Here is a 72,089-nt window from a genome sequence, read left to right as displayed (position 1 = left end):
AAAATTGTAATGACATAAGTATCACTGTCATTAGTGTTATGCCTATAGTTATATTGTTAAAGTTTTATTTTTATATTATATATTTCAATTACAATTGTTTTACAGTATATTTAGTTATTTATAGTTACATGGTTAGTGATATAGTATTCTAAAGTTATATTTACAGAATTTGTTTACAGTATTGGAGTTTAGCATTATAATTATATCACTGTCATCATAATTGTGATAATAGAATTATAGTTCAAGTATTATAATTCTAGCATAAGAATTATAATTCTAGTGTTATAGTTGTAGATCAAGTATATCATACTGCTAATAATGAAATTATTTTTAACATTATATTTATAGATTATTACTATATTATTATAATAAAAATTATCATATTGAACTATTATTCCTATAGTTAGAGTGTTAGTGCTATAGTTATGGTGGTAGTGTAATAATTCCTGTGTTATATATACTGTTACAGTTATAGTGATTGTATTATCATATCTATAAGGTTATTGTTAATTTAAATTATACTTATTTTAGAATCTTAAGCCTCCAATCTAGTTATAGGTATATTTATAGTTTTATTGTCATTATTATGTACTTACAGTCATTATATAATGATAATGCTACAATTTTAGTTATAGTGATACATTTTAGTTATCATATTATTATTATAGTGCTACAGTTCTTGTGTTATATATGTAGATATATTTATGGTATTTATGATGTAGTTTCTGTTACAAATTTTAGGGATAATTGTTTAGAGATAATGACATTTTAAAAAATATTATGTTACTTTCAATTGACAGATAGTTGTTATACATATTCATGAGGTAAAGGGTGATACTTTGATACATGTATACAATATGTATGTATACATGTATACAATGATCTGATCAGTGTGATTGGCACAACCCATTATCTCAAACATCTATTATGTCCATGTACTAGAAACATTTCCAAATCCTCTCTGCCACCTATTTTTAAAAACACAGTTTTCATCAACCATGGCTACCCTATTATGCTATAAAACATTTAGAAGATAGTATTTTTATCCAGGTATATCACACATATGCCATCCTGTTTACATGCCTTCCTTCTCTACATACTTCCCAGGCTCTGGTAAGTATTATTCTGTTCAATTGCTTTGGGAACAATGTTTCTTCCATATATAAATGAAAACATATGGCATTTCTATTTCTGTTCTATTTATATTACTGCAAATAACAAAAATATCATTGTTTCTTGATAGATAAGCAATATTCCATTATGTGTGTATAGTAATATATATATATATATATATATATATATATATATATATATATGTGTGTGTGTGTGTGTGTGTGTATGTGTGTATATATATATATATATATTTTAAATACATGACAGCAGAATGCATTACAATTCTTATTACACATATAGATCACAGAGTATATAGTATATAGGGTATGTTCATGCCAATTCATGCATTTATGCATGTACTTTGTTCTTTTTTTGCATTAAAATTCTTATTATACATATATACCACCATTTTCATATCTCTGTTTGTATGTAAAGTATTTTGACACCCAATTTGAATCTTCATACATGTACTTTGGATAATGATGTCCATCAATTTCCACCATCCTTGCTAATCCCCTGCCCCCTCCCTTTCTCTCCCACCCATTTTCCCTATCTAGAATTCATCTAATCCTCCCATGCTCCCTGTCCCTACCCCACTATGAGTCAGCCTCCTTATATCAGAGAAAACAGTCAGCATTTGTTTTATTGGGATTGGCTAACTTCACTTAGCATTATTTTCTCCAGCGCCATCCATTTAACTACAAATTTCATTCTTATATTCTCTTTTAATGCTGAGTAAAATTCCATTTTTCATATATGCTACATTGTTTTTAATCCATTCATCCACTGAAGGGCATCTAGTTTGGCTCCACAGTTTAGCTATTGTGAATTGTGCTGCTATAAACATTGATATGGCTATGTCCCTGTAATATGCTGTTTTTAAGTCATTTGTGTATAAACTAAGGATTGGGATAGCTGGGTAAAATGGTGGTTCCATTCCCAAATTTCCAAGGAATCTCCATACTGCTTTCCATATTGGCTGCACCAATTTGCAGTCCTACCAGCAATGTATGAATATACCTTTTTCCCCACATCCTCGCCAACATTTATTGTTGTTTGTCTTCATGATAGCTGCTGGAGTGAGATTACATCTCAGAGTAGTTTTGATTTGCATTTCTCTGATTGCTAGAGATGATGAGCATTTTTTCATATATTTGTTGATTGATTATATATGCTCTTCTAAGAAGTATCTGTTCAGGTCCTTGGCCCATTTGTTGATTGGTTTATTTATTTATTTATTTTTATTTTTTGGTGCTTAGCTGTTTGAGTTCTTTATATACCTTAGAGATTAGTGTTCTATCTGATGTGTGAGGGGTAAAAATTTTCTCCAAGGATGTAGGCTCTCTGTTCACCTCACAGATTGTTTCTTTGGCTGAGAAGAGACTTTTTAGTTTGATTCCATCTCATTTATTGATTCTTGGTTTTAATTCTTGTGCTATAGGAGTCTTATTAAGGAATTTGGGGCCTAATTCCACATGATGAAGATTAGGGCCTACCTTTTTTTTTTTTCTATTAGACACAGGGTCTCTGGTTTAATTCCTAAGTCCTTGATCCACTTTGAGTTGAGTTTTGTGCATGGTGAGAGATAGGTGTTCAATTTCATTTTGTTGCATATGGATTTCCAGTTTTCTCAGTACCATTTGTTGAAGATGCTATCTTTTCTCCAGTGCATGTTTTTGGCACCTTTGTCTAATGTAAGATAATTGTAACTTTGTGGCTTAATCTCTGTGTCCTCTATTCTGCAACATTGGTCTACCAGTCTGTTTTGGTGCCAATACCATGCTGTGTTTGTTACTATTGCTCTGTAGTCTAGTTTAAGTTCTGATATAGTGATGCCACCTTATTCACTCTTCCTGCTTAGGATTTCTTTTGCTATTCTGGGTCTCTTATTTTCTCCAGATGAATTTCATGATTGCTTTTTCTATTTCTATGAGGAATGCCATTGGGATTTTAATTGAAATTGCATTAAATCTGTACAGTGCTTTTGGTAGTATGGTCATTTTGATAACATTAATTCTGCCTATCCATGAGCAAGGTAGATCTTTCCATCTTCTAAAGTCTTCCTTAATTTCTCTCTTTAGAGTTCTGTAGTTTTCATTGTATAGATCTTTCATCTCTTTCGTTAAGTTGATTCTCAAGTATCTTATTTTTTAGAGGTTATTATGAATCAGGTAGTTTTCCTCATTTCCCTCTCAGAGGCTTTCACTGAGATACATAAATGGCTTTGATTTATGGGTATTGATTTCATATCCTGCTACATTGCTAAATTCATTTACTAGTTCTAGAAGTTTTCTGGGTGGTGGAGTTTTTTGGGTCTTCTAGGAATAGAATCATATTGTCAACAAATAGTGCTAATTTAAGTTCTTCTTTTCCTATACATATCCCTTTAATTTATTTTGTCTGTCTAATTGCTCTGGCCAGTGTTTCAAGAACTATGTTGAATAGAAGTGGTGAAAGAGGGCATCCCTGTCTTGTTCCAGTTTTTAGAGGGATCACCTTCAATTTTTCTCTGTTTAGAATGATGCTGGCCTGAGGCTTAGCATAGATAGCCTTTATGATGTTGAGATGTGTTCCTGTTATCCCTAGTTTTTCTCGTGATTTGAACATAAAGGGGTGCTGTATTTTGTCAAATGCTTTTTCTGCGACTATTGAGATATGATCGTATGATTCTTATCTTTAAGTCTATTGATGTGATGAATTACATTTATTGATTTCCATATGTTGAACCAACCTTGCATCTCTGGGATGAATCCCATTTGATCATGGTGCACAATCTTTTTGATATGATTTTCTATTCGATTTGCCAGAATTTTATTGAGAATTTTTGCATCTATGTTCTTTGGAGATATTCATTTTCTTTCATCGATATATCTTTGCCTGGTTTTGGGATCAGGGTGATATTGGCCTCATAGAATGAGTTTGGAATTACTGCCTCTTTTTCTATTTCCTGAAATAAATTGAAGAGTATTGGTATTAGGTCTTCTTTAAAGGTCTTGTAGAACTCAGCTGTGTATCCATCTGGTCCTGGGCTTTCCGTGGTTGGTAAGATTCTGATGGCTTCTTCTATTTCCTCACTTGATATTGGTCTGTTTAAGTTGTATATATCTTCCTTACTCAATCTGTGCAAATCCTATGACTTAAGAAATTTGTCGATGCCTTCAATGTCTTCTATTTTATTGGAGTATAAGATTTCAAAATAATTTCTAATTATCCTCTGTATTTCTGTAATGTCTGTTATGATATTTCCTTTTTCATCACATATGCTGGTAATTTGAGTTCTCTCTTTCCTTCTCTTCATTAGTATGGCTAAAGGTCTGTCAATTTTATTTATTTTTTCAAAGAACCAACTTTTGTCAATTTTTTCAATTATTTATTTTGTTTCCATTTCATTGATTTCAGCTCTAATATAAATTATTTCTTGCTTTCTACTGATTTTGCTGCTGATTTGTTCTTCTTTTTCTAGGGCTTTGAGATGTAGTGTGAGGTCATTTATTTGTTGAATTTTTCTTCTTTTATAGAATGAACTCCATGCAATGAATTTTCCTCTTAGTATTGCTTTCATAGTGTCCCATAGATTTTTATATGTTGTGTCTGTGTTCTCATTTACCTCTAAGAATTTTTTAAATCTCCTCCTTGATGTCTTGTTTGACCCATTGTTCATTCAGTAGCATATTGTTTAGTCTCCCGGTGATGGAAATTTTTATTTTTTATTTTGTCATTGATTTCCAATTTTATTCCATTATGATCTGATAAAATGCATGGTAGTATCTCTACTTTTTTTGTATTTGCTATGAGTTGCTTTGTGGCATAGTATATGGTCTATTTTAAAGAAGGATCTATGTGCTGCTGATAAGAAAGTGTACCTACTTGATGCAGGTTGAAATATTCTATATACGTCAATTAAGTCTAAGTTATTGATTGTGTTATTGTATTCTATAGTTTCTTTTTTAAAGATTTTTTTTTGGTTAGACACAATCCCTTCATTTTATTTATTTATTTTTATATGATGCTGCGGATCAAACCCAGGGCCTCATGCTTGCTAGGCGAGCGCTGTACCGCTGAGCCACAACCTCAGCCCCTATAGTTTCTTTATTCAACTTCTATTTGGAAGATCTATCCAGTGGTGAGAGAGGTGTGTTAAAAATCCCACAAGATTATTGTGTTTTGGTCTTTTGACTCTTGAACTTGAGAAGAGTTTGATGAACATAGCTGCACCATTGTTTGGGGCATAAATATTTATGATTGTTATGTCTTATTGGTGCATGATTCCCTTGAGCAGTATGTAATGTCCATCTTTATCCCTTTTGATTAACTTTGGCTTGAAGTCTACTTTATTTTATATGAATATGAAAACCCCTGCTTGCTTCCACAGTGGTATGATGTTTCTCAACCGTTCACCTTCAGTCTGTGTATGTCTTTTCCTATCAAATGAGTCTCCTCGAGGCAGCATATTATTGGGTCTTTTTTAATCCAATCTGCTAGTCTATGTGTTTTGATTGGTAATTTTAAGCAATTAAGATTCATGGTTATTATTGAGACATGGTTTTTATGTCCAGCCATATTTTTTTTATTGGAGTATAATTTTATTTTTGTTACTTAACTTGACTTGGTTTTCTTCTTTGATTAGTTTTTCCTTTAGTGTACTACCTCTCTCTGCTGATTCTCATTGTTGTTTTTCATTTCCTCTTCATGAAATATTTTTCCAAGGATGTTTTGTAGTGCCAGTTTTCTAGCTATAATTTTTTTTAACTTTTGTTTATCATGGAAGGTTTTTATTTCATCTTCAAATCTAAAGTTTAATGTTGCTGGATACAGGATTCTTTGTTGGCACCCATTATTTTTAAGAGCTTGGAATATGTTGTTTTAGGATCTTCTAGCTTTCAGGGTCTGTGTTGAAAATTTGCTGTTATCCTAATTGGTTACCCCTATGTGTAATCTGATTTCTTTCTCATGTGGCTTTAAATTTCTTTCCTTATTCTGTATGTTGGGCATTTTCATTGTAATGTGCCTTGATGTGGATCTCTTGTGGTTTTGTACATTCGGTATCCTGTAGGCTTCTTGAATTTGGATTTCCATTTCATTCTTCATGTTTGGAAAGTTTTCTAATATTATTTCATTGAATACATTGTTATTCCTTTGGTTTAGATCTCTATGCCTTCCTCTATCCCAATAACTCTTTTTTAACACTTTATTTTTTAGTTGTGGGTGGACACAACACCTTTATTTTATTTTTATGTGGTGCTAGGGTTCAAACCCAGTGCCTCACACATGCTAGGCAAATGTTCTACCTTTGAGCCAATCCCAGCCCCTCCCAGCCCTTCCCAATAACTCTTACATTTGGTCTTTTTTATTCTATCCCATATTTCTTGAATGTTCTGCTCATGGTTTATTATCATTTTTCCTGTGTGTTCTATGTTCTTTTCAAGATGATATATTTTATCTTCATTGTCTGATGTCCTATCTTCTAAGTGGTCTACTCTGTTGGTGATGCTTTCATTTGAGTTTTTAATTTGGTTTATTATTTCTTTCATTTCAAGGATTTCTTTTCTTTTTATAACCTCTATCTTCCTGTTGAGGTGATCTTTTGCTTTTTGCATTTGTTTATGTAGCTCATTGTCGAAGTGATCTTTCACTGTCTGTATTTGTTCTCTTATGTCTTCATTGAGATCCCAAAACATCTTACCCATGTATATCCTGACATCTTTCTCTGTCATTTTTTTCTGCCAATGCTTCTAATGATGTGTTGTCTTTATTTGTTTGTAGTACTTTCTTCCCTTGTTTTTTTCATATTGCTCATGTGTCTTCCTTTCCAGCTCTGTGTATCTGGTGTGATATTTTTTTTACCCTATAGATTTGAGGTGCTCTTGTAGGGTTCCAAGATCTCTCCTGCTCAAATGGAGATTCAATCTGATAGCTACACCCTCCAAAAAATGGCGAGAAAGTTTTTTCCAAGATGGAGTTGGTCTGCTTCCAGTGCCGGGGTATCTGGTGAGGTGGAGGGAGCTGGGTAATGGCCTTGTGCTATTGATAGGTAGCAACCGAGTGACCTGCATGAGAGGGGAGCATTGTCTGGAGTTCTGCAGAGGTACTAATAGGTCATTTCTGCTAAGCCACTTGTGATTTCTGCATTAACTAGAACTGCTGGCTTTGGGTCCAGAGTCCAGAGACTTAATTGAACACAGAGGCTCTCATTTCTGCGCGGGTGATCGCAGCGCTGGTGATTTCTGCGAAAATCCGTTGTATAGGGATCTTCTCACACTCTCTGAGATGTTGTATTACATCTAGGAGAGACCTTGTGGAGAAGCTACCTGTGTGCTTTCTTGGTTTCATGCCACAGAGCAGCCAGAAACAGGACCTCCTCTATTCTGCCATCTTGGATCTGTATAGTAGTATATTTACCCTTTCATCCATTGATGAACATCCAAGTTGATTTCATATCTTAGAGAGTGTATGTAGTATTGAAATCGATATTCAGATGGCTGATTTTAAAATTACAATACTCATTTTAATCCCACTACACAAGTATTGGAATTGTGGGATCATACATTAGTTTAATTTCTATTTTTTATAGGAAACTGCGTACTGTTTTCCGTAAAGGCTCTACTAATTTACCTTTCTACCACAAGTGTATAAGAGTTCCCATTTCTTCATTGCCTTACCAGCATTTTTTTTTTGTATTTTTTTTCTAACTGGGGTGGGATATCATTGCCATTTTGATTTGCAATTCTCTGATGATTAGTGATATTGAGCACTTTTTAAAAAATAACTTTTGGATATTTGTATACCATCTTTTGAGAGATGTCCAACATGTTTTTTTGCCCATTTTAAAATCAGATATATTTTTGGTGTTTAGTCCCTTATATATTTTGGAAATTAATCTCTCTTCACATAAAGAGTTTACAGATATTTTCTACTGTACTGTAAATTTGTCATCTTCACTCACTTAATTGTTTCCTTTGATATTTTATGTAATACTTTGTCACTTTTTTTTAGTTTTATGTGATACAATTTATCAATTTTTGCTGGGAATTATTTTTTTTTTATACTTGGCATTGAACCCAGGGATTGTTACCAGTTGAGCTACATCCCAGCTCCTCAAGTCCTTTTTAGGTATTATTATTATTATTATTATCATCATCATCATCATCATTATTTTTATTATTATTATTATTTTATGAGATGGGGCCTCACTAAATTGCAGAAGCTGGTCTTGAACTTGGGATGCTCCTGCCCCAGCCTTCCAAGTCTTTGGGATTACAAGCATATCCCACCATTCCTGACTCAATTTTTTTTTTGTTTGGGGTCACAGTAAAAAAAAACTTTGCTAAGACAGTATTTTCCTACCGTTTATTTCTATATGTTCTACAATTTGGGCTACAAAGTTTTTGTGTTCTATTTTGAGTTTTTTTTTATTTAGTTTAGGATTTTGCACATGAAAAAAATTATTATAACACTAATTTCAGGTCAAATAAGAATAGTTTTTTCCTCTGGAGAAATTTACTTTTGCTTCTGGGAAATCCCTGGGGCACTTGTAATCTCTAATTACCTAAATTCAGTTATGGAATTTGAGATGATTTGGTACTGTGCTCCCCTCATTGAAAGGGAAGGATTATTTCCTTTGTAGGATGGACATCTTTATAGTCTTATTATAAAACATGGGAAATTTGCCATAGTGGTCTCCTTGATTAGATTTAATTCTATTTTTTAAAAAATTATTTTTACTTTTAGAGCTTTGTAATTATGCATACTAATGGAGTTTATTTTGGCATACTTATCAATGTATATAATATAATTTTCTCCATTTCAATCATCAGTACTACCCTCTTTTTATAGTTATTTAACTATTTATTTACTTAGTACCAGGGATTGAATCCAGAGGCACTCAACCACTGAGCCTCACCCCCATCTCTATTTTGTGTTTTATTTAGAGACAGGGTCTCATTGCGTTGCTTAGCACATCCCTTTTGCTGAGGTTGGTTTTGAAGTTGAGATCTTCCTGTATCATCCTCCCAAGCCACTAGGATTATAGGCATGTGCTACTGTGCCCAGCATACTACCCTCTTTTTGTCCTCTTTAGCTATGTGAACTTCCTACAGTCTCTTCTCAATATGTTTGCCACTTATATCTCTTAGAATCATAGGTCTTATAACATTGAGTTCCCATTTCCTTCCAGATCTTAGATACATAAGTATTTACCATTATTGTTGTTGTTATTGTTATTTTTTATTATTTTGCTCACATATGCTTTTCAACAGGTTTTTATAATAATGTGCCCATCTTTTCTAGATTTTTTTCTATATTGGACTTTTAGAACACATATTACAAACACTATCACTAATATCTGTATATTAGTAGATAAAACGATATATTCTTTTTTGGGGGCGGGTACTGTGGATTGAACATTCAGGGACACTCAACCACTGAGCCATATCCCCAGCCCTATTTTGTATTTTATTTAAAGACAGGGTTTCCTTGAGTTGCTGAATGCCTAGCTGTTGCTGAGGCTGGCTTTGAATTTGCAGTCCTCAGTCTCCTGAGCCACTGAAGTTATAGGCATGTTCCACCATGCCTGGCTTCTATACCTTTTTTATTGAGAAGACTCTGCATTAGAGAACATTCTTACTGTCAGTCAAGCATGTTCCATATAAATTTCACCTACTAATACAAATTAATCCCCTGTAGCTACATTGAAAATATTTGCACAATTGCCTGTAAAGTACTTGCAAACTGCTTTACTATAAGGTTGAAATGATTGTAACAAAAACTCAAACTTATTATTTCCTATCATATAAAATAATTTTTTCTAATATATAGAAACCCCAAATATTTATATTTAGTGATGGTATAGGAATTCTGAGATTTCTAGGTAAATGTGCTCTTTTCACATGGTTTCATTGCAATTCCAATACATGGCTTCTATTCTGGGGTGAAAAGTGACTACTCAAGTTTCACTTATTAAATCTATATTCTAGCCATCTATAAAAAGAAAAAGAGGGGCTGGAGTTATGGCTCAGTGTAGAGCACTTGCCTGGGCATGTGTGAGGTACTGGGTTCAATGCTCAGCACCACATAAAAATAAATAAATAAAATAAAGGTCCATCAACAACTAAAAAAATATTTTAAAAAAATAAAAGATAAGGTCACCTCTTTACCTTTGTGGAAAGTTTCCAGAAAGTACACATACAAATTCTCATTAACCATGTTTTCAAAAAACTGGTTGTATGGCTAAATTTACTTAGAATACAGTATTTTAGGGAGTCATGTGTCCAAATAAATTTGTTATTTGTATTCCTCAGAAAAAAGAAGAATGAATATTGGAATATGATAAAGTATCCTTGCCACAGTAATTGATCTGTTCCTCTGCCATTCCTTACTATATTATCTCTATATTTACATGAGAAATATCCCATATTATGTAATGCCTTTTTCATCAATCTAATTGTTAGTTACTTGACCTCTTTTACATGCCTAGTCCTGTATTCTGTACAAGGAAAAATTACTCAATAAATATGTATGAACTGCCTAGTTTGAAATGTATAGTTTTCTCACTTCATCAATAGAAGCTAATATTATTTCATTGGTTTGCACTAAAAAATAAGGGATCCATCTACATTTTTTTTTTTATGCTTCATGGCATATTAAGGACAAAGTCATGGATCAGAGTTGTATTATTATTCAAAAAGTAATCAATAAAATCACAAGCAACCAATTGTTTGTTTGCTTACTAATGCCATTCATTTGTATTCATTTTTCACAAAAGTATTCCTAAAGATATTTAAATACTTTTTAAATTTCAAATAGATAATGCCACATCTGGTTGTGCTTCTTTTGTTCAACTACCATAACTAAGAAAATAGAGGACTATAAATCATAGACTTTATCTTGGATGAGTTTATCTGTGAGTTCATTGCAGGGAAAATAACATTTTCATTCTCCCAAATTTAAATTTCCCAAATTTAAATTTTATGTATACATTCATAATTTTGTGATTATAAAGACCTTTAATACACAGGGTTGTTGAAAATAAGAAATTCTGTGCAGTATATTAGCTGGTTATAATTTATTTATGATTGAGTTCAATGTTTTGTAAAATAATGTCACTTAAAACCTTCTTTCTATATCTGATTTTAACACCTAGTATTTGATTTCTTATGAAATGCATTATTCTGTTTATTCTGTTTACTAGTGTGAGTTAGTAATATAATTAATAATTTTCAGAGTTAATAAATTACCTGTGTCTGGTAAACTGTTTGCTTTTACAGGTACTTTCTAGGAGGAATAACTAAATCTGAAAGTACAATTATAATCCTGACAATTTTAGACAGCAAATTAAATCTGTGTGCATCATTTGCAATTTTCTATTTAAGCAGTTACCTTCTTGATTTAGAGAGAGACCAATCTTGTTGTGTTGTTTTCATAAAGATACGAATCATTTTTAATTATTCATTCAAACTGAAAAATATTATTGGCATATAATCCCCTTTTTCTGCAATGGGAGGTTATCTTATGAATAGAGATAATGATGCAAAAACTTTTGTTTCAATAACACTTTAACACAAAGTACTTGTATTATACTTGTGGTTCACTTTTTTATGGCAGTAGTCTTCCACTTTGGCCTCAACACCATTTATGACAGTTTTTCAGGTTAGAAATTCCTTTGAAGTAGTATTGTTATTTTCCAGGCTCCATACCTCTGACTAAATTTCCAACATACACAATTTCATGATAAATAAATAACTTAATGGTATGAATATGCATAAATATGCATTAAATTTTAGGTCATCTTGAATATCTTTGTATACTTAATAAAAACTGCTTTCAATATTTACCTAATCCATCATTTAGAAGCTTTGTAAGTAACATACTTTGATGAAATAATTATTTAACTTAATCATCTACCTATTCTAATTCAATACTTTAAAATGTATTCTTTGCATAAAAATGTAACTTCCAATTGCTTCCATAGTACTAGAATCAGGGAAACATCATATCAGTAAATAAAAATTAACATCAATATTGAATATACATCCCTCCCCATTATCTAATCTATAACCATAAATATTATTTTACTTGCTTAATATTTACTATTTTGTTTTCTTTCTCTGGTCTTTGTATACCTTGTTTCCATTCTTCTTCATTCATATTTTCTACAGAATTAGATCTAGATGATTCCTCTTGTAGGAATCTCAATAATCTTTCCTTGATATTTCAGTTCTGTATTTCTACCTTATACTTCACTTAACACTTATACGGTATTGTGCTTCCTTATTTATCTCTAGGATCCATTAAAATACAAATTCCCTGAAATTCATGACATTTATTCATCATCTTTACCTTAAGTATATCTAGAACCTAATATGCATCTTGAGTATTATAGGAACCCAATAAATAAATGTTACTAATTATCTGAATATTTACTACTGAAAAATTAACAATTGGGTCAATATTTTAATCATTATGTCATTAATATGTATATAATTCTTGGATACTAAAAGCATATCTTCATAAAGTATTCAGTTAGTATTTTTGTCATCATATTTTTATGGTATATAATCAGGGTATTATTCTTAATCACATTTCATGGATTAGAAGGGAAGGTAAAAATTTAAGTTATTTGATAATGAGCTTAGAATGGGTAGTTCATATTATAGTACTAAATCTAAATAAGTAGCATATTTTAAATTCATTACATATGAAACTGTACAAATAGGTGCTAATAAAATTTGAAAATAGATATATTCATTTTATTGATTAGGATATTTTATATATTAGCTAAATATACATATATTACTGAAAGTCTAAATTACTCAAAATATTTTATATAACATTCTGTCTAGCCATTTTGTTTATAAGCTTTATTGGAGTATATTTGATACCCAAAATATTGTCCATATTTAATTTTATGCATTCTGATGACTTTGACAAATGTATACTCTCTGTGAGTCCATTAGTGAAATCAAGGTAGTAAATATATCCATATCCCTCCCAAACATTCTTTTATTGTGTTCTTGTGTGTGTGTGTGTGTGTGTGTGTGTGTGTGTGTGTGTTTTGAAGGGGGAGGGAAGTAAGAGAACTTACATTTATTCAGTTAACATATTATAAAATGAATAACACTATTCAAAACTGTAGGTACTACATTGTGCAGCATTGTCTGAGAACTATTCTTCTTGCATACTGAAATTTATAGGCATTTTATAGCAAATAATTCCCCATTTCTTCCTCCCTCTAATCCATGGTAACTACCAATTTATTCTCTGGTTTTATGCAATTTACTCTTTTAGATACCTCAGTGAAAAGCAATCATGTGATGTTTATCTTTTTTTGATGGCTTATTTTACTTAGCATAAGTATTCCAGATTCATCCATGGTGTCTCAAATGTCAGGATTTCCTTCTTAGTAAAATTTAATAATATTATATTTTATGCATATACCACCATTTTAGTCTATTAATCTCTTTATCTGAGAATGGACATTTGTGTCGTTTCTCTTATCTATTATGAATCATGCTTCAATAAAAGTTTGGAGTGTAGCTATCTCTTTGATATTCTGATTTCAAGTATTTTGCATATATACCCAGAAGCAGTAACCAGTACTCTTTTCCATAGCAGGTGCATTCACACTAACAGTATATAAGGGTTAAAATTTTGTCTACATCCTTCCCAACACTTGTTATTTCTTTCCTTTTTTTATATCTCATTATGGCTTTGATCTACACTTCTCTGGTAATTAGTAATGTTGAGCATCCTTTCATATACCTGGTGGACATCTGTATAACTTTGGAGAAATACAAAGACTAATAAATATTTTTACACATATTTCAATCAAGTTCTTTTTCTTTTGCTACTGAGTTTAAAAACTTCTTATATATTTTGGAGATTAACACATTAATAATGGGAGAAATATCTGAACAAGCTTTATGTAATAAGTGGTTACCATTTGGTCTTATTATTATCAGCAGAAGATTTCAGTGTCTTATAACTGGCCCTTGGGATTAAGTCAGAAGCTTAGATCAATTCAGTATGAATGTAAAATAATCATTATTTGTTTCTATTGTGTCACTATTTTTCCTGGTAAAAATTTGACCATACATCTGCATTAAATTACTAACTATAAAATTTACATTAAGCCATACATATGATGTTAGGTTATATTTCTAATTTGACAAGAAATGTATTTTAAGAATGTTGCAGTGTTGGTTAGGAATTGCTTTCCACTGTGCCTTAAGTCATCTTATATACCCCCACTTTCTTTTCTCAAGTACCTCAACATTATCCGACCAAACTCTATGGTAAAGTTCCTACCTAAATAACATCCTATCATTCCATGATTATAAGACTTATACTGTTTTAGCTAGTGACCATATTATGCAGTACATTCAAAGATCTGGAAGTCAAATCAATAGGTCTTCAGAAAAAAATATAGTAATGCATCTAAAGCATTCCATTAGGATAGCTATATTTAAAATTGACTCTTTCAAGTTGATATTTATAGTCATGGTTGCTGTTGAATTGATCCTTGTAAAAATAATCCATTACTGCTTATGGACAGGGACCATAAATAGGAGCCAAAAATCTCCCTGTAGATATTATATTTCTTGATGATTATATTTTGATAACATTGGTGACCATAACATTAAGTGTATTTTAATGTGAATTGCTGGTGTCAATAATTCTTCTGTGATAGTTTTATAGTAGAATGTTTTATTATGTATGTTCATATAAATACAATAGTTTTAATAGTCTTTACTTGTGTTTGGCAGGGTTTATGTAAGAGTTTCATGATTTAGTGGTTTGGAATTAAATAACGTTTTGAGTCTGATGTTTTATCTGTGGAGATCTTGAGGTAATAAATATAATCTGAAAATTTTCCATGGGAATAAATCAGAGAAAATTAATATGATATTTGTTGAATGTTCTATTTAGGTGATAATTTTGACAATATTTTATAAAGCTCTTAAATTTTTTCCTGAAAATATGTTAAAAAGAATCTATTTCCTGTAGGTATCCTAGAGACAGATGCTACTGCTTTGGTTTTGATTCCCTTCAAAGATGTTTCTAAAAATAATCCTCCAAAAAACTAGTTGTGATCTACAAATCTTGCTTTAAAAATAAGTATGTTGGACTCATTTTATATTCCAGTTTATAGAAATCTGATGTGTCACTTCAGGATGAACCAAATGCATGATTATTATAATCTTATGAAAATATAGAAAAATTATGTTTAAGAGATAACTAATTTTACAGGAGAAACAATATGCTGGTTAGATTAAGAAAGAAAAACAGAACAAAATCTTATATGATTTAATTATGAAAACATGCATAAGTAATTAAACTGTTTTACTGAAAAAAAAAAAAAAACACTGAGGCCAAGAAAAGGAAAATACTTTGTTATTAACAGAATCATCTATCCAGAGACTTCACAGAAAGCTTATATTGTGTTCTGGTCCATGAAGTTAATGTGAATATCCATACTACTCAGAATACTATCAAATCTTTTTTTTTTCAATTGAAATTGAATTTATTTTAAGTGGTCCATAAAAGCATAAAAATTATACATATAAATGGCATAATGGGATATTTCAATATATGTATGATTTTATATCAGGTTCAATCATATTAAACCTCTTTCATCAAACAATTTGTAGTAGGGAAATTTGTAAGCCCTGTTATGATAAGAGGATGATGGGAACCATAGATATTTATTTAGAGGACAGATTTTTTGGAAACACCTTTACTAAAATATAATTCATATGGAGTTGAGCAAATATCATGACATTTGATTTTAGAATATTTCATCTTCCCCCCAAATACCACAATCTTTGGCCTTTACTCTCATTTCCTCAACCTCTTCAGTCCTAGAAAAATATAAATTTATTCTCAGTCTCTATAGAGTTGTCTATTACGTAAATTTCATATAAACACAATCATGAAGTTTATTATCCTTTCTGACTGGCTTCTTTCACTTAATATTAAAAGCCCATCCATGTCGTAGCATTTTAGAGTGATTATAAATTATAAATTAAATAATTGACTATTTGTATAGCTATATTACAACTCTATACAATTTGTATAGATAATTACAAAATTGTAATATATCTGTTGCTTAACATATCTTTTTGGATATCAAGAATACTACAAACATTCCTATATAAGTGTTTGTATAATAATAATAATTTTATTTCTCTTGGTTATGTACCTAGGAAAGAAATTTCTGGATTATATTGTAATTTTGTTTAAAGTCTGAGGAACTGACAGTTGGGCTTCCTTTAAAATGGTTGTATTATTTATATTCCTACCAGAAATTTTCTGCATCCATGTCAATATTTGTTATTATTAGTAGGTATAAGGTGGTGTTCCATTGTGTGTGTGTGTGTGTGTGTGTGTGTGTGTGTGTGTGTGTGGTTATTTTTTGGAAAAGGCAGTACCAGGGATTGAACCTAGGGGCTCTTGGCCACTGAGCCACATCCCCAGCCCTATTTTGTATTTAATTTCAAGACAGGGTCTCACTGAGTTGCTTTGTGCCTTGCAGTTTCTGAGACTGGCTTTGAACTGGTGATCCTCCTGCCTCAGACTCCTGAACTGGTAGGATTACAGGCGTGCACCACCATGCCCAGCTGCAGTGTGTTTTTGATGCACATGTGATAATTATCTTTTCATGTTCTTATTGTCCATTTGTGTGTTTTCTTGGAAAAAAATGTCTATTAATTATCTGATTATCTTTTCATTTATATGATTTATAATATTTCCTCCTAATTTTGGTTGTCTTTTCATTTTTTTGGTGGAATTTGGAGCCCAGAGGGTTGTAATTTTGATATCATCTTGCATATGAATTCTTTCTTCTGTTGCTTTTGTTTATAGTGTTATATCTAAGAAAATTTTGCATAGTTCAAGATCTATCATCCTAGAATTGTATGGCTTTAGAGGTTATATTTGTCATCCATTTTAATTCTTGTATATGTTTTAAAGTAGGAGTCTATTACAGTTTGGATATGAGCTGTCCCCTGAAAGCTCACGTGTAAAAAAGTGCAGGAATGTTCAGAGGTGATATGATTGCATTATAAGAAGTATAACATAATTAGTGGATTTATCCATTTTGTGGATTAATGATTTGAAAAGACTACTATTCTGAGTGGTGATTGTAAGCAGGTAGAGTGTGACTGGAGGAAGTAGGTCACCGGGGATGTTCCCCCCCACCTTCCTGGTTGTGATGTCCTGATCAGTTTTCTTTTACTTTCTTTTACTTCACCCTCTGCCACTATATTCTGCCTCATCTTGGTCCCAGAGGTGTAGAATTAGCCAACTATGGACTGAAGCTCTGGAATTTTGCGACAAAGTAACTTTTCCTCTTCTAAGTTGTTCTTGTCAGGTCTTAGGGTCATAGGGAGAAAAAGCTGACTAAAACTGTCCATCTTAATTATTTTGCATGTGGATATAGAATTGTATCAGCAAATTTGGAGCAAATAATTGAATTTTCTTGGCAACCATTTTTAAAATCAATTGTCCATGAACATGAGCATTCATTTCTGACTGCTCAATTCTGTTCCATTGCCCTACATGTCTATCCTTATGAAATCAAAGTACCAAATTGTCTTCATTAATGTCACTTTGCAAGAAATTTTGAAATCGGATAATTTATTTACTTAAAAATGCAGTGTGTGTTTTAGTAGTGATTGCATTGAACCTGAAGTTAACTTGGAGAGTATTAGTATTTTAACAGTATTAATTTTTCAAACTAATTAGCATTCAATTGCATTCTATTTATTTTGATTTTCATTAATGTTTTTCAAAAATGTTTTGTAGTTTTCATAGTATTAATTTTGCATTTCTTTTGTTAAATTTATTTCTAAGTATTTTAACTTTTGGTGCTATTATAAATGGAATTAATTTTTAACTTCATTTTTGAATCATTGCTATCAATTTTGTATCTTTTAACATTGCTATAATTGTATATCTAATAATTTTAATATATTCCTTATAATTTTTAATAATTTGATTCTAAAATTAATATAGAAATACAAGGGGCACAGAATAGTAAAAACAATCTTGAAGAGTTTGGCCTTATTTTGCAGTACAGAAATCATTTGGAACCATTTTGGGATAAACATCATCAAAGTAGAGGCTCTGTCAAATCCATACTGCATTGCAGCTTGGTCCATTGAAGAAGTCACACCTGGGACACAAAAGATGCTTCTACATTTTTACCTCCTCTTTTATGATAGAGTCCTTTCCATATTTCTCATCAATTTTATTAGGTTAAAACACCACATACTGGCTTCCTCCAAATGAATTCCTAAGTCTGGAGTTTGATTAGAAGTTTATGCCCACATAAACCAAATGCTTGGTTCTGTTGTGTGGGCCCTACCATAATACTTAACACCACAAAATGTAGTTATAGGGAAAAACATAAGGATATTGTCCCAAACTATGAAATATTCAATTTAGAATCTCCTTAATGTCAAGAAGGCACACACATTTTATGAATCCATCTCTTGGGCAGCAGAAGCACACAACTTCAAAGACTACACTGAGTAAAAGATACAAATACTGTACAAAGTTCACTATATTGGTATGACAATGTTTGTTTGAAACTTTCGTTAGAAAAAAAGCCAGTTCAGTGAAATTGAAGAGAATATGGTAACTGGCTAATTCTGAATAACCATTCCATGAAAACAAGTTAATATGTGATATTAGAAAGATGAAGAGGAACTATATTTACTGTCACTGTGCTCTTCGATCTCTGTATTTTGATTACAAAAACAGGCCTTATAATATTGATTTCATATAATATGTATTATCAAATTTTAAATTCATCCAAATTAGACATTAACATGTAATGCTCTTAGCCTTCCCTGTTGATGTCATTTTCCTTGCACTTCATTTCCTCAAATCAGTCTCAGATTCTGTCATCCTGAGATATCTGACTAGATATCTTTAATTTCATGACAGATTGTCCCAAAGTGAGTTGTGTCATCATATATGTGGGAGATAAAGATCTGGCTCTCTTTTCCCAAATCTTTTGCTACAAGAAGGTGACTGATGCTAACAGATTTCTGTATAATTGGTTCCAAGAGCTCCAATGCTGGTCTGATTTGTTTTTCACATTCCTTAGTTTCCACAGTTGTACTAATGATAGCAATGGTCTTCCCTCGTGTTGTCACATTATGTGCAGAGGAGGTCATGCAGACATAGATATTTGATTTTCTATTGACATGGTTCTGTAGAATAATTATCTGACAGCAGTTGGCATCTTTGGTGTTCTTGATGGGGAGGCTGAAAGTATGCATAGAACTCTGGTCAGCTGGCCTGCTTTTTCTACCAGATCATTTACATAGCTGGAGTCATAAATGAGCTGCTAACAGTGAGCAATCTCTCCTTCAGACTTTACAACAACCTCTTTTCCATTTTGCATGACAGTTTCTTAGAATTTGTTTATTCAACATCTAAGTACCTCCATAAATATCACTCAGCCTTGCAAATCCTTGTGGCAGTTCTCCAAGGCCATAGAGTAGATAAAGGTATGAGTTTTTGCCATATCTTGCCAAAGACTCACTATAATGTTTATTTCTATTAATGGTTTCACAACATGTTTGATCTAAGTAGTCATCATTTCTGTAAAGTATAGGAGTATGACCAGTAAAATCTATAATGTCTTGGCCCAAATCAGATTTCTAATACAAATCTTGAATTATGGTGTTCTTAGGATCAATACTTTCAAAAGTTCTAGGATCTTTTTCATCAAAGTTGGCAACATATACTAGGAATTTTCTGAAGTGACATTTTTCAAACGGTTCCATTAAGCTAGACACCAGGGCTTCTGTTTCAGTGGAAATAACTAAAATGTATGTTTTCCTCCTTTATACACAAAGCTTCCTTGGGTCACTTTGAAATCCAGATAGCGAGTCACTTCTGTATAAAGCAGCATATTAACCAGCTGATCATTAGCCATGAGGAACTTGGAAATTAAGTCAACATTCCAGTCTCTTCCTCTCCCCATTGATGCTGATACTGATTCAGTGGTGTTATAGAAGCAGTTTACCCCCCATAATGTGGGTTTTGATGCATGTGAAGAACTTTTTTTCCATTCACTGACATTATACTGGACAGAATACATGCAAAAACCCTAAGGAAACAGAAAGGTGCTCAGGCCATTTGGGACCCTAAGGAACCAGGAATACTGGAAAAGAGGTAAAATGGAGCTGACTATGAGGCAAAGAAAGAGAACAGCTGGGCAGGGAGGGGAGGGCTGGTACCAGGACAAATTTTGTGGACTGATTTCACTCATTTTCATCTTAGAGATATATAATTGATTTTCTTTAAGTAAGATAAACTCATCTGCATAACTTATTATTTGCATGTCTAACTGCCCTGCTAGACTCTCCTGTGAAATGTTGAATAGAGGTTGTAAAAAGGGATATCCTTAACTTGTGCCTGACTTTAGGGGAGTGACATGTAAACTTTCATGATAAAGTATGACTATTAAGTTGTAGACATAATAATGAACCTTATCAGGTTGAGAAAATTGCTTTTTATTTCTGGTTCATTGACTTTTTTTTCTTGAGGGATTACTGAATTTGTCAAGTGTACATTTTACACCCATTGCAATAGTATTTTGGTCCTTTTTCTCCCAGTTGCTATGGTATATTACACCAATGATTTGAAATGTTAAAATAACCTTGAATTTTTAAAATAGAACCCAATTGCTTGTGGTATGTAATATGTGTGTGTATATATACATATACATATATGTATATATACATACATATATATACATATATATATATATAATATATATATATATATATATATATATATATATATATATATATAAATGTTTTGGTATGCAAGTATTTTTAAAATGACTTTTGCCTTTCTATTCATAAGTTACTAATTTGTCATATTCTTTTTTTGTGTTGTTTTTTTTTCTGATTTTAACATTAAATTAGTACTCAACTCATAAAGCATGTTGCAAAACATTACTTAGTATCCCATTATATGAGGAAGTTTGTGAAGAATTAGATTTAGTTATCTTTAATAGGGCTAAATTTCACTAGTGAAGTCACATGGCCTGGATTTCTTTTTTAGAATTTTTTTTAAAAAAATTGATATTTTAGTGTCTTTAATTATTATAAGTCTATTTAGCTTTTGTTTTTCTTTCTGAGTCATTATAGGTAGTTTGTGCCTTTTCAACTTATTTAATTAGTTGACTTATTTCTATTTCTAGTATTCCCTTATAATTTTTTAAAAATTTCTCTAAGACCATTATTAATGCCCCCTCTTTCATTTCATTTACAAAATTTGTATTTTGATTCTTTCTTGCTCTATTTACAAATATAAATAAAGTTTTATCAATTTTTTCATCTTTTCAAAGAACCAACTTTTAATTACATTATATTTCTGCTTTCTGTTCTCTGGTTAATTTCAATTACTTTGAGTTTAGTTTACATTTGTTTCTTCAGTGTCATAATTTTAGCCTGTTACTTTTAGATCTTTTTTTCTCTTTTTAATGTAGGAAATTCCCATTTCAATTTTTCTCTATGGACTTCTTTTTTCTGCCACCTCTCAGTTTTGTTATGTTGTATCTTCATTTTCATTCATCTCAATGTATTTTCAAATTATCTTTGTCATTTTTTCTTTCAATTACTTAGGACTGTATTCCTTTATTTCTACATAATTTTGAATATTCCAAATGCATGTTTTTACTTTCCAATTTCACTCATTTTCATTGGAGCATTTACTCTATATGATTTTTATATTTTTAAATTCATTGAAAATTATTTATGGCCAAGTCTGTGATCTCTCCTAGAGAATGTTTTATGTGCACTTCAAAAGAATTTGTGTTTTCCTAATGCTGAATGTTTTGTCTGATATAAAGAGGCTGATTCATAGTGGGATAGGGAGGGGCATCATGGGAGGAATAGAAGAACTCTAGATAGGGCAGAGTGGTGAGAGGGCAAGGAAGGGACAGGGGGTTAGCAGGGATGGTGGAATGTGATAGACATCATTATCTAAAGTATATGTATGAAGACACAAATTGGTATCAACATACTTTATATACAACCAGAGATATGAAAAATTGTGCTGTATACATGTAATAAGAATTGTAATGCATTCCACTCTCATTTATTTTTTGTAAAAATCAGTTAAAAAAAGAATTTGTTTTCCTGTTGGTAAGTGGCATATACATATTCATTAGATCTAGTTGGTGTATAGTATTGTACAAGACATCTGTTTTTCTCATGGTTTGAATCTGGAGTGTCCTCTAAAGATTCATATGTTAACAGCTTTTTCCCCAGTAGAGCAGTTTTTAGAGGTGGGGCTCTTGGGAAGGGATGGGATCATGAGGGCCCTCATATCTTTGGTGGGTTAATATATTGATGGATTAAAAATTTCATGACATTATTGGGAGATTGTGGAAACTATAAGCAGTGGAGCCCGTTGAAAGAAGTAGGTCACTAGGGGCATGCCCTGGAATTCTGTATTTTGGCCCTAGCCCCTTCTTCAGTTCCCCACTCTGTTTCCTGAATGCTACAAAGTGAGAAGCATTCCTCTGCCTCAGCTTTCTGCCATGATATTCTGCTTGCCAACAGGCATAGAAACAATACAGCCAGCTGACCATGGACTGAAACCTATACAACCATGATGTAAAATCTTTCTTCCTTTTAATTTGTTTATATCGGGTATTTTGTCCCTGCAATGAAAATCTGACTAAAAAAGGTTTCTTGTTCATCCTCTGCCATGTTCTTTTCATGATTAATAATGGCACATTTAAGCTTCTATTAATGTTGAATTATTTATTTCTCCTTTTTATTCTCTTGGATTTTATTTCATGTATTTTGGGGTTCTGTTATTAGGTGTGTGCGCATATCTATATATCCACATATATATGGTGAGATATATATGTTTATGATTATATTTTCTGATATATTCATTATTTTTCTCTTCTAAAATATATTTATATGTAGTGACATAATATTTGTTTTTTTAGTATAACCACTTAAATTATGGTACCATTTGCATGCTATTTTTTTCTATACTTTTTCTTTTAAACTGTAAATTTTAGGGAAAATGTATCTCCTATGTTTAACATGATTGTGGAATTTTAAAATCTACTTTAGATTGTAGTTTTTAATCCATTTTCATTTAATTTTATTGATAGATATATGTCTAAATTATAATTTTCATTTTCTATATGTATAAATTCATTTTTATTATTGTATCTTCCTGCATTTTTGCATCAAGGTAATATTTTATTGTGTAATATTTTCATTCCTTCAGTGATTTTTTACTGTTATTAGATTTAATTTCTTTTTTTTTTTAAAAAAATCAAGGCATTAAATTCTTTTTTAAAAAAAAATATTTATTTATTTATTTTTTAGTTTTTGGCAGACACAACATCTTTGTTTGTATGTGGTGCTGAGGATCGAACCCGGGCCGCATGCATGCCAGGCGAGCGCACTACCGCTTGAGCCACATCCCCAGCCCTAGATTTAATTTCTTATTGCTTACTCTGTGTTTACCACATATACATACTAGTGTATCAGAATCTATCAGATTAATATAAATTTAATTTCAGTAAGAAGTAGAAATATTACTCCTTTAGCACTCAGCCTTCAATTTTGTTATGCATATTATTCCTATACATTTTAAAACCAAGCATTGCATTGTTATGATTTCTTGTAAAATTCTATGTGAACTAAAGAAGATAAAAGGGAAACTAAAAACATATTTTATTAAAGGAGTTTGTATATTTACTTTTTCTAGTCTTCTTTATGTTTTCCTGTCGATTTGTTACCACCTTGTGTCATTTTCTTATTTTAACACAGCTCTGCTTGCACTTACTTCCTTTGTGATATCATTGTTGGATATGACACATTCCAATATGTTTTGGGTCCAATAATATAATTGTATACGTTTTGTTGCATATAATTACTTTTGCAATCAGTCAAGATAAAAATAGAATAAATATAAATATATATTTTATTTATTACTTATACTGTTGCTCTTTATGTTATTTTGTGTATCTGAATTAATGTCAAGGATTCAAACTAAAAAAAAATCTTCAGTAGCTGTTTTAAGGTAAGTCTACTGACAAAAAATATTCTGGTTTTGCTTAGCTTGAAATGTTATAGCTCACCCTTCTGAATAAATGATTCACTGTTTACAGTTTGTTTCCTTACTTCTAGGTTTTTTAATATATCATTCCAATGTCTTCTGGCCTCCATTATTTCTGATTAGGAGTCAGCTTTTATTCTCATTTATGTTTTGATGTATATAATGATTCACTTTTTTCTGATTTCAAGATATTTCTAGTTCTGAGCATTTTCTCTATGATATCTCTTAGCATGCATTGTATTCTCTTTGCATTTATCTTTGTGGAACCCGTGGAGCTTCTGTTTCCATTAGGAAATCAAATTTGACAGCAGATATGATACCATCAACAGAAAACTTATGGAACATACAGGGAATGAGACTTTGATACAAATATCATGGCCCATTTAGAAATCAATCATGTTGTTAGTGGTTGGAGAATCTAGTGGCATATCCTTGAGTTTCCATGGACAATAGAGTAAATGGAGGCAGTGAATATCCATTGAAAGTGGCACCATTAATACCATCCCAGGTGGTATTTTTTGGAAGAAACTGAGTATGCCTTTGTTTATTTTCCCATGTTCCAGATTATTCATAAGCTAATTTACATATTTTCAACAAATTAGTTTTAGGTTTAAATTAAATCAGGTTAAATTAAATTTAGGTTTAAATTAATTAATCAGCACTGATTTTTATTTTTTCAGTCATGAACCAAGTATGCATTCTTTCTCATTTTTTAAAAGTAAAGATACTAAGTTTAGACATGTCATAAACTTATGTGGATTTTATGAGTTAATTTATAAAAATTTATAAGTATATTATGTATTAGACATGTAATTTACAATATCTTTATTTTGAGATATTCCAATTGATATGTTATATTCTTTTCTTAAATTTTTTTTAAGTTGTAGTTGAAAATAATACCTTTATTTTATTTATTTATTTTTATGTGGTGCTGAGGATTGAACCCAGTGCCTTGCATGTGTTAGGCGAGCACTCTACTGCTGAGCCACAACCCGAACCCCTGATATGTGATATTCAAATGGACACTAATCAGGGCAAACAAAATCATTTAAAGGGTTGTTGTTTAAAACAGTGTGGACAATTCAGGTAAAATATATCAATATGTTAATTCCACTTGTTTATCAGATGTCTAGCATTTTATTAAAGTCATATTATCATGTATGTTGAATTTATAGTTAAAGATAAAGTGAGTTAATTTTTTAAAAGATGACACCAGAGATCAATTTTAAATTATATTATGAAAAATGTTTTTTTAAAATATTCTACCTTAAACACTTGAGTCATTGTAATAAATTATTGAATGAGTCTAGGTCCTTATTAAAAGGCAAAATCTACATTTCTTATATATTTAGGAAATTGTTTTCATAAGAAAACTAAAATTATTTTTAGGAATTAGCAAAAATTTAAGCCATTTGATTCAAAGGTATAACTCAATGATAGGAGAAGTACATCAATGACCAGGAATAATGATATAATGGAATCTTTATATTCAAAGGTCCTCTGTTGTTTTTCCCTCTACCCAAAAGCAAACTATTTGTTTCAATAAAATTCAAATGTAGGTGTCTAATGTCAAGTATGTACATGCACATGAATATAAGCTCAAGTTTTAAATTTTCTTGGTAAAGAACTAAAACAGCAATTTGGATTTTAAAAATCTGCACTGCATTATGGGGTCTGAAATAGTCAGCTGATATATCTTCATGGATGATATTAACAGAATTATTATCACCTCTTATTTCATTTCATGACAAGTAAAAATAGTTTTTGGTTTTCCTGACTATTAAATGCTTACATTTAGGAAATTGTGTTGTCACTATAAATTTTATCACATAGTAAAGTACATTTATTTGAAATAGTCATTTTGATTGTTTTCATATGCAATATCGCCTACATAATGAACTTTACAGATTAACTAGTTACTCACAATTTCTTTTCAAGGAGAAAAAGGCAAAGAACTTAATGTACAAGTGAACTAATTAATAGTAGTTATAAATTTTTACATTATTTAACCATAGTGATCAGTGAAACTTTTTGAGTTTATAGTGCCTCATCTCCCAAATCCCTCTAAAATTTGTAGCTATGTTTGGTTATTCATATATGTTACAATGTTTGACTTTATATGCTAATTAGTCAGAGGCCTCCAACTTTGTTTTAATACACATGAAATTTAAGACTCTGTCATAACCAAGATAACCCTTTGAAATATCTCATATATTTCTAATTCTAATATTCAAGCTTTAGCTCACAATTGTGCACTCGTTAAAAATGCCTTCTTCCTCCATGGTAATTTAATTCCATGTCTTTTCTAAACCACTATTTAAGACACTATTTAGAACATTACTACTTCCATCAGAGTTGACAACCCTCATCTTACTCCATTCATTATCTTAGTATCAGTCTTTTTCATACTTGACAGCATCATTTATACTACAAGTACATGATACTGTATAATCATACTTTTCTTACTCATATGACTACTTTCAAATTGGATTATAATCTCTTCCTAGTTGTAGATCTTTCTCAGATATACATATATCAATCATGTAAGGTCCAATGGCAAATAATTACATAAATATATTGGAAGGGTTAATTACAGGGGTGAACTAATTAATTTAATATGCAATTATAAAATTATTTGGCTTACTGAAATAAACTCAGAGATGCCATGGAATATTCTTTCATCCCAAATAACCAATATAATAAAAATCCTAAATTATTCATATTCAGCTGTACTATGAAATATAAGATAAGAAATGGACAAAAGGTGATCCTATTCCATATTCTAAAAATTCTGAGTGGCAGTTTGGCCTACTCTTTTCAAAGAAAAATTATAATAGAGCACATTTTTTCATTTATTTTTAAAGCCACAGAAATAAAATATTATCTTCAAAGAGTATTCACAGTTTAACATATCCATTTTATGGAAGGAAAGCATCACCATTATAGAATGACCTACTTGCTTAGAAATATTCACAAGTGAGAAATTTTCAGTGAGGCTTTGGATTCTTGTTTCATATCCATGTTTTACTAGGTAATCTTTCTGTATGAAGATCCACAAGACCTGCATAAAGCAAGTATAATACAGAGCTGTTTATCACTTGGGTTGCTAAATCCAACATATTCTAAATATTTTCAAGGTTCAGCTTTGTGAATGAGCGTTCTGTCTAATGAGGAAGTGTTATTACTATAATGTGTACTGTTAAAGCACATGAGGTTAAACACTTATAATATATCCATTAAAAGTTTTAAAAACAATTAGTAGATCAATAATCTCAGTGCATATTCTTCTCTTCATACATTTAAATGGAAGAATCATTTTATATTTTTTAAATCAGTGATTCTTATACTTTGGAGGAAATCAGTAGAATTTATTAGATTTAGGCTTAGGACAAGTAGAAAATTTAAAACTTTAAGTAACAGTAAAGTATTTCTATTATAGAAAAATAATAATAAGTATAAATTAAGAAATGTATTTAAATAAATGAAGTTTTGTGTATAAGTCATATGTATGTAATGTTTTTGTTAGGTGAACAACATTAATTAAATATTGTGCACTGATTTCAGTTCCTCAAAGTCATATATTGAAGCCTTAACCCCCAGTGTCTCAGAATGTGGCTGTATTTGGAGAATGGGCTATTAAAGAAGTAATTAAGTTTAAAGGAGGATGTTAGTTAATATCCTAACTTTCAACCTTAAGGAACTGAACTAAGAACAAGTGGAATAATACAATAAGATTTAAAGCAGAATTTGATGAAATAAAGAAAAACAATGTACAACCAATAAAATTTAGAGTTTTTTAAGTCATCAAAATTTACAAATACTTAGCCAGAGAACTATGAAAGCAAAGAGAGAAAACTCAAGCAATTAAAATAAGAAATGAAAAAGGAGATTTTACAATTTATGACAGAAATAGAAGTAATTATGAGAGAATACTATGAACAATTGTATGCTCAATAAATAATAAGCTGGGAAAATAGTAAATTCTTTGAAACATATAACCTACAAAGAAGGAATCATAAAGAAATACAGAATGAATATATGAATAAATAGTAAATTGATTGAATCAGGAATTAAAATCTTTTAATAATGAAAAGTCCTAGACCTGATGGCTTCACTGGAAAATTCTACCATATTTTTAAGAAGAATGAACATCAGTCTTTCTAAAACTCATCCCCCAAACTGGAGTACAATGTATTTTCAAGCATATTCCCTGAGACCATTATTACTCTAATATTAAAATCAAAGACTCTAGGATAAAACTATGAATTATTCCTGATGAATATTAATGCAAAAATCCTCATAAAATTCTTGAAAACAAAATTCAACAACACATTAAAAAGATAGACATTATGACTAAGGGAAATTTATTCCTGAAATGCAATAATGATAAAACATACAAAAATCAATAAATGTAACATATCACATAAAAGAATGAAGGACAAAACCACGTCATCTTCTCCATTGATGCAGAAAACACATTTAACAATGATCAACACCATTTCATGATAAAAACGTTCATCAAATTGGGAATAGAAAGAAACTATCTTAATATAATCAAGGCTATATGTGGAAAGCTCATAGCTAACATCATATTCAATGGTAAAAGACCCAAAGTTTGTAAGATCAGAAACAAGGTGAAACAATATGCTTTGTCACTCTACCTCAGAATAATTTTTATAGTCACAGCCAAACAAATTTGGCAAGACAGTGAAAGTAAGTCATCAATATTGGAACAAAAAGTATAGAATTCTCTCTCTCCACAGATGACTTGTTTTTATATGTAGAAAACTCTAAATATTTTCAACATATACACACAGCTGTTATAACTAACAAAATAGAATGAGCTAAGTTGTGAGAAACAAAACAAGGATGCAAAAGTTAGCTGTATTTCTACACAATTGGAATGAACAATCATAGATAAAACTATTTTCTATTTCTACAAATTTTACTACTTCAGCTACCCCATATAAGTAGAATCATACAGTATTTGTTCTTTGGTGGAGTGATCTATTTCCCTTAGCATAACATTCTCAAGATTCATCCATGTTGTAGTGTGTGGCAACACTTCATTACTCTTTAATGGTACACAATATTCTGTTGCATGTCTATATGACATTTTGTTTATTTGCTCATTTGTCAATGGACACTGATTTTTATTCCACCTCTTGTTTGTTGAAAACAGTGATGCTATGTATACATTGTGTAAAAATAATACTGTGAAAACTTGCTTTTGATTATTTTGGATATATACCAAGAAGTGGGTTTTCTGTATAATAGGTCAGTTCTTTCTTCAGTGTTTTGGCACAACTGCTATTGTTTTCCATAACAAGTGCACCATTTTACAACCTCAGAAAGAGTATTTGAGAATCCCAGTATAATAACATGTTAAAGAATAAAATACATAGATACTAACCAAGGAGGTGAAAGACTTATACATTAAAAACTAGAAATCATTGCAGAAATGAGCTAAAGAAGATGTAAATAAATATAATATATATTTTATATTAATGGATTAGAAAATGTACCATTTTCTACATCCCTGTCAATACTTTTATTTCCTGTGTTTTACAAAATTGGAGCCAATATAAAGAGAGTTAAGTGATATTATTTTGGTTTTGGTTTGCATATCTCTGATGATTAGTGTAGTTAGCATCTTTTCATCTGCATTTTGGCCATCTGTATATCCACATAGGAGAAATGTATATTCAAACTCTTTGCCCATTTTAAATTTGTTATTTGATTATTTTGTTGTTGAGTTGTAGGAGTAATTTCTACACTGTGGATATTAATCCTTTAACAGATATATGAGTTAGAGACTTTTCGTGGACAGACTTCTTACTACAATGATTGTCCTTTTATTGCCTGTGCTTTAGGTGTCACAAGCAAGAAATTGTTGCCTAATCCCATCAATGATGATTTTTTTTCCTCTGTGTTTTTCCTATATACTGTGCAGTGTTGCTATGTAGTTCCAGAGTTAACCTGTCCTTTTAGCTTTTATGTCCTGGTGACTCCTTTGCATCACTACTCTTGTGCTTTAGGGCCCTTCTTAAGTAAAAGAAGTGTTGATTGAACACATGCACTGCAATACTGTAACAGTTAATTCAAGAACAAGAATGTTGACTAAGTGACTAACAGGCTGGTAACACTTACAGGGAGAATACACTGGACAAAGGGACGAATCGTGTTCATGCTGGACAGAGAAGGATAGTGTGAGAGTTCATCATACTACTCAGAATGGTGAATACTTGGAATCTTAAAACTTATCAGTTGTTACTTCTGAAACATTCTATTTAATATTTTTGAACTCTGGTTGACAGTGGGTAACTGAAACTTGAAAGTGAAACCACATGTAAAGAGGGAGTATTATATAAAATTCTGTGGCATTAAGTATTAACATTTACTTATATGAAACTTATCACAAATTTCATTGTGTGAACATCACAACCATTCATCTCCAGAACTACTTAATTTCCCCAAACTGAAGCTCCATTTGTGTTAAAGCCTGTGTTTCCATTATCCTCAATTCAGGGCTCTGGAAAACATGATTCTAGTTTCAATTTCTGTGATTTTACATATTTCAAACCCTTCATATGAATGTAATCATATAATATTTGTATTCGTTTGTTCTTTGTACTTACCATTTTGTTTTAAAAAATCATTTATTTTGTGGCATATGCCAGGTTTCCTTCCTTATTAAGACTGAATATTATGCATTTACAGTATTTATACCATGACTTTGTTTATTCATTTGCCCATCAATGAACATTTGGATTAGGGTTAGGTTGATGCTATTATGAAAAATTTTCTGCTATGTAAATATGTTTAAATTCTATTTATACTTCTTTTGTGTATATATCCAGGAATGGAATGGCTAGATCATATGATAAATATATGTTTAATTTTAGGGAAACCACCATATCATTTTCCCTAGTGTATGCTTTTTCATTTTATATTACTACCAGAAAAACAAAAACATTTCAATTTCTTCACTTGCTTGCCAAGACTTGTTTTGTAGCTTTTTGTTTGTTTGTTCCTTCATAATAGCCATCCTAATAGGTGTGAAGGGCTATCTCATTGTGATTTCAATTAGTATTTCCATAATTGCTAGTGATGTTGAATACCTTTTTATGATTTTATTCACCGTTTATCTTTTTTGGATTAATACTTATTCAGGTTCTTTATCCCCTTTTTAATCTTTTTCATTTCTTTTATTTTTTCTTAAATTGACAAATAAAAAATCGTGTGTGTGCATGTGTTTGTATGGTGTATGACATGATTATTTGACATATGTCTATATTGTGTAAATGCCATCTAAAGCTAGTTAACACATGCTTTAACTTACATACTAATTTTTTAGAAGAAAACTAAAAATCTACTCCCTTATCGGTTTTCTAATATGCAATATACTGTTATTAATTATACTCATCATGATGTGCAACAGACCTCTTAAACTTATTCCTCCTGTTTAATTGATATGTGATGTCCTTTGTGTAGCATCTCACCAATTTTCCTATCTTGTATCCTTTGGTAACCACCATTTTACCTCTTTTTCTATCACTTTGACTTTTTTACATTCCACATATAAGTGGCATTGTACAATATTTGTGCTTCTATTTCTGGCTAATTTCACCTAAAATATTGTCCTTTAAGTTCATTCATGTTATTGCTAATGATAGGATATCTTTTATTCAGTGGAAATAGCTTTATATTGTGCATATATACTATATTTTCTTTATTAATTCTTCTACTGATGAACACTTAGTTTGTTTCCATATCTGAGCTCTTGTGAGTATTGTTACAGTTAACATGGAAATGTAAGAATCTCTTCAACAATCTTTGGAAATATTCCCAGCAATAGGATTGTTGGATCATATTTTACTTCTACTTTTAATGTTTTGAGGAACCTTAAAAATGGTTTCCATAAAGATTCTACTATTTTTCATTCTGGTCAGTGGTGTAAAAGTCTTCCTTTTCTCCAAATACTTTCCAACATTAATTATCTTTATTATTTTGGTAATAGCCATTCTAAATGTCTGAGTCAATACCTAATTATAGTTTTAATTTTCCTGATGATTAGTGATACTGAACATTTTTTAAAATGTTTATATATTTATATATAAATATTTATATATCTTCTTTTCAGAAATGTATACTCAGGTCCTTTGTCCACTTTTTAAATTGAGTTATTTGTTTTCTTACTGTTGTTTGAGTTTCCTGTATATTTTGGACATTAACTCCTTTTCAGATATACGGTTAGCAAATACTTTCTCCCAGTCCGTACAGTGTCTCTTCACTCTATTAATTGTTTTTATGTAATTTTTATTTCTACATTAAATCTTTAGGCTTGAAAATTTACTGTTTTCATAATTTCTTTGAATTGTTTTTTCTCAAAGTACACTGAGCTTTCTAAACACAATTTATTTTGAATTCTTTGCCAATAAAGAAGACAACGAATGAATATTTAAATAATATTGTGCTATTGTGAGTAGGGAGAAATATCTGGCCTCCAAATGAGGTGGAAATATTTAATTGGTGAAAGAACAAATTAATTTTATTTGTCTATAGAAGACAATACAAATTTGAATAATTTTCTGGTCCTATTGATTTATTCAAATTTTCTACAAAATTAGGTTTGGATGTATTAGTATGTTCAACCCTTCCCTGGATAAATGATGTCATGATGTGACTACAGTTATTTACCTGGTGGCTTAAAGCAGTGGTATAGATCAATCCTGAAAGGACCTTTGTAGTCTTTCAGTGCAGAAATATCTATATTGTCTTAATGGTGCTACCATTTAACACTGAAAAATGAAACACCTCTATAGAACCAGAGGTTTAAGTTGCAATATAGAAATTCTAAAATTATAAGTTCATTTCCTTGAATACCTCTGTCCAATATATCTCAGTGTTCTTCTTCTTCCTAGTCAGGGCCTTGACAGTGGCATAGATGTCATGCAAGCACTGAGAATTCAAACATACCTGGAACTCCACTACCCTTGTAGTTAAATTTTAAACCTGACATTTATTTTTGCCTGGTTATCAATAAATGCATTTCCTTATATGCTAATCAAAAAGGCCAATGATTTTGCCCTTTGCCTGGTATTACTGAGTTATCACATTTCACCATTTTTATTCATAGGACTTATGTCACTTAGCAAGAGCCATAAAATTCCATTATCTTTTAAATTATACTTTTCCAAATCTCTCATATCTCTGAGATATAATACTCATGCAGTGTATTATGTCTCATTGGTGTGTCTGATTACAACTCAACAATGGTGATTAAAAAAATGGAAAAACTCTATAACATGTCAGATGCTACCTATGGGGTCTTCCTTGACACTGGGGTTGTGAATGATTTATATAAAAATCAAGTTTTAAGTTCTGCTTCTGCAGACTTCTCAGGGAACAATTCTTTTATGTTATGTTCCCTGGGAGCCTGAGAGAAAAACATTAAGAGAGTTACTTGCATGCAGGAAGTATTTTTGTGTGTGCTATTGGTAGCCAATAGTTGGGAGGGAATGAGGGAATAAAAATTGGACATATTCCTAAGTTGAACTGTGGTATATGGAGCCAGGGCAACAAACTCCCACTGTGGAAATCTTTTACCTTTAGTCATTCATTGTATATGAACTGTACTTGAGGAGTCAGCACAATATTAACCATGTCATCAACCTTTAACTGAGGACAGTTCCTGGGGAGAGATTCAGCTGTGAATTCCAAGCAGATAATACTCCTGGAAACTGGGAGGTGAATACATTTGCACTGAAGTGTAGGGTGTTGGAAGTACAACTTATTATCTACTACAATTTTCAAAATAGTCACATTTTTCTGACATGGTACACTCTACATTATCTTTACCATTATAGTTGAAACTCTTCTTATATTCCTGCTTTCAAATCCATTTTATTACCAAGATATTTTGAGTACCAGAAAATAATATACATTCATTTAGATCTTCCCATTTCTCAAGTTCTAGTCTTTAAATAAGTACTTCCAATACTTGGCATATTATCAAGATAGTTCTAAGAATTTATTAAGTTACAGGTTCACAGGGTCTACTCTCTCTGAGATTCTGAATAAATAGATCTGCTGGCTTTTGTTCCTTATACTATTTTTGTTTTATCTTTGAATTTTTCTTTGAATTATTTTTTTATTTTTGTTGTTTCAAATGTACCCTGAGAAATTCTGATGCAGCCAACATAATCTGACATTTACAAATTATAGAACTAATCTATTCCTTGAGAAGCATTTAAAATATGAGCATCAATTTGATCCGAACACAAAAGAGCATTCAACTATTCTAAAAATTGTAGGCATAGGCTTATAATGATTCTTCCATATTTATTGTGTCTCTTTTGCAACCTATGTACATATTGGGGCTAGGTACATCATGTATATCCATAAAATATAAGAAACACAATTCATTCAAGTTTAGGATGCATGATTTTATCATCTATGTGGAATAGTTCAGAAGCAAGTCTATCACAAAGACTCATAATCTTCAACAAAATTTCCCATCCCATTCTTCAGTAAGAATATGATACAGGAATACAAAATGTTAAATGTCTAAATAAAATTATCACTGCTATAGTTAATGGGTTCAGAAGAAGGCAAATAAGAACAGTTCTGACAATTTATATTTACCACCAACTTTTCCTTAGCAATAAAAAAACTACATGGTGTCTGTAAGTCACTCTACACTAAAGGTATCCTCAAATATTTTTTAAAAGATAGAAAACAATTCAATCCATTATCTACGTTCTTCTGAGTTATTTGACTACTAGAAAAGTAGTTATTGACTTTAGTTTGCCTGTCTCGGATAGTGAAAGAACACTCTTTTTGACAAATGACATTTGGAGATGTGAACATCCACATATAGAAACGTGAAATAGGAACCTTACCATATAACATATATAAAATTAAAATAGATCCAATGTGTAATAGTAATAAAAGTAATAAAACTCAAAAAAATGGGAAACAAGTTTTGTCGTTGGATGTAACAACAATTCCTTGAATTTAATACCAAAGGCAAAGGCAATAACAGAGATAAATTTATCAAAATAAAAAAACCTTTTAATATTAAATAGCACTATCAACAGAATGAAAATTAACCAAAATAACAGAAGATGTTTGCAGATAATACATTTGCTCAGGAATTGATATCCAGAGTATGTACACATTTCCTATATCATGACATCATAAAAAAAAAAAAAAAAACTGATTGAAAAATGGTGAAAAGCCTTGAATGGTCATGTCTCCAAAGATATTATGATAGTGACCAATGATATACACAAGAAACAATGTTGAATATTACATTAGAAAAACATTCATTAGAGAAATATAAATTAAAACTATTAAAACTATAAGATATAACTTAACACCCATTAGAATTACTATTACTAAACAAAACACATGTTAGCAGGAATGTAGAGAAACTGGAACCTTTGTATGTGTTATGTTGCTGGTGAAACCACTGTGGAGAAAGGTGTGACAGTTACAAAATTAAAAATGCAAATTACCATCTGACTCAGAAATTCTACTTTCAGCTATTGTCAAAAATATGAAAGCAGGAATACAAAGAAATATTAGTAAATTCATGTTTACATTAGCAATATTTACTGTAACCAAAATGTGTAAACAATCCATTAGTTCATAAACAGGTGCATAAATTAGGTATTGTATATATTACATATGCATAAAATTGAATACAATTCTGACTTAAGAAGTAAAGAATTTCCTGCTTATGTTACAATATGTATCAACCTTGAAGACATTATGCTAAATGAAATAACATGACCACAAGAGGATAAATATCATATGATCCACTTATATGCAAACCTAGAATTATTAAATTCATAGGGATAGAAAGTAGACATTTGATTGCTAGGGGCTGGGGCTGGAGATTTGGGAGTCAGTGTTTAATGTATACCAAGTTTCAATAGGAGAAGATGAAAAATTCTGGAAATAATTGGTGATGTTTTCACAGCAATGTTAATGTATTTAATGCCTAGAATTATAGACTTAAAATGAATAAAATGGTAAATTTTATACCATGCATATTTTATAATAATAAAAAATGCATACCTAATATGGTAAAATATTTAATGAGAAATTAAACCCAACACTACAAGCAGAAAACACTGAATCAAAGAGTCAACAGAAGTACATTTGTTGACCCATGTGAAATTTAGAGTTACTTGTCAGAGTTTCAAGAGAAAATTATTATAGGACAGAAAGCTTAGAGAACACACAAAGGGGGCCTTGAAATACTCTTCACAGAGCTAATTACCAAATTAAATATATTACTTCTAATAGTGCCACGTCTTAAAGAAGGTAGTATTTTCTGTAAGTTTTAAGGCTCAGCATTGATGGAAATTATAATCATTTACACTGAAAATCTATGACCAAATGTATGTTCCTCATTAGGATTTTAATGCAAATTAAGAATGCCCAAATGTTACGAAACATTGCAAGATAAGCCTTTCATATGAAGTCTTCCAGAGTTTTATTGTCTCCAGATATCTGACACAAATGTTCTTCCTATTAATAGGCCAATGAATATGAGCTTACAAAGGTAATAACACTATAAGAAAATTCATGAAGATTCAGATGAAAAATTAAATAACAACCAGACTAGCAAATGTATATAGTAACTACCAGATGCATGCAGATTAACAATGTGTTTAACAAACAGATCAAAATCTAACATGTACCAGGAAATTCTAAAGAAGTGAAAGCAATTACAGATATACTAATATCAGATGCAAAAGTTTTACAATTTTGTTAGTATCCTAATAATTTGTGATTATAATAAAAATATTGTTAAAAACTACAAGAGGGACTGGGGTTGTGGCTCAGTGGTAGAGTGCTCGCCTAGCATGCATGAGGCACTGGGTTTGATTCTCAGCACCACATAAAAATAAAGATATTTTTTAAAACCCTACAAGGATGATGAAAAGGTCCACAATTATGGATGGAATTTTATATATCCACATACAAAAGAATGAAATTGGATCCTTATATGACACAATATACAAAAGCTAACTCAATAGAGCTGTAGGGGGGAAGGAAAGAAAAGGGAGGACATATGGGATAACTTTAACAAAATCATGTTATATGCATACATAAATATATCACAGGGAATTTCACCTTTATATATACATAGAAATCACCAGTCCAAAATAAATAAATAAATGGGCATAAGGAATAGCAGCAGAGTGGGGGAGGAAGAATAGGGAGATGCAGGAGGGCAGTAAAAGGGGGATATGAGGGTTGAAATCAAATTTCATGCATGTATGATTTTGTCAATGAACTGAACTACTGTGTATAACTATAATGTTCCAATAAAAAGGCAAACTCACACTAGATGAAAAACTCAAATATAAGAGCTAAAAATTTGAAAATAATAGAAATCATAGGAGTAAATATTCATCACTGTTGAGTATATAATAATTTCTTAAAATGAAATAGTGCAAGTGACAAAACCAAAAGAATAAATTGGATTTCATCAAAATTAAAGCTTTTGTGCTTCAAGGAACCCCATCAAGAAAGCATAAAGATAATCCACAGAAAGGTAAAAATCACTTGCAATACATATATTATATGGAGATTTATTTAGGATATATAAAAAAGAACTCTTAATACTCAATCATAGAAGACAAATAATCCAACTGAAATGAGGCTAAAGTGGTGTTAAAACAAGATATTGATATTGATATTACACAATTCTGTATACTCTAGAACACAGTGAATTTATTTCAGTGGCAGAGCATCCACTCATCCCTGGATTCAATCCCCAATCCAAAAAAAAAAAAAAAAAGAGAGATTTTGTATGTGAATTTATCTCAATAATGCTCTTAGTTCTTATAAAAATAACAAATACAATCTAGCACTGTATTAAAAGAATTATACACCCTTATACACCCATATATAGTTGGAGCAAGCCCAGGAATAAAAGATTAATTTAACATTTAAAATTAATTAGTGTACTTCATATTAATAGAATGATGTGCAAGAAACTTAATGGAAACAGAAAATATAATTTGATAATATTCAATCATTTTTTATATTAAAAGCTGTCTACAATTTAGGAATAGAAGGGAACATTATCAACCGAATAAAGTGAGTTTTTTTTTCTAAAATATCTCAGCTATAATAATACTTACTAAATAAAGGACTGAATATCACATTTCCCACAAATGTGAAAAATAAGGCAAGGTTATCTAGTCTTGCCACTTCTATTATCATTGGACTAGAAGTTTTAGCAAGTACAATGAAGCCAGCAAAAGAAGTGAAAAGAATCCAGATATGAAGGGAAGAATAAATCTGTCTTTATGTGTAGAAAGCAAGACTATTTCTAAATAGGAAATTCCAAAACAATAAAAAATCCTTAAAAACTTCAAAGAAGTAAAAAATGAGAAAAAATAAACCTTGAAAATAAAAAAGGAATGAAAGTCAAATTAATAGAATATATAAAATAAGCAAATAAGCATTCTATAATAAAAATTAGAAATTGTATAGTTCTGTTGAATAAAATGAATTCAGCAAAGTTACAAAATGTTACATTAGTATACTAAAAATAATTATACTTCTTTTTATTGATGTAGCATAATTATGCATAACAGTAGAATTCATTGTTACATATTCATTTATAAATGTACTATGACAGTATAATCTGGTCAATTTAATTGTCCAGTACCTCATCTTTCCCTTGCCTGCTCTATACCTCTCAATCACCTTCTTCTACTTTACTGATATCCTTCCGATTTTAGTGGGATCTCTCCTCTTTCTTTCTTATTTTGCTCTAAATCACACTTCACTTTCTGAGTTTCACTTATTTCACTTAGTATGATGCTCTCCAGTTCCATAAATTTAACAGCAAATGGCATAGTTTCATTTTTTATGTCTGGATAAAATTCAATGGTATATGTGTTTATATATATATTCCTTATTCATTCATTCATTGATAGGCACCTAGATTGGTTTCATAGTTTGGCAATTATGAATTTTATTGTTATAAACCTGAGTATATATGTATATATGCATCACTATAGTATACTTTCTTTCTTTAGAATAAATACTGAAGAGTCATATGGCCTGATCATACAGTGGTTCCATTCCTAGGCTTTTGAGGAATCTTCAAGATGATTTCTGTAATGGGTGTACTAATTAACAGTATCAACAATGATGTAACAAGTGTTTCTTTCTTCCAACATATTCTCCAGTATTTATTGTTATTTTTATTCCTAACAGCTTCCATCCCAACTCAAGTAAGATGAAATCTCAATGTAGTTTTGATTTGCATTTCCCTAAAGACTTGGAACATCTTTTCTTATATTTGTTGATCACATGTACTTCTTTTGAGAAATATCTGTTTAATTCCTTTGCTTATTTATTGATTTGATTATATGCCTTTTGATGTTGTTATTAGTTCCTTATATATTCTAGATATTAATTCTCTGTCAGAAGAGTATCTGGAAAATTTTTTCTCCCATTTTATAGGTTCTTTCTTCATGCTTGTTTCTTTTGTTTTGCCAAAACGTTTTTAATTTTATGCCATTAAATTTAGTAATTATTGGCAATATATCCTGAGCTTAAGGAATACTATTAAAAAAGCCATTGTCTGTGCCATATTTTCGAATGTTGATCCTGTGCTTTCTTCAATAATTTGCAAAGTATCTGGTCAAATTCCTAGATCTTTGTTCCATTTTGAGTTGAGTTGTGTGTAGGATGAGAGATAAGGATCTAGTTTAATTCTTCTACATTTGGATATCTAGTTTTTCCAGCACCATTTTTTGAGAGTACTTTCTTTTTGCCAATGTGTATTTTGGGCACCTTTGTCAAGGATCAGATGACTGTATCTGTGTGGGTTAATCTCTGAATGTTCCATTAGTCTATGAGTCTGTTTTTATGTCAGAATCATCAAGTTTTGTTACTATAGTTATGTAATATAATTTGAAGTTTGGTATTGTAATGCCTCTAGTATTGCTGAACTATATCATATTCTTTCAGAAGAAGAATTTCTTTTAATATTGCTTGTGAGGCAGACCTACATTTACTTAAGTTTTGTTTGATAAAGTTATTATTTCCATTTCACTTCTGAAGGACACTTTCAGAGTACACAATTCTAGATTTGTGGGTTTTTTTTCTCTCAACAATTTCTACCTTTCCCTCTACTCTCTTCTCACTTACATTGTTTTCTCCAAATATTCTATAGAATGAACAGAATCATTCAATGTAACTATAAAATATCATTGAGAAAGCAAAACATGCAAAAGAGCTTCAAAGGGAGGGACAAAGTTGCAAGGATTATAGTACTTGATTTCAGCAATAATGGTGAATCACTAATACTGTCATCAAATAGTAGAATTACATATATCATCACATCTCTTAAGAAAACAAACCTGCATATTATTTACTCTCCTAAAGGGAGAATACTTCCATGGCTGTCTATCAGTAGGGTCTCTGAGTGTAAAGTGCAACATTGATATTTTTATTGAGTATTTGGTATAAAACAGTGGTTTAATTTTAAAAATAGGGTGATGTGACAAATTGTTTTTTAAACTTGTTCTTTTTAGTTATACATGAAAGAACATGTATTTTGGCAAATTATATATACATAGAGTATAACTTATTCTATTTAGGATTCCACTGTTGTGGTTGTACATGATGCAGAGTTACCTTGGTCATGTATTCAAATACAAAGGTAAGAAAGTTAGGTCCAATTAATTCTACTGTCTTTCCTATTCTTCCCCTCCTCCCTTTCCTTTGTTTCCCTTTGTCTAATCCAATGGATTTTTATTATTCCCCTCCCCAACCTCCCTTGTTTTGGGTTAGCATCCACAAATTGGATAGAACATTTGCTTTTGGAGATTGGCTTATTTCACTTAGCATGAAATCTCCAATTCCATCCATTTACTGTAAAATGCCATTATTTAATTGTTCTTTATGACTAATATTCCATAATGTATATATACCACATTTTCTATATATATTCATCCTTTGAAGAACACCTAGATTTTTTTCATAGCTTGACTACTGAGTTGAGCTGCTGTAAACATTGATGTGGCTGCAGATATGACAAACCTTTACACAAGAAATCCATATTAATTTTCTGGGACTTCTGTTATGGAGTACCACAATCTGGGTGGTTTAATCAACTGAAATTATTTTCTCACATTTCTGGAGGATTGGAGTCCAAGATTAAACTTAGAGGAGTTTTATTTTTCCACTTGGGCCTATCTCCTTGGCTTGTAGGTGGCTGTTTATTCTGTGTTTGCATATGGTATTTCCACTCTACATGTTTGTGTCCTAATCTCCCCTTTAGTCATTCTGGATTTGGTAGCACTCCAATTATCTTATTTAACCTTATTTTTTAAAATTCCTATCTTCAAATTCAATCACATTCACAGATACTAGGTGTTAGGACTTCAAGATATCTTTATTTGTAGGTGGTGGCACAATTCAGCTCATAACAAATTTCATGAATATCGTGTGTGTGTGTGTGTGTGTGTGTGTGTATAAATGAATATATCCATGTTGAATCATCCATGTTGTGGTGTCAGGCACTTAGATGGGGGTGAATGCAAAAGTATCAGAAACATTTTTAGTAAAATAGAAATGAAAGACAATTTCTATATACTTATAATGGATAAATTAAAAAATTCCCTACAGTAACTATCATACATAAATACAACAAAACTGAAAGCATTTATTTAATTTCAGGAAAGAGGCAAATGTGCCTCTTATCATTATTCCTTTTTATCATTGTGCTGTACATTAAGAAAAAGAAAAGCATAAGGAACATAAAGAAGGCATAAAATTTAATTAATCACAGATGATAATAATGTACTTTTACATAAAACAATGATCTACAAACAAATGATTATAATTAATATAAATGTAGCAAGATTTCTGGATAAAATTGAATATGAAATGTATTTTTGTGCAATAGTGAGACTGTCTTCCTGCAATTTTGAAAATACAATGCATAGTAATATGAAAAATAATTTATAAGAAGTAAAAAAAAAATTATAGGAAGACTTAAAGACAACTTAACCTAATGGGGTGAATCATAAAAGTAATAGTGGTAGAGGCTATTTCTCATCATCCTTATTAGAGAATCATTCCTTGGTCCAAATCCTGTGTCAGTTGTGGATTATAAAACAGCCTTTCCAGAAAATGGACACATTGCTAACTTCACACTCAATGTTTCTGAAAAGTTACAATTTTAGAAAGTGGGAAAGGTGGATTTGCTATATTTCTGTATAATACTTAAGTTTATTTCATAAGGATTACTATGGCAATTTATTACTCTTATACCTTCATCACCTTCTTTTTGGGTGGTGACTAGATGTTTTTAGATCATGATTAGTAGTCCATCCTTCATGACATTAAAACAACATTTAATGATCAAAAGCAGAGGTTAAAAAGTGGTTAGCTCCAAAGAAGATTTTTTTAATGAAATGGATTTCTTATCCTGTTTTTGGATAATAAATGCTGTATATTACTTGAGTTTTACATTTTAAATCCAAATTAAATATTGACTCTTTAAGATCTAAGGCAAATAGTATTCAATTCTGGGTAAATGCTAATGTTTTTGAGCTATAAATAACCTGCGATTATATTCTCACAGTATAAATATATTCAATACCTTTCTAGCCTTTCTATAAAATAAATATTCCATTTGAATAATAAATAAGCAATATTCATCTATTCAAATAACAGGGTTTCTTCCTTTTATTTGCATATTATATTTGATATTGTTACTTTTATCCTTTTTACATTTCTAAGGAGACATACATTTGAACAAGTTTGTACATGAATAAATATAGTTTGCTACAAAATAAAAATTTGCAGTGACATATGTTCTGTGATAATCAGGAGTATACAATTATGTTAGAAGACTTCACTACTAATGTTTGAACTCAGCAGCAGACAGTGACAGAATTGGTGACCAGTTACACATGTTATCTCATCCTATTCATTCACTCTACCAAATTTCTATTTAAAAAGCTTTTAAGAAAAAAAAATATGAAGAAAGTTCAATAAAAAGATAATTCATAGGGAAATAGTAATTTCCTCACAAAGTACAGTTGCTTTGTAGATATGAGGTCAAAGGATAATTGATGCTTGACAAAAGAATAATTTCTGTTACAATTTTAAGGAACATTACTAATTATCACAAAAATAAAATACTATAATTTCACTAACCCACTATCCCATGCCTGAACATGTGAAGATTGAAAATGTCAGATGAGGCCAGATATTGTTTTACTACTTAATCTATCTTCTTTACTATGGGTCAACTTTTTAGATTGAGGGGAAAATATACTTATTCTGGATGCATTTGGATTGAGATTTTTAAAATAGTTACATGTTTAGGTTTTATAATGACTTTTTAGAGTTTGGATCTTATAAAATTACCTTGAAAAGTACTTGGCCTTTGTGTACCATTTTCATAGGACAGCTATGCTCATCTTCAGTGAAATTTGATATGTTTTCATTCCCAAAGAGTTGGAGAAGCTGAGATAGAGACTCATTTGACATTTGACATTTTCAAGCCTCCACACTTGGCGAGCTAGGAGGCTAATTCTTTTAAGAGTAATCATCTTATATAACATGTTTATTTTTTGTTGTCATTTCAGTGGATAACCCAAAACTCTATGAAAAAAATAATTAAATATTTACTTTTAATTTATTTTCAGCCTTGTAAGAGATCAAAGAAATGTTTAGTTGTTAATTTCTGAATCTCAAAGTCATCAAAATTTCTTTTTAAATAAAAAGCTAAATATATTAAGAAATATAAAATACACTTGTGTTATGGTTATTAAAACAATATAGCATCTTAAGTCTACAATGAGAGCAGGTTAAATTTCTGTTTTTGTTTATTTTAATTACTTTGTGGTTTATCCATTATTCCATAAACCCCATCGGTAAACTTCAATTGGTGGAATTCATAGCATTATTTGTATATACAGTTTACTAAAATGAACATTATTTTCCCTAAAGCTTAAATGCTTCTTCTTTTAGGTTGTATAAATATACATTTTATTTTGTGTTAGTTCCTGTAGGAAATGTACTTACAATGCTTCTATCTCTGTCCTTTAAATTTAATTCACATACAAGGACAGTTTGACCTTCATTCAAACCTTTCTTGATTCTTCAGAGCTTTCTAATTATGTAGATTTTATCAATCCATTGTTTTCCCCATGGATCTTATACACACTATGCATCTCAGCTCCAAACTCTCTACTTAAGTTATCAAGACTATAGGGCTCTAACATGACTTCCCTTCTCTAATATGGGGCCTGTAGACTCATTTATGGTAGTAAGCTTGGACAGTCATACAGCTAGTATTATTTGTTTCTGCTTAAATAGGGATTCCTATAATTGCCTAAAACCTTATTTTTCATATACATTGTCATTTTTATAGTGGTTTGCCAGGGAGATAATGATATGCATTATCCCAGTTATTTCATTAGGGGCTGAATAATAAAGCTATTATTTCTATTATCATATCCCTCTCCCGTATGACCAGACCATTAGTCATGGTTATTATCACATTGATGTTGTTATGTCTCTAGGTTCATAATAAATTTAATTTTTCATATTTTATACTTCCTTTTGCAGTGTGTGGTGTCTGAGTTATATTCCTTCCCAAAGTAGATTGAGAAGCAATTCCTCTGTGTGCATATATATATATATATTTTTTTCATAATATATTTTCACATATATATCAATATAAGTGAAAATGTGTATTATTAATAAATGAATATATATATTATGAATATATATCTAAAAATTTAAGTGTAAAACAGGTATTATTATTATTATTTTTTTATTTTTTTTATTTTTTTACTGTGCTTACAATTTACCAAAGCCCAAACAGGCAAGGTTGTTCGACAGGACAAGCAGCCTCAGTTTTTTCTACAGCTAGACCCCTGCTTTGGGACCTCCATCTGATCAAAGCGGTGTGTAGGCACAGTTCACCTGTTCTGCTTCACTCCTCCCCAAACAGGGAGTACTGGCAGCTCAGAGGCCCCACCCCCCATGCTGCCTGAGGACAACGGTTGCCTTGGTGACATTGTTTGGCTCCAGGTGACCATCCTTGAAACTGCCTCAGCAGGCCCTGGGTCACCAGAAGGGAGGTAACATTCATGGGTTGAGAACGGGGTGTTCTGGTGGATCGAGGACAGCCTGCTGGCTTCACCTGGGTGACAAGTTGAGAAGTCCAGCATCCTGCGGCTGTAAGACTTCGGAGGTAAGCGTGGAGTCATCTCACCAAGCCGCGGAGGTGTTCGTCCTTCAGGTTGGTGAAGTGTGGAAGACCAGGCGCAGACATGTCTAATCCACAGACATTGGACATCCCTGCAGTGGTTTTTGACAACGGCTCGGGACTCTGCAAGGTGGGCCTGTCTGGGGAGATTGGACCCCGTCAAGTCATCAACTCTGTCGTGGGGCATCCCAAATTCAACATCCCTTCAGCCAGGGCCAATCGCAAGAAGTACTTTGTGGGGGAAGAAGCCCAGTACAGGTATGATGCCTTATATCTGCACTACCCGATTGAGCGTGGACTGGTGACCAGGTGGGATGACATGGAGAAACTCTGGAAGCATCTTTTCGAGTGGGACCTGGGGGTGAAACCCAGCGAACAGCCCATCCTGCTGACAGAGCCTTCCCTGAACCCGAGAGAGACGCGCGAGAAGACTGCAGAGATCCTGTTTGAGAAATTCAGTGTGCCTGCGCTCTACCTGCTCAACCATGCGGCGGGAGCGCTGTATGCTTCGGCCTGCGTGACCGGCCTGGTGGTGGACAGTGGCGATGGGATCACTTGCACTGTCCCCGTCTTTGAGGGCTACTCCCTCCCGCACGCAGTCACCAAGCTCTATGTGGCAGGGAGGGACATCACAGAGCACCTCACGCGGCTCCTCCTTGCCCGAGGCTGTACCTTCCCTTGCATCCTCAACAAGGCCGTGGTGGATGACATCAAAGAGAAGTCCTGCTACATCTCCCTGGAGCCTGAGATAGAGCCATCCAAGAGGCGGCAGGAGGTCCTGACAGAATTCAAACTGCCCGATGGCAATGTCATCCACATGGGGGACCATCTATACCAGGTACCTGAGGTCCTCTTCGCGCCCGACCAGCTGGGCATCCATGACCCCGGGCTCTCCAAAATGGTCTGCAGCACAATCTCCAAGTGCGACGCTGACATCCAGAGCAACCTTTTTGCAGACATCGTGCTGTCTGGAGGCACCACGCTCTTCCCTGGGCTGGAGGAAAGGCTCATGAAAGAACTGGAAGAGATGGCTTTCAGGGGGACCCCCATCAAGATCACTGCTTCTCCTGACAGATGTTTCTCTGCGTGGATTGGTGCATCCATCATGACTTCTATGAGCAGTTTCAAGCAGATGTGGGTCACTTCTGAGGACTTTAAGGAATTTGGCAAATTCGTGGTTCAGAGAAAATGCTTTTGAAGAACATTGTGCGCTGCAAACACCTCAAAATGCCGGTACCAGATGCAGTACCAGCTGGTGGTGACATGGTCCCTTGGTCTTCAGTACAATGTTCAATAAACCACTTTCCCTGTAGCAGTTTCAGTTTATTCTCTGTAGCTCCAGGGTACTTGCCCATTCCACTGGTCAATGTTTATGTGGTTCTCACCCACCCACCCTGCTTTTTTGTCCTATGGATCTTTTGAGTTGCTTTCTCCGGAGAAAACCTTGGGGTTTGTGTTTGGGCTTTGGCCAGTTTCAGGGGTTCTTGTCAAATGTGCCTGACCCTCATGCCTAGAAGCTGGGTTGATGAGGGTCCCTACAATCTTCACTGCAATTGGTGTCACCGGTGCTTCTGATAGAACCTGTGCACAGGAGGCAGAGTTGCCAAAGAAAGTGGGGAGAGCCAGGAATGAGGTCAAAGCAGAAACGCTACCCTGTTTTTAGGGTGAACAAACCACTTCATTGGATTGTTATTGAATTAGGACAACAGTGCTCTTGCTCAAACAGGAGTTGAGGCACTATTTTCATGTAGGCACTCATTTCTTTCTTCTTAGTATTGCCTTGACTGCATTCCACATGTTTTTCTTAGATTGTCTTATTTTTTTAAAATTTTTTTTGGCTGTTGATAGATATTTATTTTATTTATCTTTATGTGGTGCTGAGGATTAAACCCAGTGCCTCACACTTGCTAGGCAAGTGCTCTACTATTGAACTAAAACTCCAATGCATAGGTTATCTTTCCATATTCTTTTGTTTCAAGAAATTTTTAAGTTTTCCTTCACTTTTTTTTCTTTTTTTATTGGTTATTCAAAACATTACAAAACTCTTGACATATCATATTTCATACATTTGATTCAAGTGGGTTATGAACTCCCATTTTTTTTTATACAAAGAACTCAAAAAATTAGACAATAAGATAACAAACAACCCAATCAACTAATGGGCAAGGACCTGAACAGACTCTTCTCAGAGGAGGACATATAATCAATCAACAAGTACATGAAAAAATGCTCACCATCTCTAGCAGTCAGAGAAATGCAAATCAAAACCACCCTAAGATACCATCTCACTCCAGTAAGATTGGCAGCCATTATGAAGTCAAACAACAACAAGTGCTGGAGAGGATGTGGGGAAAAGGGTACTCTTCTACATTGCTGGTGGGACTGCAAATTGGTGAGGCCAATTTGGAAAGCAGTATGGAGATTCCTGGGAAAGCTAGGAATGGAGCCACCATTTGACCCAACTATTGCCCTTCTCGGACTATTCCCTGAAGACCTTAAAAGAGAGTACTACAGGGATACTGCCACAACGATGTTCATAGCAGCACAATTCACAATAGCTAGACTGTAGAACCAATCCAGATGCCCTTCAAATAGATGAATGGATAAAAAAATGTGGCATTTATACACAATGGAGTATTATGCAGCACTAAAAAATGACAAATCATGGAATTTGCAGGGAAATGGATGGCATTAGAGCAGATTATGCTAAGTGAAGCTAGCCAATCCCTAAAAAACAAATGCCAAATGTCTTCTTTAATATAACGAGAACAACTAAGAACAGAGCAGGGAGGAAGAGCAGGAGGAAAAGATCAACTTTGTAAACAGAGACATGAGGTGGGAGGGAAAGGGAGAGAAAACGGAAATTGCATGGAAATGGAAGGAGACCCTCATTGATATACAAAATTACATATAAGAGAATTTGAGGGGGAAGGGAAAAAAACAAGAGAAAGAATTAAATTACAACAGATGGGGTAGAGAGAGAAGATGGGAGGGGAGGGGAGGGGGGATAGTAGAGGATAGGAAAGGTAGCAGAATACAACAGTTACTAATATGGCATTATGTAAAAATGGAAGTTTTCCTTCTCATCCTGTGAATTACCTACTACTTTTTCAAATGTGTTTTCCTATGTCCATGTATTCGTATAATTTCTCTGGCTGATTTAGGTGTTGATTTCTGATTCTATTTTGTTGTGATCACAAAAGTATTTTTAAGTCAAATTTAATTTTTATGTTTTAAACGCAATATGTACTCTATTCTTATGCCTTGAATGAAGATAAAAATCATTTTGTCATCTCAATAGATAAACAAAAAGCTTTTGAAAAAACTCAACATGACTTTTGCAATAAAATCACTGAATATATTGAAAGACACCTCAACCTAATAAGGGCTCTATATGGAATGCTCACAACAAAGTTTTACCCAATGGAGGAAAGCTAAAAACATTTCCTCTTAAGTTCAAAAACTAGATAAGGATTTCCATTCTAACTACTGTGATTCAGTATACTCCTAGAAGTCTTAGCCTGGGTAGTTAGGCAATAGGAAGAAATAAAGGCATACAAATAAGAAAAGAGGAAATCAATTTATCCCTGTTTACAGATGATAGAATTCTATACATAAGAAAAACTAAAGTTTCCACCAAATGCATATTATAACTATGAAATTTTAAAAAGTGGCAGGTTTCAAAATCAAGATACAAAATCCAATTGCTTTTTACTATTCATCAATAATGAATTTGCTAAAATAAAAATCAAGAAAGCATCCCATTCACAATAGTTACAAAAATACCTAGTAATAAACTAAGGAATGGAAAGGCCTGTAGAGTGAAAATTAAGAAAAAATACCTGAAGACAGGGAATCTCACTTTTATTTATATCCATAGGCAATAATTTGAAAAAAAAACCCTGCAAACAAATACAATAAAGATCAGTTGAGTGTAGGGAAGTGATGGGGAGAGAAGAGGGGGAAGAAAAGGTAAGTACTGTGGAATAAATTAGAACAAATTATATTCCATGATTGAATTATTATGTCAAATGAACACTAGTATTATGTAGAACTAAAATAACAACAAAATATAGAACAAAACATGGTTGAAAAATTTGAAGATAACACTAAAGGTTTAATAAACCTCCCATGTCCAAGGACAAGAAGGATTAATACAGTGAAAATTTTTAAAACTACCTAAAGCAATCTATAGATTCAGTGCAATGTCCATTAAAATATCAATGACATTCTTCATAAAAGTAGAAAACATTCTAAAATTCTTATGGAATCAGAAACCAAATAGGCAATTCAATATTGTAGAAAAAGAATAAAACTTGATTCACCATAATACTGGATTTCAATATTTATTACAGAACCATAGTAACCAAATAGCAGCATGGTGTTGGCATGAAAACAGACTATTAGACAAAGAGTTTAAAATAGAGGTTTCAGAAAAAAAGACCATGTGTATTCAGCTAACTTGTTCCTGATAAAGACACCAAAAATATATATTGGTGAAAGGGCAACCTCTTCAAATAATACTGCTGGGAAAACTGGATATGGATGTATGGAAGACTGACATTCAACCCCCTTCTCCAACCTTGCTCAAAAATCAACTCAAGGTTCATCAAAGAACTCAGTGTAAAACTCAAAACTCTAATATAACTAGAAGAAAAGGTAAGCAATGTTTTTTATTTCTTTACAAGTCTACAAAAGAGCATGAAACAAAAGTAAAAATTGACAAATTAATTACATTAAACTAAAAAGCTTCTCTACAGCAAAGGAAATAATCAGCAGAGTTGAGAGACCATCTACAGACATAGAGAATGAGAGAAAATATTTGATGGTATTCATCTTATAGTCCTAATATCGAGACTATGTAAAGCACTCAAATCTTAGCTAATATTTCAATTAAATTATGTCACTAAGATATTCTCAAAAGACAAACTACAAGTGGCCAATAAATGTACAAAATACTTGATATCATTCACCACCTTGGAAATACATATCAAAACCCTGAGGTATAATCTCACCCTGGTTAGAACAGCTATTGGAGTTACACTAGTTGTGTAATCATATATGAGCATAGGAAATTATGTCCAATTCATTCTACTGTCATTGCTATTTCCACCCGCCTCCTTTCCCATACATGTGTAATATAACAAAATATGCCCTACTGTCATGTGTACATAAAAACAACAGATAAGAAAAAGAAGTAAAAGATACTGGTGAGCATGTGGAGAAAAAAAAAACAGAATATTCTGTTTGTGGGAATGTAAATAAGTACATTCACCATGGAAAATAGGTTAGAGGTTCCTCAAAAAACTGAAAATGTAACAACCAAATGATGAATCTCCCCCTCTCCAAAGTATATATTAAAAGGAAATGAAATCAGTATGTTAAAGAAACGTCAGAACTCCTGTGTTCCTTGTGGCTCCATTTCAGCCCCCAGCATTTTCTCTTTCCCTGATATCCTTTGTACTTTTGATCCCCTTCCTCTAATCAATAGGTATTCCCTCCATTAATTTATTGTTTTTTCAAATGGTGCATCATATATATGCCTAAAAGTGGAATTCACTGTGATATATTCATACATGCACATTGCATAATTTAGTCATTTTCATTCTGCCGTTACTCCTCTTTGCCAGTATCCCTCAACCCTTTTCTTCTACTATATAGTTCTCTATTATATTTTCATGGGATCCTCTCTTTTTAAATTCCTTATTTGTTCCTAGCTTCCATATATGAGAGAAGGTATTTAACCCTTGACTTTCTGAGTCTGGCTATTTCATGTAACTCGGTGTTCTCCATTTCCTCCCATTCACCAGAAAATAACATAATTTCCTTATTCTTTATGGGTGAATAAAACTACAATATGTTTTTATACTACATTCTGTTCATTTGTCTTTTGATGGACATCTGGGCTGGTTTCATAAATTGGCTATTGTGAATTGCACAATGTTAAACATTTCTATGCTTCTATCAATATTCTATGCTGAATTTGGTTCTTTTGGATAAATACAAAGGAGTTAAAGAGCGGCATCATATGGCGGTTCCAATCTTATTCTTCTGAGGAATCTACATACTACTTTCCAATATTGTTGTACTAATTTATACTCATACCAACAACATATGAGAGTAGCTTTTCCCCACATTGTCATCCATTCTTGATGATTGCTATTCTAACTCTGATGACATGAAATCTTACTATAGTTTTGATTTGCGTCCCCCTGTTTGCTAAGGGTGTTGATTACATTTTCATGTATTTGTTGGCTCTTTGCCTTACTTCCCTTCAAAAATATCTGTTTAATTCAAATGCCATTCATTAATTGGGTTACTTGTTTATTTAGTGTTAATATTTTTTTAGTTCCTTATATATTCTGGATATTAATACCATGTCAGAAGAATAACTGGCAAAGTTCTTTTCCCATGCTGTAAGCTCTCTTCACATTCTTGGTTCGTTTGCTGTGCAGATTTTCAATTTGACACCATCTCATTTATTAATGGTTGATTTTATTTCTTGAACTCTATGAATTCTTTTAAGGAATTCAGTGCCTGTACCAATATGTTGGAGAGTTAACTCTAAGATTTTCTCTAGTTGGGCTGGGGATGTGGCTCAAGCGGTAATGCGCTCGCCTGGCATGTGCGGGGTGCTGGGTTCGATCCTCAGCATCACATAAAAATAAAAAAAAGATGTTGTGTCCACCGAAAACTGAATAATAAATATTAAAAAATTCTTGCTCTCTCTCTTCTCTTTCTCTCCTTAAAAAAAGATTTCCTCTAGTTGCAGAGTTTCTGCTTTAATACTTAGGTTTTTGATCCACTTTGAGTAGATTTTTTTGTACAGGGTGAGAGAATATAGTTTCATTCTTCTACAAATGGATATGTAGTTTTTCTAGCACCATTTGTTAAAAAGTTTATCTTTTCTTCATCATGTTTCTGGTCCCTCTGTGGAGTATCAGATGACTACATCTATGTACATTTATCTCTGTGTCTTCTATTGCATTCTATTGGTCTTCATATCTCTTCTGATGCCAATACCAAGTTGCTTTTATATTATAGCTCTAGTATAATTTGAGATCTGTTTTTTATTAATTTTTTATGTATTACAGTAGAATGCATTACTATTCATATTACACATATAGAGCACAGTTTTTTATATCTCTGGTTGTACACAAAGTATATTCACACCAATTTGTATCTTTATACATGTACTTTGCATAATGATGTCCATCATATTCCACCATCATTTCTAACCCCCTACCCCCTCCCTTCCCCTTCCACACCTCTGCCCTATCTAGAGTTCTTCTATTCCTCCCATGCTCCCCCTCCCTACCCCACTATGAATCAGCCTCCTTATATCAGAGAAAACATTAGGCATTTGGCATTTTTGGATTGGATTCCTTCACTTAGCATTATCTTCTCCAACTTCATCCATTTACCTGCTAATGCCATGATTTCATTCTCTTTTATTGCTGATTAATATTCTATTGTTTACATATCCACATTTTTTAATCCATTCATCTACTGAAGGGCATCTAAGACAGTTTACCTATTGTGAATTGTGCTGCTATAAACATTGATGTGGCTGTGTCCCTGTAGTATGCTGTTTTTAACTCCTTTGATTATAGAGCGAGGAGTGGGATAGCTGGATCAAATGGTGTTTCCATTACGAGTTTTCCAAGGAATCTCCATCTGCTTTCCACATTGGCTGCACCAATCTGCAGACCCACCAGCAATGTATGATTGTACCTTTTCCCCCACATCCTTGCCAACACTTATTGTTGTTTGTTTCTATACCTAGAAGACCCAAAAAGTTCCACCGGGAGACTTCTAGGACTTATAAATGAATTCAGCAAAGTAGCAGGATATAAATTCAACACCCATAAATCAAAGGCATTTCTGTATATCAGTGACAAATCCTCTAAAAGGGAAATGAGGAAAACTACCCCATTTACAATAGCCTCAAAGAAAAATACTTGGGAATTAACGAAAGGGGTGAAATATCTATTCAATGAAAACTACAGAACCCTAAAGAAAAAAAATCAAAGAAGACCTTAGAAGATGGAAAGATCTACCTTGCTCTTGGATAAGCAGAATTCATATTATCAAAATGATCATACTACCTAAAGCACTATACAGATTTAATGCAATTTCAATTAAAATCCCAGTGGAATTCCTCATAGAAATAGGAAAAGCAATCATAATATTCATCTGGAAAAATAAGAATAAAAAGAATAGCTAAAGCAATCCTTAGCAGGAAGAGTGAAGCAGATGACATCACTATACCAGACCTTAAACTATACTACAGAGCAATAAATAATAACAAAAGAGCATGATATTGGCACCAAAATAGACTTGTATACCAATGGTACAGATATCTGTTTTTTAAATTCCTCCAGTATCAGTCACTCTTCTTGTTTAGGATTGATTTTGCTATTCTGGCACCATTATTCTTTCAAATGAATGTAAGAACTGATTTTTCTAGCTGTATGAAGCATGCCATTGGAATTTTCATGGAGACTGCATCGAATCTCAAAATGATGTTTGATAACATGGTACTTTGATAATATTTATTCTGTCTTTGAACATGGGAAATCTTTCCATATTCTGAGGTCTCCTTCAATGTCATTATTTAAGGTTATTTATTGTTCATTGTGGAAGGCTTTTGTCTCATTGCTTAGATTAATCTCTAAGTAGTATTATTTTTGAGGCTATTGTTATTGGTATTATTTTTTCTTATTTCCTTCTCAGTGGATTTATTATTCGAGTATAAGAAAGGTTTATTGATTTTTACATGTTGATAGTGTATCCTGTTACTTTGGAAAATTTGTTTATCAGATTTAGAAGTCTTCTGGTGGAGATTTTGTGTCTTACATGTATAAAATTATAGCATCAGCAAACAGGAATAACTTGACTTTTTTTCACCCTAGTTTTATCCATTTAATTTCCTTCTCTTGCCTGACTACTCTGGCTAGAATTTCAAGAACTGGCTTGAATAGGAGTTGTAAGAATGGACATCCTCGTCTTGTTCCTGATTTTAGAGAAAGTATTTTCAGTTTATTTTTCCCTTTTCAGTATAATGTTGGCTTTTGGTTTGTTATATATCACCTTTATGATGTTAAAGTAAGTTACCTCTATCAATTCTTTCTTCAGTGTTTTTAACAAAAATGGGTGCTGGATTTTGTCAAAGGGTTTTTCCTGTATCTATTGAAATGGACTTGGGATTTTCTTAATTCTACTGATGTGTTGAATCATTTTTATTGATTTGCATATGTTGAGCCATCCTTGCATTCTTAGGATGAAACCAACTTAATCATAGTGTACTATCTTATTGATGTTTTTCAATGAGGGTTGCTAATATTTTATGAAGAATACTTGCATCTATATTCATCAGGGATAATGGTCTGTATTTTTTCCTTGCTATGTATTTGTCTAGTTTTGGTACCAAGGTGATATTGGCTTTATATAATTTAAGGAATATTCACTCCATTTCTATTTTATGGAGTAATTTCACTAATGCTAGCATTATTTCTTCCTCTTCTTCTTCTTCCTCCTCTTCCTCCTCCTCCCCCTCCTCCTCCTCGTTTTCTTCTTCTCCTCTCCTCCTCCTCCTCCTCCTTTTCCTCCTTCTTCCCCTTCTTCCCCTTCCTTCTCTTCTCCTTCTTCCTCTTCCTCTCCTTCTGCTCCCTCCTTCCTGTTCCTCCTTTTCTTTCGTTCTTTTTTTCTTTTTAGTACCAGGGATTGAACTCAGGGGCACTCGACTGCCAAGTCACACCCCCAAACCTATTTTGTGTTTTATTAGAGACAGGGTTTTACTGACTCGCTTAGAACCTTGCTTTTGATGAGGCTGGATTTGAACCAGTAATCCTCCTGCCTCAACCACTAGAGCCCCTGGGATTACAGGCGGGTACCACTTCACCCAGTTTATTTCTTTTTTAAATGTATGATTGTGGGCTGGGGATGTGGCTCAAGCGGTAGCATGCTCGCCTGGCATGCGTGCGGCCCAGGTTCAATCCTCAGCACCACATACAAACAAAGATGTTGTGTCCGCTGAAAACTACAAAAAAATAAATAAATATTAACTTTGAATTTAAAAGTATATACTTGTTTTTGAGGCCTGAAAATCTGCCTTTTATGTCATCTAAACTATTGATATTGCTTTTAACTGAATTTTTAATTTGACCTTTTGAATCTTTTATTTCCAGGATATTTGTTTGTTTCTTTTTTCAGAATCTCTACTTAAATCTTCTTTCACTTAATGCATTTTTTTATCTTCATTCATTTCTTAGGTCTTCCTTTAGTTCATTGAAAATTTTAACTTCTTTAAATTCTTTCTCTACAAAAGAACTCCACTGTGGTATCAATAGGGCAGTTGTTTTAGTGTTGTGAATTGTTTGGGGTGACTTGCTCCCTTGGTTTTGCATATTGTTAGTATTTCTGTATAATCTACTGTGATGATCTCTTCTATTTTTATATAATAGACTTTTTTGGTGCTGGAAATCAAACTCACTCTTCTATGAGACCCTTGATGCATGTTTATTAGCTCAGAGGCTCAAGTCTGCATGTCCAGTGGCCCCAGTATGTGCTCGTTATTTATTTTGGGTGCTGGGGACACACTGTTCAGGGATATTGCTGGTTGCTGGTTGTTGGTTGCTGAGGATCACTGAGTGCCACTTCTCACTCCTGGGGCTTTTTAGCAGTGGCTTTTGTGTAAATATTTGGCATCTGTCTGCAACTGTGATGTATGTGTTTACAGGTCTTTATGGGTTGTTTTGGCACTTTTAGAGCATAGAAGACTCCACCCTGCCACTGGGAAAGGGTGTTAGTTGGTCCATCTTTCCTGTGCTCAGGCATTCAGAAACACTGTGGTACAGCAGAACTTCCTGGGAGTGACTTACTCTTAGATCAGCTCCACCAAGCTCCTTTCAACCATGATGGGGAGAGGGAGTTTTAGTAATCTTCATCTAACAGAAATGGTTCTTCAGGATCCTTCTACATGTATTATTGGCACAACTTGTTTCAGATACATCCCCTATGGCTTTTTCTTAGTATTTATGGGTAGGATAAAGCTACATAGATTTAAATATGTCTGTGGTGGCTGGTTAGCTGTGGTCTGTACAAAATTGTTGCCCTGCAGGATAGTTTTCTGTCACCAATTTGAAATGAATTGTGTGATCTTCCTCATTGTCTTTGCTGATCCTATCTTGTTTTAAAGTGTCTGCATTCTTTTCCCACTGTCGTTAAGGAAGTAAGTTCGTAGGCTTTTCTTCTCCCTCTTTCTCTCTCTGTTCCCCCTCCTCCTGTCGCCACCTTAGTCCAGGTTCAAGGTTAAGGAATACTTTCCTTATTTTCTGCTCCAGTAACCAAATTAAAAATCCAAGCCTCAAGCTGTCCAATATTGAGTTTGAGTATTTAAGGTCACTCACCTCTCTGGTCAACTGTTCTTTTACTACTTTGATTCTGGGCTTTGGAGGAGTCCTGCATTACTGATTAGATCCACTTTGCCATATTCTCTCCATGAATGCATTATCTATTTTTATTTTTTAAATTTGGGATTGGCGCAGAGACTTTTACTTGCAATATAAGAAATTTTCAGCAAAGAAACCATTGTGGATTTCTCAATCCAAAATTTACCTCCAAAGTAGGCTAATGTGTACCCAGAACAGGCTTGCCTTAGAATTACCACCATATTGTGTAATTTAATAGGCAATAGTTTTTGAGAAGTATGACCTTGGCATAAATATGGTGGTGGTTCTCCAAGTATAGTAACTGAGGTCCTTGGTCAACTACACTCCCTATAGTTAGAGGTCTGTTGACATAACCCATTGACCTCTAAACCAAAGTAATCAGTCAGAAGCAATATTGCACATGGTGTAGAAAAATGACAAGAGATTAGTGCTACTCTTGAAGGTCTAAAGGATATTGAAATGGTGGGATCCATTTTACTACTTTAACCAATACAATAACTAGAGTAAACCTTTAAGATTACAGAGAATTGCTGCAAGCTCAAACAAGTGCGTCTATAGCTGCTTCTGCTGTCCTAGATTTGGTATGTTTGCTAGAATAAATTAACACAATCTAAAGTATCTGGTGTGGCAGCCATCGAGATGCTGAATGTGTTTTGTTCTATCATTATCAAAAAGAAGCAATAGAAGCAGTTTTAATTCACTTGGAATAGGCAATGATATAAATTCATGTGAAAGTCCTTCATCCTCTGTAATTATTCTAAAGGGATCTGAGCTCTCTGTAAAATCTAGATAATAAGACATTGGTCAACTATATTAATGTCATTATTAATTGGAATATATGAACAAGAGATGACATATATGTTAGGTTCCTTGGTATAATTCATGTTTTCAGGGAGGTGACAGATAAAACTTAAATCAGAGGTTTGCCTCATCCCTAAAATTTTGGGTGATCTAGGGATCTACAAATTACTGGGCATACTCTCCAAATTTAAGGACAAATTAATCCCTGTAACTCCCACTATTTAGAAAGAAGCATAAGGCCAAGTAGGCCTCTTCAGGATATGGAAGCAGTATATTCCATACTCGGGGATACTGTTCCAACCACTATACAGACTTATACAAAATGCAATCAGTTTTAACTGGACCACAGCTTGAAAGCATCCTCTTCTAAATCCAGGCTGCAGTTTGAGGGACCCTACTGCTTGGCCCAAATCACCTAGTAGACTCTATGGTATTAGATTTATTGGTAATGGGAAATGGCACAGTATTAAATATATGGAGAATCCCAAAACAATAATCAAAACAGAAACACACTAGGTATCTGGATCAAGATGATGTAATCTGAAGCACAGCAGTATACAATAAAAACCATTTGAAAATGACTCTGGATAAGCTAATTTTCCTTAAATAGATATATGAAATTTCAAGGGAATACTGGGTATTTGGTTATGATAGCACATTAAACTGTACACAATGTGGACTATCATAGTTTTTTCATTTTTGTTTCTGTGTTACTGTTTTCTTAAATTTAGAAATAAAAGCTATGAAATATGAACTATACACAATACATTTTAAAATAAATAATCTCGAAAAATCTTACTCCTCATCAAGAAAAATACAAATTACTGAAAAGGAAATAGAAGAAAAAAAAAAAAACAATAACAAGCATTTCACAAGTAAGAAAATAAAAAATACTAACAAATGTACAATTATAAAACCTTACTAATAATCGAAGAATTTGGAAATAAAATCCCCATGATATGCATTGTCCATTTTAAATGCACTAAATGGACAAAATTATTAAATGAGTTATAACAGCACTAAGTGCTACCAATTATATGGAAGAAGGGACATTCACTTATGTTGTTTATGGGAGTTTAATTGTCCCAATCAGTTTTGAAAATCATTACCAATTTTCTAACAAAGCTGAATATTTTAATATTCTGTGATGAAATTATCTCTTACCCACACATTTTAGTATAAGAAATTTTGCATATTTGTGTTCTAAGGTAAGTTCAAGAATATTCATAACAATATTATTTAATAGAAAATATGATTAATTAAATATTTTATCAATAGGAGAAAGGATAATGAATTTTAATTTTAATATATTTATATAAAATACCATACAATAGTGAAAATAAATAGCATGCATCAATATAAATGAATCTTTAGTATAAATCTTTAGAAAAAAATGTAGTCAGTACAATAAATGCAGTATAATTTTCATCTATGTTTATTCTAAACTTGAGCAAAACTTAATGGAGTATTGCTTAGTGTAACATCTATATGGGGAAAAGTGGAAAAGAAGATTTACACAATTTTTTAGCTAGTGATGATAGTTGCTAGTAGTACTTCATGTAGACAGAGGGTATTTACAAGTAGTATGTTAAGGGTGTCTTAGTTTGGGTTCCCTAAAAGCAGATCCTGGAATTAGCACTTTTTTTTTTTTCAAGTAATTTTCTGGGAGTTTCTCTAAAAGTGAAGGGAAAAAGGGAAGTAAGATAGAAAATAGGAAATCTCCTAAAAGTGATTTTAGGTCTCAAGTGAAGACTAACTTCAATATGATTAAAAAGGAAATTCTAAAGCAAAAATCATGCCGCATATTTGACCCCACCTTAAAGTAAGACAGCTTTTTGTTGTTCCATGCCTGTTAGTCTTTAGCCAATGTCAGCCTCTCATGTGGGTGTGTGTTACAGCATCATGGGCTTGAAAGCTCTTTAAATCAGGTAGGAACAGTGGGGCAAGAATGAATTGTTATAAACAAATAATTAAAGAGATTGAGGGAAGTGTTCACCCACCCAATAAAGGGGATCTTGATAGATATCTGTGACATCTATATGGTTTCCTCCTTATAGTAGTCAGAACCACCTATTACTCAAAATAACTATTCAATCTAGTCACATCTTCATCACTCTGATTGGTAATAATCTCTGGGAAATATTTCAAAAGTGAGCTAATTGGACAAACTGTAGCACTCAGTGCTTCGAGACACTTGTCCTAAAGTCATGGTTGATACTAATCATCTGTCCTCTAACACCCATTTGGGATTTTCTTTCCCTTTTTGCTACCATTTCTACTAGATCAGGGATACTTGCTTGACGATTTGACTATGACTTTCAATACTTACGAGGCTATGGTCACTCTTTCTCATTCACTTATATATAAAATGGATATCAGAACCACAAGAGATAGATTACTCAAGTGTTAAATATTCCTTCGTGTCTCATTTTTTTTAGCAGCTACCCTACCATTCATAATGATCAAGGAAGGTTCCTTTGTCCTTTCTATTTTTGTTGCTCTCCTAGGTCTAGCATCCCAAAATGGCCTGGTAGAAGCAAAAGATTTAAGTTTAGTGTGATTCTTACTGTGTGCCCTAATTTAAATGTGTCCATCATATGAATCAAGATCTCTAGAAATATGGATATAGTGGTTGAAGAACACAAATTTCCCAAGTGGGTCTCTGGTAATATTTATTGAGAGAGGTGAATCCTACTTACAATCCTGGACCCTGGAACAAAGTGATCTAAGCACTGGGAATAAATATATCACCATATAATGACCATTATATTAAGATGTATATTGTATTCTGAAGGATAGTGCCCTATCCTAATCAGGTATTATTTTCTAATTGGCAATTCATCTATACTATTTAGAGGTTATTCTTATTCCCCATTAAGATGGTAACTTATATATGGTGTGCTTTGTGATAGGATTGATGTAGTACAGCATTAAATAGAAAAAATGAATAAAATATTTAATAAAAATGAATAAATATTTTATCAATAGGAGAAAAGATAATAAATTTTAATTTTAATATACTTATATAAAATACCATACAATAGTGAAAATAAATAGCATGCATCAATATAAATGAACACTTATATACTCACCATCACATGCATACTTTACAGTAAAGCGAGTCCCTTAGACTATGGTGATGTTAAACAGAATCCCATATTAGTTAAAATTTGATAGCTGTGTCTTCAGATAGTCATGTCAGCTGAAGCACTGGGGCAAGAAAAAAAAACTATTTCTAGAATACATGTCAATCTCAGGACAAAATGTTGCCCTTTTCACAGTGCATGGAACCCTATAAAACCAACTTATGGTCAAATGTTTGGTTGGTCTCCTTAAAATATGATATGATACTGGTGACTTAATAATGGTTTCTGCTACTGCCAGACTTGGTATTACTTTCAGGAGAAGAATACTTAGTGGATGGTACTTAAGAAAGTCTTCAGTCAATAGTCTTAACTCCTAATTGAGCTGTCACTTTAAAGTCATATTTAATAAGCACTTCAAATAAAGGTATAGAAATCACTGACATTTTTCAATTTGCAAGGCCCTGAAGTATAAGATTTTCTGTAAATTTAGATAGAAGAGAGTAGGTTGAAAAGGTATTCTTGGGAGAGTTGTGTTCATTTCCAACCTTGTTTGAAAATAAACTACTCATATGAAGTTGTTTTCTCATGTTGAGAACTTCACTGAAATCAACATGTAACAGAATTTTATATTTTCCAATATTTTCCTCTAGAGTAGGAGTTGACAAATTACTAGCACTGTCTGGATACTTGGTTTAGACATGAAATTTTATTGAAACATAACTATGCCCATTAGCTTTGTATTGTCGATGACTATTCAGAACAAAGCAATTGTGAGAGATGGCATTCTTTAGAAACCAAAAATATTTACTATGTGCCCTTTTAGAAAGATTTTGTTCACCCTTGCTCTAGATATACAGACTTGGTTGGGACTCATGGGCATTTATGATATTACCACAAACAATGGTTTTATTAAATGGTTTGCCTTTACCTAACAAGTGTTATGAAATTTCTAGCCTTTGACATCTGTAAATGTTAGTCAAAGTCACCATAAAGGGATTTGTTAGAGCAACACTTCCCTATACATATTAAATTTTGAACTATTTATGTTACAAATTTGAATGTCATTATTGAAAGATTTAAACAATGACATAAGAGATAAAGTCTATTTTATGTTACTTAAAATAATATAAAATAGATTAGGCTTGTTACATAGATAAATTGCATGCAAGACCTAGACTGTTCACTATCTTCTTCTGTCAGTAGTAATATCTAACTTTCATATTCACAGGTCCACAATCTGCTCTCACATTCACATCTAAGGCAGTGTAAAATAGGGGTAGCCTTTGATAAAGTGTTTCTTACTTTGAATAGCATGTGAAATTTGTAAATACTCGGTTGAAATCTCATCTTTCCTGATGGGGTTACATGATTATATGCATCCTCAAAGAAGAGTGATAAATATTTGCTCTGAATAGTCATGTGCCAGCTAAAATTTTTTGTTACTTTAAAATAAGGAAAAGAAGAAAAATAGGTGTGAATTATAAAACTGAAGTAATTTACAGTATAATCATTGGAATAAAAAGAGGTTAGTAAGAATTTTTTATTAGGTCTGTGACCTTTGGCATGTTATTTAAACTCATTTCATCTGTAGAATAAATGTCATATTAATAATTTCTTCTATATATTTTAAAAGTAAAATCAAATTATGCACTTAAATTGCATACTATAACTTCTGGCTTATAATCATGTTAGCCACATATGTTCAATGATATAAAATAAAACAACAGAATAACAACGATAACAAATCAGGTCTCTAAACATATAAATGTAGAATAAAATCAATAGGACAATATAAAAGACATCATTGCCAAGTGATTTATTCAAGACAATATAAAAGACATCATTGCCAAGTGATTTATTCAGTTAATTATTTATTCATAATTAACATTTTATGATTATCAGTTGGAAAGGTAATATTTATTTAACTTTTAACCTTATTTAGTTTATACATATTTTATCATATGGATTTATTATTTATAAAATAATATTTAAACATATATAATATAAATGCACTTAATTGAAAGAATGCACTCACATTAAAGGTACTATTCAATGAGATCTGAAAAATTTTTACATCCATGTAGTCACCAACAAAATTAAAATATAGAAAATTTCTATCACTCCCATAAAACGTATTCCATCATGATTGTTTTATTTTCCCACATTCCTAGTCTCTGGCAAAAAAAGATTACATTTCTGCAACTATTACAATGTTTTTTTTTTCCTATTTTACTATTTTATAAAAATAATTATAATTTTATTAATTTATATACTTTTTATGATTGCTAAATATATATTTTACATACTCTTATTTATAGACTATTATTGCCTTTGTAGACACAGTGTTTTTCTTAACAGCATAGAGTTGAGATTTACGTTTTCATTCTTCCCTAGTTTTTTGTAGGACATTTTAAACCAATTATATTTAATGTAGTTATCCATATGTTGTGCTTAAGTCTACCATCTTGTTTTCATTTATCTATTCTTTTTCTTTTCTTGTTTTACATGATATAGTTTCTTTCAGTATTCCACTTTGAGTGCTGGGGATGTAGCTCTGTGAACTTGGATAGAATGTGTAAGTCCCTGGGTTCAATCCCTAGTACAAAACAAAAAAATAAATTAAATAAAAAGCACTAGTATTAATATTACACTTTGTCTTTACTACCAGATTATTGTCTCCACTTTTTTGTTTAATCTTATTAATTGATCTGGTATTTACCATATATAACTGTCATATCTCATATCTTTAAATGATTATACAGTATTTTAGATATAATAGAAAATTTGAAATAATATTGTCTCTTACTCATATTTTAAAAATATTGTTCTTACTTCTCTATGTATTCTCAGCCCCATAATATATTGTTAGAACTTTCATTTAATTAAATATATTTTAAATAATTTAAAAATAAGAAATAAACATGATATCAATGTTTACATATTTATAATTTCTAGTATAATTCATTCATTGGTGAATGTACAATTTTTCCTTCTGTAATCATTTCCCCTAGTTTGAAAAACTTTAGCATTTATTGTAGTTTAGTGTGCTGAAGATAAAATACTTGAATACTTTAACAATACTTAATATGAAGCATATTTTGGATGGATATGAAATTCTAAGTTGACAATTCACTGCTTTTAGTATTTTGGAAGTTTCACTGCATTGTTTTATGGGTTATAGTATTTTTTTTTACTTTTTTTGGTACCATGGATTGAACTCAGGGGCACTCGACCACTGAGCCACATCCCCAGCCCAATTTTATATTTTATTTAGAGACAGGGTCTCAATGAGTTGCTTAGTGCCTGGCCATTGCTGAGGATGGCTTTGAACTCGCAATGCACCACCGCACCCAGTATTTTTTATGGAAACTTGCATTCCTTCTTAACCCAATTTCTTTATTTTTTCTTTTTATACATTTTAATATAATTTTAATGATGTAGGGTATTTTTATTAGCTTATTTCATTTGGATTTGTTGAAGTAATTAATCCATAAAATATGGAATATTTTGGCTTATGGTTCCTTATCTAATATGTCTGCACTTAGTTTTCCTTATCTATCTCAGAATCTACTTACATGTGTATTAGAATGTTTGACTTTGTCTCACTGATTTTTGAGTTTCTGTTTATTTTTTACAATTAATTTCCCTCTTTTTAATCTTATATTTGATTTATTTGAATGTTATTCTTTAAAATTCATTAATAACTCCTCAGCAGTGTCTAATTGTGTCATAAGATGTTCCAGTGATTCATTTGAAATATTGAATTTTTAGCTACAAAATTCTACTTGGTTATTTTTATTTATTTTTTTACCTTTTTTATACCTTTATTTTATTTATTTATTTTTATGTGGTGCTGAGGGTTGAACCCAGGACTTTGCACATGCTAAGGCAAGTGCTCTACTACTGAGCCATAACCCCAGCCCCCTACTTGGTTATTTTCATATCTTCCATTTTATTTCATAATTATGTCGTCTTTTAAATCATTGAGTATATTCATACATGTTTAATAATCTTTGTCTGTAAATATTGTTATTCAGTTGATTCTGAAAATGTTTGTGTAGACTGATTTTCATCCTTGGAATGAGTTATTTTTTTTTTTTTTGCAAATTCTTAAGTATAGTAATTTTTATAGGGCTATGGATACTGAAAATGATGTGGAGTGTCTGCAAATTTTAAGGACAGTTAACATTTATTTTAGCTGGCAGTTAAGTTACATATGAGTAAGCTTGATTCTTTTTTGATTTATTTTAATTATTTGTAATTAAGTATATGGTTAAATTTTTTCTAGGGCTATTTAGTTCTGCTACTGTGCTATAATTCTCCTTATGGTTATACTGCTGAACTGACTATTCAACAAAATATGTCACTACAGATCAACAAAATTTGAACATCTAACCTATTTGAGCTATGTTCATTGTTAAGACCATGGTGCCTTCTTTGCATTTTCCAAACCTCATGGAATTTTGCTTTTTTTTTTTTAATAGCTAGGTATTTGTTTACAAAAAATCAGTTTCCTCTCAGTCAAAAATAACATTGTCATATTTTGTTTGGCTTCCTTCTCTTCATCCCAAATTCTCAAAATGCCCGAATGCAGAAAGCAGGGGTGACTGATCATTCATTTTGTTTTCTTTCTCTCAGTGATCACAGAGAGGTCTTAAATTGCCTATTTTCAGTATTTGAAAATTTTGAGTGTATGTTCTGTCCAGTTTCCTGGATTTTATGGTGGGAATTTATTTCTGCTACCAGTGACTCTAATGTGGTAGAAATAGTTTATTCATGTATTTTCGTAAAAATAATTTGGATAAAGTAAAACATCACAAACCAGTACACATATTAGTTTTACATGTATACTGGCTATGGAGTTTTAAAAATTCTATTTAAAGCATTTAAAATGCACATATAACTATGTGAATTTAGATTTATTTGTAGAATCAACTATGTGAATAGTTGAATTATCAAAAATGAGATAATTTTCTTAGCTAACAAATAAAAGTAGCAACATAGAAAGAAGAGAGCAGAACACAGAGTTTTTCCTAAAGACCTATAAAGATTCTGTGGTATCTTATAGTTTTAATGACCTTTTGAGACAACTTATACATATTGTGATTTAAGATTTATGACCTTTTCATCAAGCTACAAATACTTAAGTGTTACGTTTACAATAGGTGTATGAAAATAAGAAAAAAGAGCACTTGTGAGGGACAATGAAATTCATCCAATTTAACCACTTTTATTTAAAGAAAATAAATTTTTTTCTTTAAAACTACAAGCAAATCTTCATACTTGTTTTAGATTCAGATCATATTGTTTTCATGGTATATGGAAAACAAGAGTATAAGTCTATGGTTTAATACCTGGCAGAAACAATTACAAATCCTCAGTCTCTCTGAATAAATTCAAAACTCAAGTATTTCTTCAGATAAAATTCCAAAGTACTTGATATAGCTCTGATTTTCACATACAAAAATGTAAATTAACCAGGAGTAGTGGCACATGCCTGTAATCCCAGCGTCTCGAGAGGCTGAAGCAGGAAGATCGTGAGTTCAAAGCCAGCCTCAGCAACTTGACAAGGCACTTAGCAACTCAGTGAGACACTGTTTCTAAATATAAAAGGGTTGGGGATATGGCTCAGTGGTTAAGCACCCCTGGGTTCAATCCCCAGTACCAAATATATATATATATATATATATATATATATATATATATATATATATATATATATATATATATATATATATATTTACATAGATAAATAAGCCATCATTAATGAGGACCTCCTAAGAAAAAAAGATAAGATCCATAAATGTTGGAACTTTCAGATGCAGAATTTGTAATAACAACACTGGGAGAAATTAATTAGAACACATAGAAATATCATATACCAGCAACATGAAAGAGGAGATGAAGAATAGAATGATAAAGCACTAAAGTACTATAAGTTATCACAGAAGGATAAAAGTATAATCTAAGTTCCAGAAGAACAAAAGAGAGAAAATAATGGAGAGACATTAATAAAGAAATAAAGGGTTAATTTTTCCCCCAAAAAAGTGATGTAATTTATTCAAGAATCCATTTCTAGGTCTTCTTAAGGAGACCACTGAGATGAACAGGAGGTAGAGCAACAGCCTCTCTGCTGTTCTGACTTTTTATTTTTAATTTTAAAATTTTGTTCTAACTAGTTATACATGATAGTAGAATGCATTTTGATACATCATGCATACATGGAGTATAATTTTCATTCTTCTGGTTGTACATGAAATTCAGTTGCACCCTAATATAATTGAATTTTCACATAGGGTAATAATATCCAATTCATGCTACTAGCCTTCCTACCCTCCTACCCCCTCTTTTCCCTTTACTCCCTTCTGTCTAATCAAAAGCACCTCTGTTCTTTCCTAGCCCCCCACCTTATTGTGAATTAGCATCTGCATATCAGAGAAAACATTCTGCCTTTGGTTTGTTGGGATTGGCTTATTTCACTTAGCATGATGTTCTCCAGCTCCATCTATTTATCTGCAAATGCTATGATTTTATTCTCTTTTAATGCTGAGTAATATTCCATTGTGTATATATACCACAGTTTCTATATCCATTCGTCTATGGAAGGACATCTAAGTTGGTTCCACAATTTAGCTACTGTGAATTGAGCTGCTATAAACATTGATTTGGCTGTCAGTATAGTGTACCACTTTTAAATCCTTTGAGTATTTAAAAGTGTTCCTGCCTGAGGAGTGGGATAACTGAATTTCCATACAATTTTCCATAATAATTTCACCAATTTGCACTCCCACCAGTAATGTATAAGTGTACCTTTTCCCCCCACATCCTCGCTGATATTTATTGTTGCTTGTATTCTTGATAATTGCCATTCTGACTGGAGTGAGATGGAATCTTAGTGTGGTTTTGATTTACATTTCTTTTTATCATTGCTAGAGATATTGAACATTTTTTTCATATGTTTGTTGATTGATTGTATTTCTTCTTCTGTTAAGTGTCCAGTTCCTTTTCCCATTTATTGATTGGGTTATTTGTTTTATTGGTGTTATGTTTTTCTAAAATTTATGAAAGATACTTATCCTCAGATTTGGCAAACCAATATATCCCATGCAGGAAAAATTTTTAGAAACACTTATTTAGGAGATTTAAGTGAAACTATAGAAAATAAGGGTTGAAACTAAACTAAAGGATAAAGTAAACTACAGGATAAATAAAGCATCTCATGAGGAGGAAATATAATGACAAAATAATTGTGAAAAACAAAGCATGTAAATAATGTAAAAATACTGGATAAATAACAATGACAATTAATGTTCAAATTGACAATTTGAAAATAGAACATAAAATTAAATATTGCCCAAATTTAGCACATAAGTTTAGAGGGGGTGATTGGATTAAAAAATCTAAGTTCTTTCTGTTATACAAGAAGAGAGTAATATCATTGAATATAAATAACACTATATTTTCTAATTATAAAATTTTAGATAATTGCTACAAATAAATAAAAAGAAAGAAGTTCTTCTGAATACATTTTAATCTTCTTTGCACTTTGTCTTTATTGTACTTACCTGGCAAACTGCAACACTATTTCAATTAGGCTCCTACCTAATTTTTATTTACAAAAGTGTACCTAATCATGGCCTGGTGAAGAAAATATGACCAAGTTGACCTGGATTATGTGAAATTTATGTATACTCACTATCTACTCACCTGTAATGCTGCTTAGCAATTTCCTAACTACTTCAATTGTATTTTCTTCATACTCCCAATTATACTTACATTAACCTATATTATGTTTCTAGATTAGTTTTAAAGAGAGTCATCTCTTTCACTGGAATTTGGTTTTCTGAGTTTATCAGGAGTTGGGTTTCAGTTTCCCTTTGTTTCTTTTTGGGAATAAATGTGAACAGGCATAAGCTATGCAACCATACATATTGTTCCTGCCTCCTTCCACTACCAACTTCTTATTATATTTCAACAAGTGTGTCCTATTTGTTAAGAAAATAGAAATTATCAGAAAAGTATATCCACAAGATACTAGTTCAGTTTCTTCCTGCTAATATCTATGGGCATTTATTAAGCTTTTCTTTATTAATATAAATATCCATTCTTATATATTCTATCCCTTGTTGCCTTCTCAAGGATATAATTTCAAAATTGTCCCTCTGCCCCTCTCCTATATGGCCTATATATTCCTTATATTTCAACATTCATTCCAATATTTCATTCTATTTCTTCTTGTATATTCTTTTTATGTTGGGTTATTTACATTTGTATAAAAACCTAATATATTTACCTTCATCTTAAGATAGACTACTTGAGCCAAAATAGTTCTATTTTCTGTTTTAAGTTCCTTGTTCTTTTCCATAAAGTCATTCCTTAAAAAGTAGTCTAAATATGCTGTTTGCTCCCTCTCATTCTGATTAATTTGCTTCAATAGCTTTAAATTTCCTAAATTGAATGATTCCATTCTCAGTTTTCATCTTACTTGATGTATCAGCAGTATTCGGTGTAGTTTTTGTTGGTCACCCACTAGAAATTCTTTCTCTACTTAGAGTTAATGTAATTATTCTAAGTAATAGGACACCATACTATAATGGTTTTACTCCTACCTCACTGGATGTTCCTTCTTGGTCTCTATTGCTGGTTCCTTTTCATCATATCTAAGTGTTAAATTTATAAATTTCAGATTTTATAACTCTGTGCTTTTGTGGTACGCTGAATAATGCTTCCCTTAAAGATGTCTGTATAAAAAAATCCCTGAATCTATGACTAATGGTAACTTAAATGGCAAAACAGTCTTTGTAGACATAATGATCTGAGATAGGGATATTATTCTGGATTATCCTGGTGAATTCAATGATGTATCATAATGGTCCTTCTATAAGAGATGCAGGAGATCAAAGTGAGTAGAAGGTAATGTGAAGATGAAAGCAGAAATTAGAGTGATGTGGCTATGAGGCAGAAATGTTAAGGCCTCTAGAGGCCCAAGAGGCAAGGAATGAGTTCTCCTATAAAGCTTCCAAAAGAAACCAGCCCTGCTTAAATTCTGAATTCAGCTTCACAGAATTTATAATTTCCCAAACTGGAATTTATGTGGCCTTAAGCAATGTTTGTGGTGATTCCTGTTATACCATCAATTGACAACTCATACAACTTCTCTTTTCCTATCGGTAATATCATACAATATTATACTTTAAACATCATAAGTTTTTATGACTCCTGAATTTATAATATTTGCCTAAACCTCTTCCCTGAACCACAGTCTCATTTAAAGTTGGATACTCAATATAAACCTAAAACTTAACCAAACCCTAACAGAACTTATCATTGTCTCTTAAACCTTGTCCTTCTGCATCAGTGCATGTCAATTCTTTCTTTTGAGTTGCCTAAGTTAAATATCTGGGTGTCTTTTTTGATTGCAATCTTTCTCTAACATCATCATATGTCATTCTATTATAATATATTTTTGCCCTAACTTCAGATTTTTCTAAGTTTCAGTTATTTATCTCTACTTCTGTTGCTACCATCCTGATACAATGTAACTTCATTTTTGCCTTAATAATTGATATAGCCTCATATAATCATCTTGGAACTCCTGCATCATCTCTTCCATCTGTTTAGAATGATCTTTCCAAAGATATCCATATGACTGCTTAGCTCAACTTCAGGTCTTTACCCAACTATTACTATTTCTATTAGTGTTTACATGACCATCCTCTTTAATTTTTCAAACTCCATTCCCTGACACTATTCCTCCATAATGTTTCTTATAACTATTGACATAATCGTGTTTCCTATATTTGTTTTTGTCTGTGATAAAACCTATTTTTCTGTTTTTATTTGCTATGTTATTGCATTCTTATAATATAAAATAATTTCTAAATATAATAGATAAATTTATTGAACAAGCACATGGGTAAATCACTTAAGCAATCAGATACATATAGATATGTCCCTACCCACAGTCTAGCCAGAGAGTAATGATTTATGTGATAATAAAACTGAGAAAAAAATGTAAGCATAACCAGAGATAAAATAAAAAAAAAAAAAAAAAATCAAGTAGGGAACAGAAGAGGAGAGAGAAACTGATGTCATATTTGAAACAACAGAGCTGGAGAAATTGCAAACATTATACTACCTCTAGGTATGAATCAATAAATGTCCTCCATTTTGTTTTTGTTGCTGTTGTTATATAAGCTATTTTAAGTTGCTTCTGTCACTTGCAAATAAAATAATTCTAACTAATTTAGCTATTTTCATTACATACCATCTTAGTTTATTGAAGAAAACCATTTAATACTGGGTGTCAAAATTATATACACACTTAGTAGAATATATATAATATTGCACCAAAAATTTGAGAATACCTTTCATTGTGGGGACTTTTGAATCACATATGAAATCTGACCATGATTATAACATGAATCATTATGTATTACAGAAATAATTGTGCAGAGTTAAGATATTGTTACCACAATTCAATGAAAATTGGAAAATAATCAAAAGCTAATATTCAGAAGTTTATAATACATGAAGAAATAATTGGTCATGGAAATAAAATAAAAATTATAAAATGCATAGACTTGAATAGTGATAAAGATATAACATCATCATTTGTGGAGTTTGGCTAAATTGATCATAGTGAAAAGTATAGCTTTCAGAAATTATATTATAAAATGAAAAGAAGTATAACATTAACTAAAATGCAATTTAAGAATTAGAAAAATAGAATAAAATTTGAAATAATAAAAGAAGGTTAACAATAAGTATCAATAAGAGAAGGTAAAAATAAAGGCAACGATAAAGATACAGAGCAAATATTAATTAGAAAGAAATAATATAATTAAATGTTGATCTCTTAAAAGGATTAATACAATTATTGGAAGACCAATCAAGAAAAAAAAGGGAGGACTAGAAATGTGACTTCAGTGGTAGAGCATGCTTAAGATTCTGGGTATAATCCCCAACATTGCAATAAAAGGGGAAGGGAATGAAAGAGAACAATATTCTAAATGACAAGTGTCACATGATTCTTGTTATAAAATATATTTAAAAGGAATAAATTAATAATAAGCACTTAAGACTAAGAATAATGAAACTGAAAAATTATGAGATAATTTCCTAGAAATTATTAAAAAATAGGTGCTTAGAATAGTTTTAACCATTGAAGAAACCAAGTACGTGAAATTTTTCCCACAAAGAATATGTTAAGACCAGATTATTTAGCCAGCAAATTCTAACAAA

At 31.9% G+C, this 72,089-nt stretch overlaps 1 protein-coding gene and 1 pseudogene across 1 annotated transcript; one reads left to right on the top strand and one right to left on the bottom strand.

Moving 5' to 3' along the window:
- Window positions 1–19,034: 19,034 nt before the first annotated feature.
- On the bottom strand, window positions 19,035–45,506 carry LOC114096531 (rab GDP dissociation inhibitor beta pseudogene; annotated as a pseudogene).
- A 63-nt stretch (window positions 45,507–45,569) lies between these two features.
- Window positions 45,570–46,703, top strand: LOC139703357 (actin-related protein T1-like). Its single transcript, XM_071606816.1, has one exon. The coding sequence runs from the start codon at window positions 45,570–45,572 to the stop codon at window positions 46,701–46,703; it is 1,134 nt and encodes a 377-aa protein (XP_071462917.1).
- Window positions 46,704–72,089: the final 25,386 nt, after the last annotated feature.

Source organism: Marmota flaviventris, chromosome X (genome assembly GCF_047511675.1).
Source record: "Marmota flaviventris isolate mMarFla1 chromosome X, mMarFla1.hap1, whole genome shotgun sequence".
Classification (NCBI taxonomy): Eukaryota; Metazoa; Chordata; class Mammalia; order Rodentia; family Sciuridae; genus Marmota; species Marmota flaviventris.
The sequence above is the reverse complement of the archived record's forward strand: the minus strand, read 5'-3'. Positions and strand labels throughout refer to the sequence as shown.

Coding starts and splice junctions, on each gene's coding strand:
- LOC139703357 (XM_071606816.1), top strand. CDS start 45,570: ATGTCTAATCCACAGACATTGGACATCCCTGCAGTGGTTTTTGACAAC.